Source organism: Halichoerus grypus, chromosome 13, assembly GCF_964656455.1.
Source record: "Halichoerus grypus chromosome 13, mHalGry1.hap1.1, whole genome shotgun sequence".
Taxonomy (NCBI): Eukaryota; Metazoa; Chordata; class Mammalia; order Carnivora; family Phocidae; genus Halichoerus; species Halichoerus grypus.
In genome coordinates this window covers 46,073,040-46,140,340 of record NC_135724.1, presented here as the reverse complement: position 1 = coordinate 46,140,340, position 67,301 = coordinate 46,073,040, and the positions used below count along the sequence as shown (strand labels likewise).

The following is a 67,301-nucleotide window of genomic DNA, read 5'->3' as shown; positions in this document are numbered from 1 at the left end:
ATAAATATTTTCTCCAAACTCTTTTCTGAGCTTATGAGAAGGTAGGTATTTTAATTTTGCAGATGGAATATGTGCTATGGTGAGTGCTGTGAATTGTGCAAGACTGTTGAATCACAGATCTGTACCTCTGAAACAAGTAATACAATATATGTTCAAAAAAGAAGAAGAAGATAGCAGGAGGGGAAGAATGAAGGGGGGGAAATCAGAGGGGGAGACAAACCATGAGAGACGATGGACTCTGAAAAACAAACTGAGGGTTCTAGAGGGGAGGGGGGTGGGAGGATGGGTTAGCCTGGTGATGGGTATTAAAGAGGGCACGTTCTGCATGGAGTACTGGGTGTTATGCACAAACAATGAATCATGGAACACTACATCAAAAACTAATGATGTATGGTGATTAACATAACAATAAAAAATTAAAAAAATAATTTTGCAGATGGAGCATGTTACAGTAACTATGTCATCCTTATCTACAATGCACGTAAATAGGAATAGAAATGGAAGCTCTAGATGTATGGAGAGGGGCTTTGGGAGTAACTGAGCCTTGGCTCTGCCATTCCCATGCCTGCCTGACCCAATTGAAAAATTAATCAGGGGCGCCTGGGTGGCTCAGTTCGTTGGGCGACTGCCTTCGGCTCAGGTCATGATCCTGGAGTCCGGGGATCGAGTCCCGTATCGGGCTCCCTGCTCAGCAGGGAGCCTGCTTCTCCCTCTGACCCTCCCCCCTCTCATGTACTCTCTCTCTCTCTCATTCTTGCTCTCTCAAGTAAATTAATTAATTTTAAAAAAAGAAAAATTAATCAGTTCTTCAGACTGTGATGCGCTTCAGAATTGCCCATTGCCTGGTGCAGACTAGATCCACCTACTATTCTTTTGTTTGCTTGATTCAGTAAACTTAGGAGCCCACAGCTTTCTACCACTGTTCTCCTCTCCACATCCCAGTGATTCCCTCCAGATTACAGTACCTGATGTTTGTGTCTCTGCAGTTTTGTCTTAAGCCTGAAACACCCTAGAATGCACTTTGTGCCTTGTATGTTTTACAAACACTCCCCTGGTACCAGTGTGACTTTGAAGTGCTGTAGGAGCACACTAAAGCCTTGTTAAATCTTATTAAAAGGAGGATTTTATGGACTGAGACTTTGGGGAGGGCTTTGGGTAATTACTGCCTGGAATGCTGAAAAGTAGGTCAGATGTCATCAGGCAAATCCACATAAATTGTTGAGTTGGGGGAAATTAACCATCCCGTACAACTCCTATACCTACCTATTAAGTACTTTGTAGTTATTACTCACTCCAGGCCATAAATGCTATGAGGTCATTGGAGGTTTTTCTCTCTTAAAAGCTGACTGTCTAAAAATTTTTTTGTCATCTGTGCCATTACCCAGTTTATTTAATAGCTAAAATAAATGAGCTGGCTTATTTTCAGATATTAAATTATTTTTAGCTAGACTTAATTCTGTGCCTGTCCCTCTTAAGCAACTGAACTTCTACCAATGATTGATTTTGCTGGGTCCCCACACAAAAAGCTCAGAAATGTCTCCTATACCTATAGTTTCCTGGTTGCAAGCAATAAGCACTGACTTGGCTAACTGAAGCAAATAGGGAATTGATTGCAGTATCAATGAAAGACCGAAAAATCTGGCCTGGCGAGGGCAGGACTAGGGCATTTCCAGGGATTAGAGCAGGAGAAGCTAGTCTATAGCTTTTCCAAGGAATAAGTTCTGATTATTTTTGTTTTCCTATACTATCTATCTTCAGAAGAGGCAAAATTAAGAGAGGGAGAGACTGACTTTGGCTGACAATCCCACAAGATTACCTTCCATAGGAGAAGTAACTCCCCACCTACACACACACACACACACACACACACACACACACAGTCGTGGTGCAGTGTTATAACCAGAAGAGGCAATGGTTGATGGGCAGCCACCATCACAGAAATGCCCATTACAGCCTCTTTTTTGTTTTTCAATCAAGCCCTTCTCTTTCATAGCTTTTCCCATAAGGCTCCTTGGGCAATATTTCCAGCTCCACCTTTAGCTCTTAGCTCTATTCATCATGAAATACACCCTGCTTTTCCATCCAGGCTGCCTGACAATTACACTACCCCTTCTTAAAAGTCTTGGAGAGTCTGCCCCACCCATAGCCCTGTTTCGAGAGCCTCCTTATGCAACCTGCTATTCTTGGCTCGGCAGAAGGCAGAGGGTCAGGGCCTCCCTGAATGGTCCCTTTCTAGCAGGCTTGCCACAGATGTGGTAGATACTCTCTGCCCAACAGAAAAGCTCTCTACTGAGTAGCATTAAACCATCTAGATTCTCTCTGGGTCTATCCGACCGTGAAGTCTACAAAGTACAGTCTTTAGGGAGGGTAGATGCAAAAAGGCATAGAGGTGAGTGAGGCAGAGAACAGAAACCATGGGATGGCATGAAGGAGAGTAGAAAAAAAGATGATCACGAGTAGAAGCAAAAGCGGAGAGACCCCAGAGTGTGGGAACTCTGGAGTAGGGAGCCAAGGGTGAGGCTCCCTGCTGAGAGGGGACTAAATGGTGGCTGCCTTCGTATCTTCATCAAGCTTTCAGGGCGGCACAGATGTTTCTGTTTTTACCTCTCTATATTGTTGCAACAAATCCTTCTTTTTACCTGATGAAACCTAAGCATCACTCTATTCCTTGAGCCCAGAAAGAGCCTAATATGTCACCACTACCCCCTTCCCTGCATTCTTCTCTCCTGTTCTTAATCTCTAACAAACAACCCTGTCAATACCGCCTTTCTTTTCAATAGCTACGTCTTCGTTTAGGGTCTCTACCGCTCCCTGCCCTCCTGAGCCTTCTAAAATCCACCTCTTTTCCAGAGTCTCACTAACCTCCCCTATCTGTTCTGAGTCACCTTTCAACACCTGATAACAGCTAGGTCAAAGGCCCTACTCTCGATGAGTTACCATAGTATGAAATATTGGTTCATTTACTAAAGTCACAAAGATCTCAGCACAGGGATTTGATGGACTGGTCTTTGGGCCTGAATTGGAAGTGTCAATCAAATGACAGACTTCTGGATCTTAGATTTGGAAGAGCCATCAGAATCATCTGGTCCAACCTCAAACCCAAAGCCACATCGCCTGCAACCACATTCTGAAGAGGTATTTCCCCAGCCCGAGGCTGGGAAATTCCTAAAGCGGCAGATCAGTTTCCCAGGGCAGCTCAATTGTCAGCCTCCCACTACCAGGATTGCTATTGTTAGAAGTCTCTTCGCCTGAGGCAAATGCTGTCTCCACCCAGCTCTCACCCGTGGGTCCTCAAGATAAAGCCAATTGGTTTAATTCCCTTTTCACAGGCCATTCTTCTAAAAGGTTTAAAGACTTATGGGGCTCAAATAACATGGCATGTGGGGTAGCTTTTTATGAACGTTAAAATACACTACAGATGTACAGTATTGGATTCTCTCCACTACCGTAAACTCTTCTCATTCTTCTTCATACCCAAAGAAGGAAGATTCCTAGACAGGCAGATCACTGCCTTACAGAGCAGCTTGAGGGGGAGCAGAATACACCACCCAGAATGTGCCACTTTGGCATGTGGATATTTTCAAGCTGAAGACAATCGGGCTCCAGCAGATTCAGGAAGAGATTTTTACTTCCCCCTTAACTGCCTAAAAGAATTTAGATCGGGGGCCTGTACCAGGAAGAGAGCTAGTACTAACAGATAACTCTATATCAGAAAAGACTTATCCACATAGCGTGGCAAACATTTGCTCTTCTCATCTTCTTCTGATTGTCTTCCTCCCCTTTGAAGCCCCAGGCCTCTTTCCCCTTCTCCTTAGCTCAGGATGGCATATAAGCCTCCATTCCCTGACTGCAGGGGAGTTTCGTGTTTTTATGGGACTCCGGTACGTACAAAATTTGTTTCTCTCCTATTAATCTGTTTTATGTCAATTTAATCATTAGACCAGCCAAAGAACCTACAAGGGAAAAGTTTTCCACCCCTATAAGCTCAAACCACTTCCCCCCACCACTCCCAACATGCTTACTGTTAGAAGTGCTTCTTGAGGCAAATGCTGCCTCCACACTGCTCACACCTATTAGGTTTAATTATCCTTTCACAGGCCATTTTTCTAGAAATTTAAAGACAACTAGCATGAACTGCTTTGATTTTCTTTTCCAGGCTTACATTCCCAGATGCTCCAGCCTATCCTCATGTTCCAACTGGTCATGGCATTGTGAAACACAGTTTGTACTTTTCTCTTTCAAAATCTAGTGCCTAGAATGAAGCAAGTCACACCTGCTTCTATGAAGCTAAAGAGAGTAGAGAAATCTTAGTTAAGTCCTATTATGTGGCCTTTTTTCCTCCCATCCTTAGTCTCTCTGCTCTCTACTGACCTCTGGTGGTATCTAGTGTTTTCTCAACTAATAGAGACTTGGAGAGAAAAGAGACAGATTGCAGAAGGGGGCGGGGGTGAAGGAGTACAGCAAAAATGTGATACATTTATATACAAATTCTTGGCCTCCTGAAGTTTACAATCTAATTTCGGAGGCAAAGTATACAATGAAAACTAACAAAAAAGACAAGCCACAGTAACACCCCCGAGGATTGGGAAGAGTAGATCAGTGAGGACTAGAATAGAGAAGACATTTGGAAGTGGTGGCTTTGACACTCAGCCTCAGTTTTAGATAGGAAATACCAGGAAGTGGGAAATGAGCACATTCTGCATAGTAGATTTGAAAGATGCAGCAAGAAACGGAAAATTCAGGAGCTTCTCTTGGACAAGAGCTTAGGGCTAAAAGCGGACTTATGAATCACCCACAAATATCCATGACATGGCATGGGATTACCAGGGGAAAGAAGACTGGGATAATGACACGTAAAGACTTGCCAGAGCAGAGAATGTGTCATTCATTGTGGATTAACTCATTCATTCGTCAGTAAATAACACGTTAACTTAGTAAATGACATGATTTTGCGAGTAAATACATGCTCTAGGCTGAGAAAGAAAAGATGCCTCTGACAACAACCTTGCCGTTAAGAACTTACCAACCAAGTCATGCAGATAAGACACTCCAAGACTTGTAAATCAGCAGGTATACCACGAGACGGAGAATAAGAATAGTAAGAAAAGTTTAGGTAAAGGAGGAATAGGAGGAGGAAAGTTTTGTTTTCGTGCCAGGGCTATCAGGGAATGCTTTACAAAGAGATGGCTTTTTTTTTTTTTCCCAAAGAGATGGCTTTTGAAGTTAAGTCATTACGGTGGCTAGGATTTGAACCTGTGGAAACGGGTTGGGAAAAGGCCTGTTAAGCAGATGAAATAGTCTGAGCAAAACTGGGGGGCAGCATACAAGCTAGGTAGGGCCTTGCATGTGGGAGGCCATGCTGCAGGTGGGTGAGGCTAAACACGCACGGACTTCTCAGCTCTGCCTAACAGTCTCCTGTCGTCCACTGGCAGCTCTGAGCTGAAGCTGGAGGGACAGGGCAGGGAAGGAGCCTTGGAGATGCTCAAGTATGGGAGACAGGTGGATGGCTGAAAGCTCGGAGGTGAGGCTTGGGCTAAAGATACCACTTGAAGCCAGGGAGTTTGCAGGAGAAGGCCTAGGGAGCGAGAATAAAAGGGGCTAGGGCTGAGCTTTGTGTCCTGCCCTTCCTCACATCCCTGACCCCACCCGCGCCCCTGAACTCTCAACTCAACTCTCCTATGCTACCGAGGAGACCAAAGCCACTGGATGAGAACCCCCTAGACTTTTTACCACCGAGGCAACAAGCTTACCTGCACCCACCCCCTTTCTTACGTTTCCTTTTCTGCTAACATGTCTAAGGCCAGAGCCTGCACCCGTGTTCGTGGCCCCTCCTCCCCTCCTCAGCACCCCATTCTGTCCATTCCCCTTCTCCTGGACCTTCATGTGCTCTCACAGTGCACCTGCTGCATGGGGCTTCTCTAGCCTGTGCCATCTTTTGCAAACCTACCTGCCGGAGAGTAGTACCCCGTTTCTTTCTTTCTTTCTTCACAGTTAAAATTAAACTCCTTGACAGAGTGGTGTATACTGACGCTCTCCATTTCCTCTCACTCTCTACTCTCTGCACCCCAGCTTCTGTTCCTGCTACTCCACTGAACAGGCCCCCACTGAGGACACCAAAGGCCTGCTGACTGCAAAATCCAATGGACCCTTACTACTCCTAACTTTATTCAATCTTTGGCAGCATTTGACACCAGTGACCCTTTCCCTCCTCCTGAGAATATCTCATCTCTTAGTTTCCCTGAGCTCCTTATCCTTGGCCTTTCCCTTAAAGGTTGCAAGTCCTGCCCTAACTCTCCCTCTCCTCAGACCCCTCTTGGGTGAGATCGTGTGTTCCCATGGCTAACCTTCTGTATGCTCATGCTCAAACCTGTAACTGGTGTCCCAACATGACTCCTGAGCTTCTGACTCACACACCAGTTCATCAAACTCAGTGCAACTAAAAGGGCAATTTCTCCTTCCCCATCTCCCACCCTAAAGCCTGCTCCCCCCCTTATATTCATTCTTCCTCAGTTGGCACACACTTTTGTCTCTCTCCCTCCATTCTCCCCTTCCTAACTTTTCCTCTACCCCACCAAACCCAACCCTAATCTATACACTTTGTAGTCAAAGGATATTCCCAAATTTTAAATCTGATCAAATAATTCTTTTACTTGGAAATTCCACTCTGCCTTTTAATGGCTTTGGGGTGTAGTCCGAACTCCTTAGCATCATAAAGCCCTGCAATGTCCTGATTCATGTCTCATTATCACCGTGGTATTTTGCACTTCAACAATTATGAACAACTTTCAGTTCCCTGTATTGACACAGTCTCTGACACTTTCAGACTTTTGCCCATTTTTTTTTTGTGTGTGTGTGTGTGCTTTGAACTCTCTTTCCCAGCTACCTCATCCTGTTGAGGCTTATTCTTCATGCAGCCTGAGCCTAGAAATCACTTCTCTCTAATGGCCTTTCCGGACTCCCTGGGACTGGTTATGTGCCCCTCCTATAGGCTTTCTCACTTACTGTGTACTTACACCCCTGACAACATTTATCACACTATGCTACTAAGGCCTCTTTATTTATCTATGTCTTTCATCAGACTAGAAGTATGCTGAAGGCAGGGAATGCCTTGTTTACCAATTTATTCCCTTTATCTGACACAGTGGATAGCACATATTAGGAAATTAATAAGTATTTGTTGAATCAATGAATGAACTGGACTTGAAAGTATGTCTAAGATGTTTTATCCAAGGTGGGAGGCAGTATAATGACATGGAATATACACAAAATTTAGAATCAGAACACTGGATTGAATCCTGGCCCTCTGCCACTTAACCAGGTGTCTGACCATGAACGATGTATGTAACTTCTCTGAATAGAGAGCCCATCACATGCCAGGCACGGGACTAGCTGCTGGCAATGCAAGGATCAAGAAAAGCATAGTCACTGCCATCAGGAAAGCAAAGTCCAAAACACTGTGTGGTAGGAGGGGGGAGGGGCGGAAAGAGCATTCCAAGTGGAGGGAGTAACACGTGACAGGCCCGCAGGTAAGCAATCCCGTGCCTCGCTGTGGGAAGTGAAAGTGGTTCAGTGAGGCTACGTCTAAGGTGCTGACCATGCAGCTGGAGAGAGTCAGGATGAGGAGACAAGACAGGAGAGATAAATGGAAGCCACATCCTGAAGGTCCTTTACGTGGTGTCATAGAGTTTGAGATTCATCCTCAAAACCATGGAGTTAAGGGGTGCCTGGGTGGTTCAGACGGTTAAGTGTCTGCCTTCAGCTCAGGTCATGATCCCAGGGTCCTGGGATGGAGCCCCGCGTCCGGCTCCCTGCTCAGAGGAAGGCTGCTTCTCTCTCTCCCTCTGCCTGCTGCTTCCCCTGCTTGTGCTCTCTCCCTGTCTGTCAAAAATAAATAAAATCTTGAAAAAGAAAACCAAACATGGAGTTAAAACCTAAAAGGAGAGTCTCAATATTAGATGTCTATCGCAGAAAGAGAGAAGTCTGGTGACGAGGTGGAGAAAGGGTTAATTACAAGAGAGTGATGGTTGAGGCAAGAATACCAGCTAGGAGGCTGTTGCTGTGGTCCAGTCAAGGGATCATAGTGGCCTGAACTTTGGGAAGAACTTCAAGGATGGAGAAAAGAAGCAGTGAACTGATTGAGGGGAGATTTAGGTGACAGAACAGGAAGAGCAGGGGGACTGACTGCATGGGACAGGGGAGGGACAAGGAAGAGTGCAGACAGCACGTGTCTGGCACAGGCAGTTGGCATACAGAGGCATCCTTACTGAGACAGGCAGTGCAGAAAATGGGAAGGCTTTGGAACAGAGGGCCGACACGATCCAAGTGATGCTGTCAGGGCAGAGTTCTGTCAGGTGGAGGAAGCATCTGGAGTCAGGAAGATATGCTGAGAAGTAGTCTGGGGTGAGATGAGAGGGACTGAACTAAGGTGAGCAGTGGGGGTAGGAGGGAAGGGGGCATCACAACAGGCAGGGCTTGGCAGTTACAATGCACACCCCTGCAGCACCTTATGCCAAGCAGAGAAGGGTGCAGAAGGGATTGAGCACATGAATGGACAGTCCAGAGCAATCAGTCTGGGATTTGGAGCCCAGGAAAGAAAAAACACAGGTGGGTAGAGCAATATAAACTGCATGAGGGGAACTGATCTGACGGTCTCTAAAAGCCAAGCTGAAGAACTGAGACTTGATTCAGTAGGAAAAGATAAAACTTTAAAATATTCCTGAACAAAGTAGCATTTAAGGAATAACAGCAGATCTAGAATGTGGAAAGGTGGAAACAGGACTTGAGTGAGGAAAGAAAGGATGGAGGCAGCAAGGAAACTGCCTTGTGGTGATCATTCAAATACAACCCTCTAAGAAAGTGGATATGACCGAGGAAGGACTTAATGTGCTTGACTCCTTTACTGTGAGGTGAAGGAGAGGAAGCAACTGCCTACGTCATGGCACAGAACACATTTTCATTTACTTGTTTACACGTTTACCTCCTCAGACTATGGGCTTCTTGAAATCAGAAACCATGTCTTATTTATTATTCCATCTTTATATAGCCCAGATTATGGCATAGATCCAGACTCACCAAATATTCTGAAATGACCACCTCAATGGATAAATAACGTGGAAGGGCAGGGTGCAGTCGTCGCCCCTTATCTGTAGGGGATCCACTCCAAGACCCCCAGTGGATGCCTGAAACCGCAGATAGCACCCTACCCTATCTATACTATGTTTTTTGGGGCACCTGGGTGGCTGTCGTTAAGCCTCTGCCTTGGGCTCGGCTTGTGATCCCAGTATCCAGGGATCGAGTGCCCCGCATCGAGCGCCCTGCATCGGGCTCCCTGTGGTGGGAAGCCTGCCCCACTCCCCCTGCTTGTGTTCCCTCTCTTGTCGTCTCTCTCTCTGTCAAATAAATAAATAAAATCTTTAAAAAAAAAAGTTTAATTTAGGGGCGCCTGGGTGGCTCAGATGGTTAAGTGTCTGCCTTCAGCTCAGGTCATGATCCCAGGGTCCTGGGATCGAGCCCCACATCGGGCTCCTGGCTCGGCGGGGAGTCTGCTTCTCCCTCTCCCTCTGCTTCTCCCACTGCGCATGCTCTCTCTCTATATATATCTCTGTGTCTCAAATGAATAAATAAAATCTTAAAAAAAAAAGTTTAATTTATAAATTCGGCAAAGAGATGAATGACAATAACTAAGATAGAATAATTATAATATACTGTAATAAAAGTTATGTGCATGTGGCCTCTCTCTCTCAAAATATATTACTGCATTGTACTTACCCTTCTTTTTGTGATGATGTAACATGATAAAATGCCTATGGGATGAGGTGAAGTGAGGTGACTGATGTAGGCCCTGTGACCTAGCATTAAGCTATTGAAGTACTGACCTTTTTTTTTTTTTTTTAAAGATTTTATTTATTTATTTGAGAGAGAGAGAATGAGACAGAGTGAGTACATGAGAAGGGGGAGGGTCAGAGGGAGAAGCAGACTCCCTGCCCAGCAGGGAGCCCGATGCGGGACTCGATCCAGGGACTCCAGGATCATGACCTGAGCCGAAGGCAGTCGCTTAACCAACTGAGCCACCCAGGCGCCCTGAAGTACTGACCTTCTGAGGATCTGTCAGAAGGAGGATCATCTGCTTCTGCACTGCAGATGACCGCAGATAAATGAATCAGTGGAAAGTGAAAGCGCGGATAACGGGGACTACTGTATATATGAAAACAAGATAGTTTGGGGAAGGTTTTGAATTTGGCTGTGAAATTTTGAGTTTAAGATGACATCTAAAGTATTCACTTATACAAGTTCTAAATAATATAAATAAATGTCTTACAGATACTTACAGAAAGAGGAAGTACTCAGAAGCTCAACTGAGAGAAGAAACCTGAGGGGAGGCACATTAGGGAGTCATCAGTGTGCTTCATTCCCCTCGGCCCCCTACCACCATCTGGCATCTAAAACAAACAATACTGAAGCCTCAGTGCAGTGTGGTCAGGATGGAGTTCTGCTCTGAACTGTCATTCAGAGACCCACATTGCTTCCATTATGAACACCACCACTGTCCATACATGGGCTCCAGAGTCACTGTAGCAAAAGACAGAGGGTACTGGAGATTTTACGGATGGGACTGGAAGTGGTTTATACCACTCTACCCACCTGCTTGTGTTCTCTCCTTGGCTCCAAACCCCAGATTGACTGCAGTTCTGGACTGTCCATCTGCCTTCTCAGTCCATTCTCTGCCCTCCTCCACTCTGCTCTGTGTGCTGGGAGGATGGCAGTGGTGGGAAGGAGAGAGGGAATGGGTATATAAATGAGTAGTTAACAGAGATTTGCTTGGCATTGTACAAAGATCACATCAATGGAGCTACACAGTGGTGATAAGAATCACTTTAGACAACCAATGTAGGTCGCAGGAGATGGGAGAGAGGAAAAACTGGTTTCCCATATACATTTAGAAAAAGTACGTAAGAGGTTGAGAGTTTTGCTCCAAACACACAGCAGAGTTTTGTTGAGTTTTGAGTTGGGAATGTCTCAATGGCAAGAACTGAGTCTTACTAATACTCACATCTCCAGGAACCATAACGAACCTTCCACACAGCAAGCAGCAAAAAATACTGACTACAGTGGAGAATGAAACTTCATACTGTTCTCCGTATGGAACATTGCAGAGATGTTTACTATAAATGTTTATTAATTATACAGCTCTTTAAACTCTATGATAAGAATATAATAAGATATGATAGCAACATATTATAACATAACCTATAATACAAATAATATTTTTGAATGTTTACTATATGCCAGGCAATATCCTAAGCTCTTTACATAGATTAGATCATTTAATTTTCATAATACTCCTATGAAATAGATACAATCATCATCATCCCCATTTACGGACAAGGAAACTGAGGCAAAGAGCAGTTAAGTCACACAGCTAAGTCACTGGCAAAGTCAGTATTTGTACCTAAGCATGCTGGCTCTGGAGTCCTTCCAAAGTACATGAAAAAAGTGCACCTATTGCAGCTTAAGTATATATCAGCTTCACAAGATATGCTAAACATGGCCTGACTAATGCTAATAATTTTGAACTTCTTCAGCACAAATTAGTTAGGATAATCCAGTGTGCTACACATAGGTGGAAAAGGCGCAGTTATATAATTTCCTTTATTCTTTCTTAGCCTTCTTGGAAATGTATCGCATAATGCTTTGTATACAGCACAAAATAAGCATTTAATATTTATTGAATTCAACCAAACTAGCAAGTTTTCAGTAGCTCTGTAAGAAAAAGTATCAGAAGGCATTAAAAACAAACAAGCGAACAGTGGTAGTAAAATATGCAAATAGTCGATATAAACATAAATCATCATTATTGTCTCCTAGATACAAATTTTGGCTAGCTTTGGGAAAATGATTCAATGAATATTTTTAAGACTACTGTTTTAAAATGGTCACTAATAGTCTTTAAGTCTTTAACTGCAGTAGAGCACATATTTACCTGTAATGCTTTCTTTGAAAGCTTCAGAGTGATTTCCAAATCTACCATGGTATTTTAATGAGCCTAAAAGGCCTATATTCATTGACATTCTTTTCATATGTATAGGAAGCTTGGGCCTGGACATTAAAACAAAAGTTCTGGGAAGATACTTGATGATGGCCCCTGCATGAAGGTAATTGAAAGACCTTGTTTTTTTTAAGTTCCATTTCCTGAAGGTAATAACAATCCAAACTGGCAAGGACTAGAATATCTTTTATACCTACCTGGACAGATAGAATCAGATTTGACCATTTTATAAACTCATGGGATTCTTTAGTTAGAATTTAAAAGGCATTCATTCTGGAATGAGTAGTTTCCCAGCCTCCCAGGTCAGGCATCCTAGTGGGGGGTGAGCTGGCACCCGCAGAGGTGACTTGAAATGGCTGAGGCATCGGGCATATGCACTGCCTCACCTCCCTTTGTGAACCGCTCTCCCCACCTCCGTATGAGCCTTTTCCCCAAGCACCTAATTTATGCATCTATTTGACTAATATTTACTGAGTATATACCGTATGCTGGCTGGGGGCTGCTTTTGGGACATTGGAGACACGTGATGAATGAGAAGATGATGCCATGCCCTCGCAGAGCTTATATACGTACATACATATATAAAGATAGGTCACACACACAATAAAAATATGTTAAGTTCTATGATTGTTGGGTACTGATTCATACGGTGAAGAAAATTACACAAGATAATGGGATAAAGTGGGAAAGAAAAAGCTCACCTGTTTGCTGGGAGCTGGTCTGGCACTCAGAGCTAGATGGTGGTGTTCCCCCATGGAATGTAACAATTTCATGGCACATTAACATAAGATTAGCTCACTCTGTCCTTGTGATGAGACAACAACAACAACACTACTCTATAATCACGTCTAAGCATAGACAAAACCAAGTACACCGGGCAAAACACTAACATGATCAAACGGCCCCTCTCCCAGCTACCACGAGTGAGTGCGGCAACTTCAGCCCCACTCTGCTCCTCCTGCATCCAAGATAAAATTCATTAAGATACCTGATCACAGAATGACTCCCATTTCCTAACAGCTCCCAATCAGAGTAAATCCCACTTCCTTGAATGCAAGCCCAAGCCCTTAAAGCCCCATTATGGACTTTCTTACTGAGAATGTCCCATGTTTTGTCACGATGTGCAATCTCCCATTTGCTTGCTGGCAGGAGCATCTAAAAGCCCAACTTTGTTAGATTACAGTGTGTTCCTGGTGGTCTTTGATTAATGGGCATCAACAAGAGGGAGAGGGAACAATTCTTCAGTTAGGATGGTCAGGAAAGTTTTTGATGAAGTGATGTCGTTGTACTGAGAACCAAAAGGTAAGGGGATAGATAGTCATTTGAAGATTGGGGGAATAATATTCCCAGCACAGGAAAAAAACAGATAACTTGCATTTTTAAACATTTTTAATTTTCAAGTACCTCATCTCCTTTGAATGCTGATTTTGGGATGGGTGAGCTAATCCTATTCTCATTTTCTACTTCAAATCAAGAAAAGCTTTTAGAGGAAAAGAAATCTGAGGTGTCATGTACAGAGGTAAGGAAGTAGAACGTGGAGACAGCGTGCGCCAAGTCAGAGTCAGCATGCACAATGCTGAAGAAGTCTTCACCCTGGGCTTACTCCTGTTCCCACCTGGGACCCTGTGCTCTGTGGGCTATAACACAATCCTTCCTAAGGTTTTAACAAGCAATTAACAATAGAACTGGTAGCCATGCCTCCTAGAAATATATTCATTAAGAAGAGTCTTCTTGGGGCGCCTGGGTGGCTCAGTCGTTAAGCGTGTGCCTTCAGCTCAGGTCATGATCGCAGGGTCCTGGGATCGAGCCCCGCATCGGGCTCTCTGCTCAGCCGGGAGCCTGCTTCTCCCTCTCCCACTCCCCCTGCTTGTGTTCCCTCTCTAGCTGTCTCTCTCTCTCTCTGTCAAATAAATAAAATAAAATCTTAAAAAAAAAAAAAAAAAGAGTCTTCTTGAAAAGAAAATACTCAAAAAGTCAGAGTTAATATTTTTGGCAAGTGGGAACCAAGGTCCTTCGTAATACTGGAACAGAAGTAGGTATAATGGTGACTTTGAACTGCTCTCACCAGGAGGACATGAGATATAATATGCTAAATGGGGGTAGTGCTTATCAAAGAGTGGTGTAGTAATGCTACTGCTCCAACATTGTAGGGAGTTGGGAGGGAGAAGTAAGGAGGGATTCCTTAGTCAAATTCTTTGTGAAAAGCTGAATACTATTGTCCTCTCCTAGAGATTTATATTGCACATTAGAATATAAAGGGCTCTGAAAAATCTAACATAAAATTATCAGATGAAGTGTGTTTAGCACAGTGATGATAAACTTGATTGACCATATAACACCCTCTCTCCTTGACCACTTGATACTGAGGGATTAATTTCTGAGGCATACACATTTGTACATGTTGTTACTGCCTTAGGGTCGTTGAAGTGGTTGCACACCTTGTCAGGAGATGGGGCTTCCTATTTCAGAAATGGGAGTGCTGACTGGATTGGTGCTGACAGGATCCTTCCAGCACAGTTCCATTGTGGATGAACTCCAGCATTGCACATTACACATCACTCTTGCATTCCCTTCAAATAACCTGAAGTCAAGAAATGCCTGGCACCACTATTTCCTGGTGACTGTTTGCACCATTGCCAGCTAATCTTGTCAGGCTGCAGTGTTACTTATGGTGACATTATAATATTCAAGGATTTCCTCCCTTCCCCAATTGCTCGCTAATCTTGACTCTGCTTCCTTGATTATTTCTTTGACAAAACTTCTCTGTGACACTTACATTTTAATATCCAGCATGTTAATCTTCCTTTGTACTTTTATCGCTTTTCTTGGCCATATTTGGTCAAACTGTTGGCAGAACACAAATAAATGGCAAACAGAGAACCTATAACTTCGGCATTTATTGGCCTGTAGTCTGCCACACTGGCTTTCAATTGCTGGGAGCATAAGATAAGCACAGAGAATAAGGGAGAGATTCATTATTAATAGTGTGCCAAGGTAGTTTGTGTTTTGTTTCTTAAATATTTTAAGGACATATTTTCCTAAGAAAAAATGTTCAGAAACAGATATTACTATAGGTCAATACTACATGGGCAGAATTCATCTGTGTTACAGTGTATCCTAAAGCACCTTGTTCTGGTCTGGGTCCCGGTGAGGCAGACCCCAAAATGAGGTGGAATGTGCAGGAAATTTATTGGGAGGAATACCTGTGAGAGAAAATAGGGAGCCTGAAGAGGCTCAGAGAGCCATTAAACTGATACAAATCTGACCCTAAGTGAATGGGGAAACGGAAGGGAGGACAGAGGAAAGTCGTGTGGCAATAATTCTATGGAAAGTTCAGCAAGGCGTGGGGGGGTGGGGAAGCCTGGAGCCCAAGTTCCCCATCAGAGGACTCTTGTCTCCTGAGAATGGGCTGGTTTGAGTGACTCTGCCTTGCGCTTTGCTAAAAGCAGCCCATGGAAGCAAAGCCTCAGTGCCAATGGAGTAATGGATGTCAGAGCACAGTAGCTGGGACCTTCAGTCAATTACTCTCTCTGCTCTCCAAGATCTAAGAGGCACTTTCTCATGGTTGTCACACAAGATTCTCAAAATGTAATGTACATACAAATCACCCAGGCATCTTACTAAAATGCAGATTCAGTAGGTCTGGTGGGACCTAAGTTTCTGTACTTCTAACAAGTTCTCAGAAAATATGATGCTGTTGGTAACAGACCTCACTTTGAGTAGCAAGGTCCTAGAGAATGTTTGGAAGAGCCCTATACAAACCATCTAAGTATGTTTATGGAGAAGCCTTTACAGGCTTAATTCCTCACCCAATGTGGCAGCCATCTCTGTTGTAGTCAGATGTATACACTTCCAGGTTAGTTTTTTTTTTTTTCCCCACTTACATAACTCATTTTTCTTGCCTCTAGTATCACAGCTGTCCATCTCATTTTGTCACCCTGCTTGCAAAACCTGTTAAGGATCATCTCTATTATCACCTCTATATCTATATGCATTCATTTTTGGTACCAAGGGAGGGCTTTGACCCTTTGTGACCTCACTAACATCTCTTCTCCCCTCCAGTTATGTGATTCAGTTTATGTTTCTTAATCTTAAGCAAAAAATTTCAAGCAAATTTCTCCTACCAATCTTATTGCACTTTAAAGTCCATCCTACATAGAAGTTCTGGTGCAGCCAGTCACCCCATCTCTTCTATGAGAGTCCTGTGGGATCTGGTTACATGCATCTCCTTTAGGTCACCTGAAGCCTTCTGCAGTTTTCACCCTAATACCATGTACCTGTCCACCTATTGCTAAACACATCTGTTCTCTTCCTTCATTCTACTCACTGAACTCTTTCTTTATCTTAATTCTATACGCAGTGCTTACTGTGTAAAATAGCAGTTCTCACACTTTTTGTTTTTAAGCCATGGAATTGTTTCATCAAAGAAAACTTAAATTATCTTGGTCTCAGTGGAAAAGTGGAATACAGGGAGGTCACCAGGAACATACCTTGCGTGTTAAGGTGCTGAAGCATTATCATGAAAGCTTTGGGGAGCAAGCGAAGAATTTTGAGGAAGAAAAAGATATGATCAGACTCTAACATTGTGAATGAGTACTCTGGCAGACGTGAGGAGGATAACTTAAAGAGGGTCCAGATGGAATCAGAAAGACAAGGAAGGAGGGATATAGAATATTAAGGGATATAGGAATCAGGATCATCAGAATTTGCTGTTTGGGTGTGAAGGAAGTGAAAGAGAGGGAAGAGAGCATGTCTCCCAGATCTTACGCTGGGGCAATTACTGATGCAGGGGTGCAGGGGCTGCCAATTCCTGAACTGGGGAAGATAGGAGGGGGAAGAGGTGTAGGGAGAAAGATACTGAGTTCAGTTTTGAACATACTGAGTTGGAGGGAGATACCCAGTAACCAACAATCTGGGTAAACTGATGTGGAAATAAGAAGAATCTGGCTTAGAGACTGCTCTTGTATCCAAGTCTGTGTTACTGTTTGCAGACAATTCTCAGCCTCTGCTTAGGCAACTGCTCAAAGTTCATATGAAGTAAAATCTTTTCAACTGAACTGTCTATAAAGTTTTGCTTTTTTCCAGTGTGTTGTACAAAATGTAGGTTGTCTGCTACACTTGTTACTTCAGTAATTCTTTTCTTCTCTTCCAAAGTGCTCTTTGCATATCTAAGTTTGGGGTTCTCTGTATTGGACACATGCTTAAGCATTCAGAGAGATAGGGAGGGTTTTGACTATTTCTTCTGGCAGAAAGAATCATTTCTGATCAGAATCTGAGCTCAAAAGAAAAATTAAAGGCTCTAGCTAAGAAGAAATAGGAATTACAGTTGACCCTTGAATATGGGGGTTAGGGACCCTGAGCCCCTGCACAGTCGAAAATCTAGGTTTAACTTTTGACTTGACTCCCCCAAAACTTAACTACTAATAGCCTACTGTTGACTGGAAGCCCTACTCTAAACATAAACAGTCTATTAATATATATTTTGTATATGCATTATATATCATATCCTTACAATAAAGATAGAGAAAATATTAAGAAAATCATGAGAAAAAAACATTTGCATTACTGTACTGTATCAAAAAAAGCCGGTGTGTAAGTGGACCCCTGCAGTTCAAACCCGTGTTGTTCAAGGGCCAACTGTTGTAGAAAATCATGGGTGTAATCTGTAAAAGGTAAATAAACTGGGTTTCTGTGATATTTGGTGAGAAAAGAGGTACTATGTATAATAAACTGGATATAGTGTGCTTTGTTTAGAAGGTTAAGTTGTGCTGTGCATTGTTTTCGGTTATATTTTTATAGTTTTCAAATTTGGGCTTAAAGTCTTTGAGGGGCCACTGGGAAGGAAGGAGGGTTGCTGGGTAATTGGGACTTCAGGCTCATCACCACTATTTCAGCCACAACAACCTAACTTGTTTTACATAAGCTTTCATTGAAGAAAGGATTCTATGGCTTTTTTTTTTAAACTGTAAAAACCACTATTTTATGCAATAGAAACTGTAAGAAATATGAAGAGGTCAATAAAGGAAGAGTTCAGAGCAAAGGAAGAAAGCTGTTTAACAATAGATGGACACCTAGGTAGCATTAGGATGCAAATTGCTGTTTCAGGCAACCTGGAAATGCATGGTGGCCAAACCCCTCCACACTTCCAGGCAAATTCCTCACCTAGTAGAGAAATACCATGATAGACTGGCTGCATCACAGACTTTGGGGCCCAACTTGGTTGGAAGGAGGGGTTTGAAACTGTTTTAGCTCAAGATGAAGAAAAATACACTGTCCAAACCAAATAACTGGAAGAAATGTGATTAACATCACAGAGGGCTAAAGCCCTCCATGCCCTCTCTTGGAACCAAAATGATGCCCATGTGCAGATTTATGGAGCCAATCAGAAAGGTGTTATGCAAGCTATGTGACTAGAGGAGGTTAACCGCTATGATGTCAGAGACAATGAACTGCATGGACTTCCTTAAATGGGCCACAATTTTTCTGCCAATATTTTTCTCACCATCTAGAACAACCACTCTCCCCTTCTTCAATTAACTAACATGTACCTGTTCTTTTATAACTGAGTTCAAGCATTCTCTGGAACAAGATGCCCAGTAAAATTTGGATGGACAGCCTTTCTTTGTGCTAACACAACAGGACACAATTCTAATTCATTATAATCTTGATTTACTTCTGTTGCTCCACATCTTAGCTCCTTCAAGGCAATGCATGATGTCTGAAAATGCATCTTCAAAGCTTAGCACAAAAACCTAATACATGTCTGTTGAATTAATAAATCCGCAAGGCTTACTAAGATCCCCTCAAAGTAATTTGGGCAGGATTCTTTACAGGTATTTAAACAGTGCACCCTTGGGGTGCCTGGGTGGTTCAGTCGGTTAAGTGCCTGCCTTCAGCTCAGGTCATGATCCCAGGATCCTGGGAGCCTGGCATTGGGCTCTCCGCTCAGCTGGAAGCTTGCTTCTCCCTCTCCCACTCCCCCTGCTTGTGTTCCCTCTCTCACTGTGTCTCTCTCTGTCAAATAAATAAAATCTTAAAAAAAAACAACAGTGCACCCTCAAGTGCACTATAAGTTTTATGGGGGAATTAAAATATGACCATGGTTAAGGAAGACAAAAGAGAGGAAAGATGTAATATTTTCAGTTTCTGTTTGTGTGTGTGAAGAAAGTGAGGCACGAGGAGATTAAGTGACTTGATTAAGGCATCCATATAATTCACAACCAGTGTACTGGAATGTATGTGTTAGGGGGTCGAGTGAAGAATAACTGTCGCGAACTGATTCGAATTTTCTGGATAATGAAACAATAACCTAAAGTTGCTTTCAGGCAAAATGTCCAAGAACGCAAAAAAAAAAAAAAAAAAAAGAACACCCCCCCCCCCAAAACCCCAAAAGCTATCGCAATACAACAGTGAGTGGGTAAGTCTTCCCGCACGCTTTCAAAATGCCTCCTGCTCTCTTGGTTTTGGTAAATCAAACCCATTCTTGCCCAGATTTGACAAAATCCCTTAAAACACGTTTTTAAAAAACCCAAAAAACAAAAAAATCCCTGCCTTGAAATGCAAAGACGAGTCTGGGCTGTGGACTGCGGTCGAGCTCCTCCCTGGGACGTGGCGGTAAACCCGACTCCCCCAACGTCTCCCGAGGGCTCCGGGGGTACCGCGGCCGCAGTGGGCAAGCTGAAACCCCCAGCCCCGGAGTTTCCAGGACACGCAGCCTAGAAGGCCTCCTGCCGCCTCTCTCGCGGGACGGCTTCCCCGGGCGCCGCCAAGGAGCGGAGAGAGCGCCGGCGCGAGACCAGGGCGAGGAGCCCCGGGTGCCTAGAGCCCCTCTCATCACCTGGCCCGCAACCCGGAAGCAGATGCGGGTGGCGCGGCGCGGCCCGGGTTGCGGTTCCGGGTCGCACCGCACCGCAGCCCGGGCTCCGCTCGCCGCCGCAGTGCCCCGCCCCCACGCTCCGGACCTGGGCTGGCGGCGGCCGCTTGGCCGCTCCCGGGGCCACATGGCTGAGGGGGACGCAGGGAGCGACCAGAGGCAGGTGAGGGCCCGGCGGGGCGCCGACCTCCAGGCTGGGCTCGGCGTCGCCTCGCCGCCCCGGGCCTCCTCCGCTGAGGGGCCCTCTGCCCGGGGCCGCCCCCGTTCCCGCCGGCACCGTTTGGGCCGCCGGGCGCTCCGTTTGCTGCACCGCGTTCCATTTTATCTGCGCTTGTTCGCCGATCGCCCTCCGACCGGCCTCTCCCGAGGCTTCGGCAGGCTCGGCCTGCCTCGGACGGTGTCATCGTCAACCATCCGCACGCGACTGAGCAGCACCGGGCCGGAGACAGAAATCCGGGTTCAGCTTTCTGCCCTGTCGCCGCCGGGTCACCTAGGACAAGCTACTTATTCCCGGTTTCTGCCTTTGCAAAATGGGCAATGATAACACAGATCCTGGAATTCCTTGAGGGCCCCCTAGATCTTAACTCCTCTTGATACTGAGCTTTCCCCCCGTGCGTGGCTCACATGGGTGCTCTTAAAGCTTTTCCTGCTGGGTTGTGAGAACAAAATGAGATGATACAAAGTTGCATACTTTGCTTCCCATTTTCACTTTTAGATACTATTATTTTCCTTTTTTAACCCCAAACCAAAAGAATGATTTCTGAAATGTTTTTAGGGTTTGATTACCAAAAAACAGCAAAACAACCACCCAGCCCTGTGCCCTAGTCCAAAACAAAACAAAACAAAACAAAAACTGAAGGAGATACTGAGTGGGAATACAGGGCTAGTATGCAGCAACGCTACTGGGGAGTGGGAGTGAGGATTACCTGCTAGAAAAGGTGAAGCAGAGAATATGTGTTTATCTTTACACTTGTAAGTCTTGCTATAGGGTACGGGAGTGCATATATATTTGGCTCAGTGGCGGCCAAGAGCACAGTGATGGAATAGCAAGGCCGGTAAGTCGTTACTCTAGTATCTGTAAACCACCCATAGAGTAGAACACGGTGACCCGCTGCTAAGACCGTTTGGCAGTGTTCTTTCAGGGATCCTTCATCCAGGCTAGTGATGTTAAATGCAAATACTTTATAAAGGAGGAAAGAAAACTCAGGCTTTTTAGGGCATGTACCTTCATTGACTTGTCCTCCCATCAACTTTCAGAATGAGGAAATTGAAGCAATGGCGGCTATCTATGGCGAGGAATGGTGTGTCATTGATGACTGTGCCAAAATATTTTGTATTAGAATTAGCGACGATATAGATGACCCCAAGTGGACACTTTGCTTGCAGGTATTTTTTTCCCCTTCTCTATAGCCATTTTCCAGTTACAACATGGACTCTATATGATTGACTAATACTGTATTCCTCTAATGACTATTGTGTGATTTCTGAATTGTCTTTTTTTGTTGTTGGCTTTTGTTAATGGCTGATTGTCTAAACATATGGGTAATTAAATCTCTGATCACTCCCAAGACATGCTTCAATTGATAGTCTCAATCTTTCCTATCCCAGTTATTTTAATTATTTGTAATGTACAGTGACAGGCTTGAGCTTCGCTTCCTCTCATTGTCCTGTCCATTTAATAGGAGAGGGTCTAAACCTGGAAAGATGGCTAACATTTAAGAGGAGAAATAGGTTAGTAATTTAAAAGGCTTCATAAAGTAGGTGCTTATTTCTTTATTAATAGAATCAGTTGTGGTTAAGTAAGTGACAAGATAAGTGTGGCTTTCTGTATTAATATTTATTCTTTGATGACTGCATATACTTTCAATATAAAAGTTTCTGCCAGTGTTTGTTTTTATAATAATACTGATTTGAGAATAAATGTATATGTATTTAATGTGTTTAACAGTATTTAATAGGATTTTGGGGAGTATTTCTTCAGAAAATGCTCTAATGCCACTCTATTCATTTGGGGTTAGGGAATAATGCCCCGATTTCCGTTTTCTTTTCCTTTCATCTCTCTCCTCCCCACCCTTATTTCCTAACTTTCATTGCTTGTATGCTTTCTCTGCAAATAATGTGCTCTTTCTTAAAAAATTAGCATCATTAACAACATATTTAATGTGTAGGTATAAATATGAGGAGGGCATTCTCTCCTGAGATTGAACAAAACAGTGGTTTTGTTTTTTAGTTTCACAAGTAAGAAATTTGTCCAGTGACTAGCTTTATAAATATTGTTATTTTTGAGCCATGATGAAGTATAAACAGATTTGTTTTTAAACTGCTTTACAGGTGATGCTACCAAATGAATACCCAGGAACAGCTCCACCTATTTATCAACTGAAGTAAGCTACATTTATATTTTTATAAAAAGATTGTACTTTTTAAAGATTATTTCTCTATCCTGTATATTGTGTTAAATAAAATACCTTTCTTATCAAAATATATATAGAAATTTAGAACACCTTCTGGACTTGGTATAGAGCATTTAAATAAAAAATTAAATTATATAAAAACACATTGCATATGTACTTAATATCACAGGGTTAAGATAAGAGAGAATCACAGGGTTCACAGGGATAAAATCACTACTGATTGTCTTTAGAGATAGGGAGAGAAGTCTTTAGACAACCTGGTAGTCTAGAGTTTCTCCTAACCTGGTTCTGCTGACCTAGCCACGGTTCCTGGACACGCCTCTGCCTAAGACTGCTTGCCTTCCGGGAATTACCCTTGGTGCTTCTCCCTGCCCCTTGTTGTGGAAGAACCAGCTTCTTAGCAGCCCAAGCTTAATCTTAATGAGTCATGACCTGTTGATTGCAAGTAATCTTTGATCAGCTTTGCCCACTTGGCCTATTAAGATGTATAAACTTGTGTGAACAGAATTCCATTAAATCTCAATTATTGAAATCTTTACCTACCAGTGGGATAATTTCTTGTGTTTTAAAACAGCAATAAAATTTGCTATTAATAATGGTTCTGTAATTTTTAATTTTTATTTATTGGAAATGATAAATGTAATTTTAGAATGCTTGTAAACATAAATTCCCTTTTCAGGAAAAGTTAATATATATTTTTACAGTCATGTGGCAACCACTGTATTTGTTAAAGTTGTTTTTGAGACACTATTTTTTTTTAAGATTTTTAAATTAATTATTTGTCAGAATGAGAGAGAGTGAGAAAGCATAAGCAGGGGGAGCAGCAAGCAGAGGGAGAAGCAGACTCCCCGCTGAGCAAGGAGCCCAATGCAGGACTTGATCCTAGGACCCTGGGATCATGACCTAAGCTGAAGGCAGACGCTTAACCGAGCCACCCAGGTGCCCCTTGAGACACTATTTAGAAAAAATTGGGAACTCCTGACAGTGTAGCAAATATTGTGAATCTGGAAATTTGGATTCTGGAACTTGTTCTGCCACTTATGTAAACCTGTACAGCTTTATGATATCCAATGAACTCACCTCTGTTTTTTAAAACCATATTTTATTTGAATAATATTGGGGTTGTCTTTATTGTGTTTCCTAGAAGGACAAAAGGAGTTAATGCCAATGAAAGCATTTTGGAGCTGTATAGATTTGTACAATATAGCTAATAATTATCTATTTTAATGAAAATAGATAATTTTTAAAAGTTAAATAATTTATAATTTAATCAGTAATTTCTGTTTGACATACAAACACAATCCTTGAATAGTCTTCTTCATTGTGTTTTATTTAATCTTAGTGCTCCTTGGCTTAAAGGGCAAGAACGTGCAGATTTATCAAATAGCCTTGAGGAAATATATATGTAAGTAACAGGTGATTAAAAAAAATTCTATTTGTGATTTTATTGTGGGCTTTTGTTGGAACTGTAATATGTTAAGGCCTTTTCTAAACTTTTTGTTAAACTGCATTTCCATTAACAAAAAGGATGCATTTGAAGAGTCCTTGAAAGTTTGCTTATATAATATAATTTGACTTCTACTTAGATACAAAAATACAGTAATAATTCAGAACTAATAGCTATAAAAACACCAGATTGTGAAAGTAAACTCAGAGATACTGCTCATGTTTTGGTATTTTCACAGGCTGTGTTGAATGAAACTGGTTGTAGCAGAATCTTGTATTAGGTCATAAGAATGAGAGTCTGTTGATACACTGTATTTTTCACTCTTTCAAAGTCAATCAACAAATACTACATGGCAGGCACTGTACTAGGTCCTGGGTACACATAGTTAGCAAAAACAGAAATGGTCCCTCTTTTGTGGCATTTTGAACTTATTGGTGGGAGAGAGATTACTCATAACATCATAAAATGAATATAAAACTGCAGTTCTGATTAGCTTTGGAAAAGAAAGATATTAATATACAGTACTAACTGAGTTTGAAACAAGACCTGATCTAGTCTAGGAAGTCAGGGATGGCTTGTTTGACTTTAGAGCTGGGTTAGTGAGGTGAAGATAACTCTGGTGAAAGGCACACCATGTGCAAAGGCTCAATGTCAAGGAGCTTGGCTCATTTCAAGACACAAAGACTATTGGTATGAAGTGGGAAGAGGAGGGGAGAGAAGGGAGCATGGTGGGAAAATGACCTGCTGAGATGAGCAGGGGCGGTCATGCGCAGTCTTGTAGGCCATGTTAAGGATTGTTGTCTTTGTCCTAAGACCTGCGGGAAGCAGAGGTTTCTAAGTGGCGTGACGCCGTGATAAAATTCTCATTTAAAAAACACCATTCTGTTTCTGTGCGGAGAACTGATTGGAAGGGAGCAAAAATAGACGTGTGGGGTGTTGGTTAGGAGGCTAATGCAGTAGTCCAGAGAAGATGACTGTGATTTGAATTAATTATTGTGAGATATATTTTTTCTTTTTTTTATTATGTTTTATTATGTTAATCCCCATACATTACATCATTAGTTTTTGATGTAGTGTTCCATGATTCATTGTTTGTGTATAACACCCAGTGCTCCATGCAGTACATGCCCTCTTTAATACCCATCACCAGGCTAACCCATCCTCCCACCCCCTCCCCTCTAGAACCCTCAGTTTGTTTCTCAGAGTCCATGGTTTCTCATGGTTCGTCTCCCCCTCCGATTTTCCTCCCTTCATTCTTCCCTTCCTGCTATCTTCTTCTTTTTTTTTTTTTTAACATATAATATATTATTTGTTTCAGAGGTATTGTGAGATTAATCTAGTAAAATAAATAATGTTCTGGAATATCAGTTTTACTGTAATCCAGGAACTGGTAAAGATTGTCTTATATGTTCTAAATGACTACCCCATTTGTTACAGTGAGAGGACCCCCTTTGTATCCCTGGGATCTCAGCCAGGTTTCTTTTCCTCCCAAAATATTTAATTAAAATATGATAAGTCTTTATGGAATTGATTTCTGTTTATTCCCTCCTAGAGGAATTGTGGTCTTCCTTGAGTCCCCAGTTTTACACTTGACTCTGAAGGTAACCAAGAACTAGACATATCAATAAAGGATGACCCCATTTAGAGATTCCTGCACATATAAGTATTATTTATTTCCTCAATTAAATGTTTTCTGATAACTTTCTCTAACTTTAGTGGTCACTCCAACTTTTATGCCCCCAACAAACTTCTTTCTTTAATCCTTTATTTATGCTTATTTACCAATTTATCTCCCTCCTTAAATAGAGTAGGATAAATATACTGCAACTTTGTTCACCAATGATGTTGTAATTATACATCTTGTGGTCATTTTTTTTTTAAGTTTTTTTTTTTTTTTTTAATTTTTATTTGACAGAGCGGAGAGATAGGAACACAAGCAGGGGGGAGTGGGAGAGGGAGAAGCAGGCTTCCCACTGAGCAGGGAGCACGATGTCGGGCTTGATCCCAGGACCCTGGGATCATGACCTGAGCCAAAGGCAGACACTTAACAACTGAGCCACCCAGGCACCCCTCTTATGGTCATTTTTTAGTTCTTATCTTACTTGACCTCTGGAACTTTTGCTGGTGTTGAAGTTCCTCTTTCTTGAAAATCTTCCCTTATTTGGGTTCTATCATGTTAATCATATGCGTCAGTTAGATTTTTCTTCTACCTATGCACAACGTCATGTATTTAGAAATGGTTTCCCACCTGCCCTTTTTTTTTAATCCAAAAAGCCCCCCTTTTACCAAGAGATACCGTCCCATAGTACACAACCAACTTACTGTTTTCCCTAACTAGTTCAGTTGAGCTATTTGAGAATTAGGAAAGGTCAGAAATGACAGTTTGTTCAACAGAAGAATATGATTTATACTGTCTTGCTTACTAAGAGTGCTTGAATAACCCCTATCCAATGGCATTATTTGCACACATGTGATCTAAATAAAAATAAATGCTTTTTATTTTTTTAAATTTTTATTTATTTATTTATTTATTTTTAAAGATTTTATTTACAGGGAGCCTGATGCAGGACTTGATTCCAGGACCCTGAGATCTTGACCTGAGCCGAAGGCAGACACTTAACCAACTGAGCCACCCAGGCGCCCTAAACACTTTAAAAGTTTTTGTGACAGGCTTTAATATTTTTTCCATAATTCCAGCAGGGGGCAGCAAATTGAAAAATATTATTGGTCTTTGAAAATGAAACATGAGGTAAATGTATGAATATAGTTCTTAACGTTTATAGTCTCATATTCTAAATACTGTAACACTATTGAGATTTTCATATTAGCATCATTTTGTATGCAAAATTTTATTTTTGCCTAGACAAGCAGATGAACTATGGTTTGTTTCCTCTTAGGTAGGAAAGGAAGAAGTCAGAAAACTAACAGTTTTTCCAGTAAGCATTTACTGAGTATCTCTTATATGCTGACACTCTGTTAGGAGTTTGAAATTTAAAAATAAAGATAAATGTGTACCCATACAATACAATGACATAATTATTGAGAGGTTTGAACCAAGTGCTGTAGTAGCATTTTTTAGAGGTCTTAGCAACAAACTATCTCTGGGCATGTGGATGAGGTTGGAAAGGAGGGTTCCACTGTGAAGGAGACCTTTGAGCATGGTGTTTGCCAGGTAATCAAATGGGGAGAGGTTTTCTGGTAGAACGAACGGCATAGGCAAAGTAATGTGGGTGTGAAGCAACCTGGCATCTTTAGAGTTTAGCAAATAGTTTAAGATGCCAGCTATATAAATTAGGTAGGGATAAGAAGAAAGAACCTGCAAGTTGGGAAAGAAGTTTGGGCATTATCTTGTAGGCTCTAGGCATTTTACACAGGGGAGTGATGTAATTAGATTTGTACAGCAATGTGAGAGATGGGCTGTGAGGGGTTTTGAGGGAAGGGCCACCACAGGAAGAGTGAGTCATTAACTCAGGAGGGAGATGGTGGAGGCCTTTTTATGAAGGCAACAAGAAGGTGGATGGAGAAGAATCGTCAGTAAAGAAATACTGAAGAATATAAGCTAGGATTTGGTCATTGATTAGATGTAGATTAATTGGCTTATCACACCTTATTTTTAGTGATATATTTTGTATGGATATTTTGAATATAGGAAAATAACTATGTTAATAAAGCAAAAAGTAAATGACAGATTTTAAAATACCTAGAACATCATAATAATTGCTGTTGTTTAAGAGAAAAGGAAATGGATTAACTTTTTTTTTTTTTTTTTGTAGTATAGATTTTCCCCACTATCTAAAAGTGGAGCGTTCCTATGAACCCTTTCAATTGCCAAAATGGCATAAAGGAAAGAGTATCCCTCACTTTCTGAATGTTCAAGTTACACTTCTTCACTTTTATGAAAGACCTACTTTTGGTATAGTAGTGGCTGTTCTCGTAAAAGTGACAGTCCTCTTCAGGTTTCTTTTGGTTAGTGAAAACAGCTACCAATGTAGGTCTTTTGGAAGAGTGCAATGGCATAACGCAAACTTTTGGTAAGTGGAGGAATACCTGCGTCTCTCGCTCGCTTACTCTATCTATTATGTTTTCTTTATCCATTCATCTATCAATGGACAGTTGGGCTGTTTCCATAATTCGGCTATTGTAAATAATGCTGCTATAAACATAGGGGTGCAGGTATCCCTCTGAATTAGTGTTTTTATATTTTTTTGGTAAATACCCAGTAGTGTGATTACTGGATCATAGGGTAATTCTGTTAAATTTTTGAGGAACCTCCGTACTGTTTGCCAGAGTGGCTGCACCAGTTTGCATTCCCACCAACAGCGCGGGAGGGTCCCTTTTTCTCCACATCCTCACCAACACTTGTTTCTTGTATTGTTGATTTTAGCCATTTTGACTTGTGAGGCAATAATCTCATTGTAGTTTTGATTTGCATTTTCCTGATACTGAGTGATGTTGAACATCTTTTCATGTGTCTGTTGGCCATTTGGATGTCTTCTTTGGAGAAATGTCTGTTCATGTCTTTTCCCATTTTTAAATTAGATTATTTATTTTTGGGGTGTTGAGTTTTATAAGTTCTTAATATATTTTGGATACTAACCCTTTATCAGATATGTTATTTGCGAATATTTTCTCCCATTTCATAGGTTGCCTTTTAGTTTTGTTGACTATTTCTTCCGCTGTGCAGAAGCTTTTTATTTTGATGTTAGCCCCAGGAGTTTATTTTTGCTTTTGTTTCCCTTGCCAGGAGAAAGTTTTAAATTTTAATTCCAGTGTAGTTAACATACAATGTTATATTAGTTTCAGATATACAATATAGTGATTGAACAGTTCCATATATTACTCAGTGTTCAAGATAAGCGTACTCTTAATCCCCTTCACCTGTTTCACCCATCCCTCCACCCATCTCCCCTCTAGTAACCATCTGTTTGTTCTTTATAGTTAAGAGACTTTGATTTCCTTTTTTTTCCCCTTGTTCATTTATTTTGTTTCTTAAATTCCACATATGAGTGAAATCATATGGTATTTGTCTTTCTCTAACTGGCTTCTTTTGCTTAGCATTATACTACCTAGATCCATCCATGTTGTTGCAAACAGCAAGATTTCATTTTTTTTTATGGCTAAATAATATTCCATTTTGTAGGTAAACCACATTTTCTTTATCCATTCATCTATTGATGGACACATCTGTTGTTTCCATAGTTTGGCCATTGTAAATGATGCTGCAGTAAACATAGGGTGCATATATCCTTTCCAATTAGTGTTCTCATATTCTTTGGGTGAATACCCAGTAGTGCGATTCCTGGATTGTAGGGTAGTTCTATTTTTAATTTTTTGAGGAACCTCCATACTGTTTTGCACAGTGGCTGCACCAGTTTGCATTCCCATCAACAGAAGAATTTGTAAGGGCTAGGATGAGGATGTTGAGGAAAGGTTAATCAATGAACTGTGTAAGCACAGTAAGTTATTTCTTGAGTTTGCAAATGTGTTTCTCTGTGATTAGGCCATCTGTGTTTGCTAATTGTTGCTCATCAGAAGTTAGGCTCCTCCAATCCCACAGAGACTGGGAGAAAGGATGCCGTCTTCCTTGATTCAAAAGGATGGTTCCCAGGTCCTTGAGAAAGACACTCCTAGGTTGTAAAACTGACAAGAGTCTTCTAAAAAGATGTCCATATATTCCTAAGGAGCAAGAAAAGAATTTATGACGACAAGTTTTCTAAAGAAAATGCACTAAGAAAGGGGAAATCAGGGCCTAGAGTCAGGAAGTTCTGCCATTCTGAAGTTAGCCAAACTGAGGTTAAGGCTGTCTTGGTCAGGCTTCTAGAATCAGTTTTTGAAGTAATGTGACTTCTTTAAATCTGTTTTTTTCATCTGTAAAATAAGGATGATAAAATAATATTGTTGTGAGGATTAAATGACATAATCTGTGTAATGTACATTAGTACCATGTAATAGCAACTCCTATTTTTGTTGTTATTAAAAGAATCATCTCATCCAATTTTGTCATTTTGAAAATGAGATGATGAGAACTCAGACAGATTGAATGATTTGTCTAAGGTCACACAACTTAGTAGTGTATTTTAGTGAGTAGCTTTATCCTTAAATCAACAAGTATAAATATTAGAAAATTAAGATACAAAAGTTAAGAGCCACAAGTAAAGATAGAGCCACAAGTAACTTGACTTTGTTTTGATCATTCTGGATTGGCTAATAGCCATTTAAGTATAGTTACTCACAAAATATTTCTATGAAAATCAGTTTTTAATTCAAGGTGGTCTTTTATTCAATTTGATACAAATTTTGTTCCAGACATTTTCTATTTAGCTACTTTACCATAATATAATTTCATAAATAAAAGCTTAGCATCTCCCTCTATAATGAGTGGTTTTTAAATTTTGTGCCAGAGTCCTTAGGATTCAGCAGACTTCCTCCAGGACCAGTTGGGGGTGGGGTGTGAGGCAGATAGGCACAGGAAGGAGGACTCTCAGCTTTTGTCTGTTTTAGTGTGTTTCTGATTTTGTGAGAGATTTCATTACAGCGATGGCAAATTTTGAAAACCAAATCCTCATGGATAGTTAAAAATCTCAGAACAAAGAGAAAACACAAATACAGCAATAACAACAACAAACAAAACAAAACAAAAAACCCCACCATTAGTGATAGAATTTGGGATTCCAAGGGAAAGAGTCATTTTCATTTTCCTCAGGAAACCTTTCACACCCACAGCAACTTCCTTCCACTGGATTTCAGTAAGTCTTGTTAAATGCTAGGGAAGAAGGAAGCATTCAGTAACTGCTGTTGGGGAGAAGTGCTATTGTACATTCTTCTGCAGGAAGCCATGGGCCAGTGGAGAGGAGGTTTGGGAGTTAAGGTTTAATTTCTTCTTTATTATTTGGAAAAGTTACTTATTGTGAAAATTCTTCCGAGGTATTTTCACAACCTCTTCAACAATAAATCTGAATTTGAATGTATATTCAGAGGGATGATTTTCCTACCTCAAAGGGTGGCATGAGGATTAAGCGAGATAACAAAGTGTTTTCTCCTTGTCTTCTGTGTAGTAGGTGTCCACACTAGATAAACACTGTATACTAGTATTACTATTTTTGGTGATGGTTGTGGGCAGAATTCAATAGAATGAGAATAGGAAATGGAGAGAATTACATAGAAAAACATAAATTTGTAAGGGTAACGATCACATACACTGAGACGAGGGACCTCGTTTTCTCTTTGACTACCGTACCCGCAGGTCTGGTGTGGAGATGAGGCCCTTGAAATTCTGTTGAGTGAATTAAGATTTCCTTGAAGAGAAACTGCCTCTGTAAAGTAACATGAGATGCTCTAAGTCTCTATTTTATAGATGAGGAAACAGACTCAGAGTTCAAGTGGCTTGCTTGCTGACGGTCACAGCTGCTGGATAGGAGAGTAAAATGCAGTGGGCAAGCTAAGCTTTGGAGTAAGTCCGCATTCACATCTGGCTCTGGGCTTCCTAACTGCTGCTGAGATTGTCTTAGATAAGTTAATTGATCTCTCTAGGTCTGTTTTCTCATTTGTACAATGGGGAAATAATGCCTGCTTCATTAGATAATCATGAGCATAAAATGTGTTGACACGTATAGTGAACTTTGTGCTTTGTATGTACTCAATACATTTTACTTTTCTCTGTCTATACCTCTACATCTTTCATTGAGAAGAGAGGATAGAAGTGGGAATTGTTTAAAAGAAATTCAACTAACACTTTCAGATTTTTAAGACCTTTCCAGTTGACTTTTCCTCTCTCTAAGAATCTTAGGTTACCAGAGCACATGGGGGATTGTTTAGCGCTAAGGAGTTATGGGTGAGATGAGGAGGATATGAGGGTACAGAATTATTTGAGAACAATATTTTTTTCTTCTGTATGCTTGTTTTGAAAGTTTCCTTCGGTGGGTACTGATGAGTAGCATGATGAAGAGAGGTAGTGGTTTCAAGGGGAACTTTCAGAGGAAGAAGGTAAGGTGTTGTTATGAAGTAGTATGGTGATTGTTTAAACACACATAATGGAAACTTACCTAAAATTAGTGTCATTCCTTAAAGAGTAGACACCTGGGGCCTTGATTACTGTTGTCATCATTTAACATAATTCTATGGACGTGAACCAGGACATGTTCTTTTTTTTTTTTTAAAGATTTTATTTATTTATTTGAGAGAGAGAGAGAGTGAGAGAGAGAGCGCAAGAGGGGGTAGGGCTAGAGGGAGAAGCAGACTCCCCGCTGAGCAGGGAGCCCGATGCGGGACTCGATCCCAGGACTCCGGGATCATGACCTGAGCCGAAGGCAGTCGCCTAACCAACTGAGCCACCCAGGCGCCCAGGACATGTTCTTTTTCTCACTGACCCTTTGAGATGGATTTAATTTATCTGAGATAGACATTTGGAACCAAAATGAATCAATTTGGGCAACAATATTTTGTCAAAAACAATGTGAATATAATATTGTTAATTGTCTTTTAAGTCTTCTAAATTTGTTCTCTGAGGCAGTTCCTCCAATGCTTTGCATTCTTTTTTGCGGAAATAATTATACCAAATGATAAATGTGCCAGATAAGTGGTTTGAAATTGTTTAAAAAGTTTAAAAAAGCAAGCAGTGACATCAATATTGCAACTATATCTGCTGACAGAAGTTAAATCACATTTACATCTATCTACTTCAATTCAAGTTCAGAAATTTTCTTGCCCTTCTTTGGTTGCAACTGTCCAGCTTATTTTAAGTAAGCAATGTTAATTTCGGAGCCAGTTGGAATTTTTAATGCTGTTGATATGAGCGATCTATATTAAATACTCACCCTACAAATCTGTTTTTATAAATTCTTTTTATTTATTTATTATTATTATTTTTTAAGATTTTTATTTATTTATTAGAGAGAGAGAGAGCACACAAGAAGGGGTAGAGTCAGAGGGAGAAGCAGACTCCCGCTGAGCAGGGAGCCTGATGTGGGGCTCGATCCTGGGACTCCGGCATCATGACCTGAGCCAAAGGCAGTTGCTTAACCAACTGAGCCACCCAGGCACCCTAAATTCTTTTTTAAGAGGCATTGCTAAATTGCATGTAATTTCTTTGATTGTAAATATGTCTGTATTTTCTTGAATTTGAGAAGGAATTTTTTTTAAATAACGAATTTTTCCCCTGAATTTTGTTTAGACAGAATATTGGTGAAAGCATTCTTTACCTGTGGGTGGAAAAAATAAGAGATGTTCTAATACAAAAATCTCAGATGACGGAACCAGGTAGGATTGAAAAATATTATTAATGCTCTTTTAGCTTAATAGTAATTAAATTTCCATGTAGATATTCTAAATGAAATTTTTAATGAAAATCTATTCTGTTTTATGGTTTATATGTGATAAAATACAAGTTTCTCTGGAAAGTTCATTTACTCATGTAATTATGGTTATTTCTTTCTATATGGTTTTAGGCTCTTTGGTTTCATATTATATCCTTACAGAAGTAGATTTTATTGTTAAAGAATTTGGGTCTAAATTTCTGCTTTCTTTGGCTCTTAAGGTAATATGATCCGTGTAACATTCTTCATGAATTATTGGAGTACATCAATTAGACATTAGCTTCAAATGAGTGAAGTGTCTATAGAAAAAGACCTTTGGAAATACACTGAACTGATATTTAGGATATAAAAATTTACTTTGAAAATTTATTTTTAAATTGAGATATAATTCATATGTCATAATTATTCATCCTTTAAAAATGTATAATTCAGTGGTTTTTAGTATATTCCAAAGTTGTACACCCATTACTACTATCTAATTTCAAGACATTTGAAAACCAATATTTTGCCCTATTATTCTTTCATTGAATCATTATATGACAGTGTGGAAATTTCTACTATTTCATTGTTACCACTGATAGAATTGTTTTCAATCTGAGAAGGAGATTTTTTAAAAACAAACCAATTATTTAGGACTCCCTTAGTAAAATCAGTATACATTTAAAGTTGATAGTAGTATATACTTTTTCAGAGCATTTAACTTTTCTGTAGAAGCAGATTTTTTACTGCTTCCATTAACATCTAAGAGATAAATGGTAAGAAGATGTTCTGTCCATGTGACAATCTTTTTTGAAGTATTTTCCTTAACTTTCATGATTCATGTTCTGATTTTGTAGCATTTCAGGGCACTGATAGGAAAAGTAGTCTCAAAACAGAATTGATTTTTGCCAATCTACCATTCTAGAGTATAGGATAATTGCAAAAATGGAATGTATACCAGTAAAAATTTAGGACTCCAAAAAGCTTGGGATCACTCAACTCTCAGGAAATTTTAAAAATTATAGATATTAAAAATGATATTTTTCCCTTTTTCATCTATATCCACAATATAGTTTAGCCACTCTCCAAATTTTAGAATTATTGATTTTTGTTGTATAACTTGTAAATATACTTCTTAGAAATTTTGTTTGGAATTTTTCATATCAAAATTGTTTTTGTAGACTTCATACTAAAATGGAAGGATTTGTAGTTCTGAAGAACTAATAAGGCTGCAAGCTAGTGATCAAGATATCTCATGAGAATTTTCCACTCCAGGGCACCCACTTGACACGTAATTTATTTTGATTTTACTGTTAATCTTCAGTACAAATTTATTATTTTGTATCTTTTTTCTACTATAGAAATACTAAGTTTTAAAGTGATTAAATACAACTATTTACAATTTTTAAAAATTCTGAACTAATTTTAGACTTAGAGAAAAGTTGCAAAAATAGTACAGAGGACTCTTTTATATCCCTCACTCTGCTTCCCTTAGTAACATCTTATATAACCACAGTATAATTTCTCAGAATAGGAAACTAATATTGGTATAATATTAACGAAACTAAAGAGCTTATTTGAATTTCACTGATTTTTCCGCTAATGTCCCTTCTGCTGTTATAGGATGCTGTCCAGGATTCTACATTGCATTTAGCTGTTATTTCTCCTTACTCTCTTCTAGTCTATAAATAGTTTTCAAGTCTTTCCTTGACTTTTATGACTTCTTATGACCTGACTCTTTTGAAGAATACTGATTATTTTGTAGAATGTCCCTCAATTTGGGTCTGTCCATTGTTTTCTCACAACTGGAGCAAGATTGGGCATTTTGGCAAGAATACCACAAAAATGATATTGTGTTCTTCATAGTGCATATATCAAGGAACTCGTGGTATCAATATGCTTTATTATTGGTGATGTTTACCTTGATTCTTTGGTTAAGGTGGTATCTGCCAGATGTCTCCAGTGTAAAGTTAAGGTATTAATAAGGACTCTCCAGAGAACCTATAGGGGGCGTGTGTGTGTGTATTTATAAAGATAGGGAGGGAGGGATGCAAGAGGAGTGGGGGAGAGGTTAGGAAGAGAAGGAAAGAGAGATCAATTTACTTTAAGGAATTGGCTCCTGAGATTGTGGAGGCTGGAAAGTCCAAAATCTTCAAGATAGTTTGGCAGGCTGGAGACCCAGGGAAGCACTGATGTTGCAGCTCAAGTCTGAAGGCTGGCTGTCTGCTGGCAGAATTCCCTCTTTCTCTGGGGAGGTTAGTCATGTTTCTATTAAGACCTTAACTGGATGAGGCTCTCTCACATTGTGGAGGGCAGTCTGCTTTACTCAAAGCTAACAGATTTGAATGTGAATTCCATCCAAGAAATTCCTTTACAGAAACATCTAGAATAGTGTTTGACCAAATAAATACTGATACTGTGGCCTAGCCAAGTTGACATATAAAATTAACCATCACAGTTACTATTTTTCCTTTTGTAGTTGATAAGGACCTTGAGGGAGATATTTTGAGGCTATGCTAATATCCTATTCCTCCTTAAACTTTCACACACTACTAAACACTACTACTAATTTTAGTATCCCTTAGTGTGTCTTGTCAACAATATTTATTACTGTGGTGTTTGCCTAATGATGATTCATATTTTCTTCTTTCCTTCTTCACTGAATTGGAATTATGTTGTGAGGAAGAGATGTCTTTTCTCTGTTTATTTTTTTGATTATTTATTTATATGAGTATGAACACGTGTTATTTTATTCTATGGGTTAAAATTCCATACTATCATTATTTTGTTGCTCAAATTATTCTAGGTTTCACCTTTAGGATCTCCTTCAGGTAAACACCTGTATTCTTTTTATAAGCTTACCACTCTTTTTTTTTTGAGCATTTCTTTACTCCCTGGAATCATAAGATGTTCCAGGCTCATCTTTTCTTTTCCTTGCTCCAACCTTGGAATCAGCTACTTCTCATAAAAGTCCTGATTCCTTCTATTGAAGAATGGTATTTAGAGATCAAGACCAACAAGTTTTTAGGTAGAATTCCTTACTCTTAGAGTTCACTGATAATATCTCATATCCACATAGGCCCCGATGTAAAGAAGAAAACTGAAGAGGAAGATGTAGAATGTGAAGATGATCTCATTTTAGCATGTCAACCAGAAACTCCCGCTAAAGCATTGGATTTTGATATCAGTGAAAATCGAACAGGTATAATGTTACTAACTAGTTTCTTTTGAGGAGAGTGGGATAGCAGTATTATGTATTGTTTTTTGAAATGGTATAGAAATGTAGTAAACTCTCACATGTTAAGAAATAGTTATTAATTTGCAGGGAATTGAGTTATTTTTTTCCCGCCTGCTGGCCATTTTGGTGTTTGCTGGGTCTGTCAGAATGGTGAGGAAAAAGGAAATTTCTCCCTCCCTCCACCCTTTTTGTGTGTGTGTGTGACTTTCTAGAGTTTTGAATTAATGATGGGAGAAACTGAAACTAAGAAAAGCTGTGTTAATGTTTTCAATTCACATCCTGTTTTTATTATTCCTATTTTGAAATCCTCAGTTGTCTCCTGATGTTGCAGAGTTAAATTTTAGTCTGTGTTCACAAATATAATAATTGAAAGTGCAACCACTGAATTAAAGCCAGTAAAATGTCTTTAAAATTTTAGTTTTTGCTTAAGCAAATTTGTTCCATTTTCTAGTTGTATTCAGCTTATGAATAGATTGATGTGACAAATCAGCTCTATGTTGTGATCAGAAAGTATCTTCCATTTTAGTATCTTAAAATTTTGAATAATAGCATCAGTTTTCTCAAGTCTTTTACAAAAAAGTTTCCTATGCATTGTACAGTAGATTTTAATTAATTAATTAATTTTTAAATTTTTTTAAAAGATTTTATTTATTTATTTGTGAGAAAGAGAGAGAGCACAAGCAGGGGGCAGGGCAGAAGGAGAAGCAGACTCTCCGCTAAGCAGAGGGACAGGGAGCAGAGGAACAGGGAGCCGAATGCGGGGCTCACTCCATCCTAAAACCCTGAGATCACCACCTGAGTCGAAGGCAGGCGCTTAACCAGCTGAGCCACCCAGGCGCCCCTACACAGGAGCTTTTAAACAATACTATGAAGTTTTAAAGTTCTTGCATGATATTTCAGGACTAGCAAGGGGATACACAGGAAGAGAAAGAGTGGGGGAGAAGACCCAGGACTACGACTCCTACTTTAGTCTCACATTTTATTCATGTATATATTTGTGGATTTGTCATAAGATTTCTTTTGGGAAACACAGGATCCACTATTAAAAGAATAAGAGTGAAAATCATAGTCACAATAAATAGTATCTGGTTCCTGTTGACCTCACTACCGCCCTAGTACAGTGGTCACAGTTCATTTCAAGAAGAGGACACTCTCAGAAGAAAGGCAAAATCCTGCATAAACCTGGTTTCTTGTCCTAGTCCTGCCACAAACCAGTGCAGTGAGTTTGGACAAGTTGTTTAAAGCTGTCAAGAAATATTTTTACAAGTACTGGTTGAAGTAGTTCATTAATTGTAAGGCAAGCTGACTTGGTAAGATTAAACAGATCAGTGAATAGAAATAGGAAACAATTTCAGTTCTTTTTCCTGAATAACTTTAGATCCTAAATGAGACAGATGTAGCAGCCAGAATGGTTGGTAAATTAGTGGTTCTTAAACTTGTTTAAGAAGCAGAATAACTCGAAATCATGATACTCCTTAGAATACCAATTTAGTGTATCCTTGATATATTCAATCCTATGAAGTAGGAACAGTTTTATTAGTAGAAGAGGTTACATTACAGCTATACAAAATAAAGTCCTAGGTTTCCCAACCCAGAAGTCCATTAACAGAATGGATAAACAAATTGTGCTATATTAGCAGCTGACAGTCTTTTCGGTCTCAGGACCTTTTATACTCCTTAAACTTAATTATTGTACAATTTATACTACTGTAACAGCCCAGGATTTCAGTCCTAACCTACCACGGGGTGACCTTGGCAGGTGAAAATCGTTTCTAAGTCAGGTAGTCTAATCTTATTTACAATCTCTTTGGAAACTTTTTGCTTAAAATTGTAATTTATAATAGACAACTATTAATGGCTATTGGGGTTGATTTGCCATATAATTTATATCTCTTTCCCAGCTCCTTTCCCCACCCTCTGCCCACACCATTGTCAATTTTTCAGTGTTTGGATGTAGGAATTTTAAAGATAAAAGTAATATAATTCTTTAAATTTATAGAAATAGAAGAATTACCTCCGATTGATCATGGCATTCCTATTACAGACCGAAGAAGTACTTTTCAGGCGCACTTGGCTCCAGTAGTTTGTCCCAAACAGGTAAAGTTACTATGTCCAGCTCACTTTGATATTGTTTTACCCAAGTAATTCAAGTAAATGGTTTTGCAATAATATCCTTATTTTTGCTATTGTGTTTAATTTTCATGTAATACAAAAATATTTTGCTCATTTCCTACCCCCAAATTACTGTGAATCATGGGAGATTTGTGTTTTTTCTATATGTTACCACTTTCAAAACAATATCTAAATTCTAGTGAGGGCTTAATCCTATAATGGATTTTCAAACAAGAAAAACGCATTGGGTGGAAAATTATGATGCTTAATAGCTTGTTAAAAAGAATTATTTGTCCTGTTGCGTGGGAGTTCTGCAAAACCGAGTGGGTTCCACTGATGCCCAGGGAAGGGGACAGTGGACAGACTGGCTGATCAGAGTCTTCTTGACCTGAATTCCTTTTCCTTTCTGCCTCCTGAACTTAGGTGACTTGGCTCCCACCCAAGGATATCAAATGGGAGACTTTTCAGTCACAAACTGTAACAATGTATAAAGTTAAACAACAACAAAAGTGTCATTAATTTAGCATAGGTTTTAATCATTAGTTTCTTCCCTTTGGTCTCTGCAGCTCCTCCTCTCTAAGCTCTTCTAAGCCCCGACCTACAGGGATACAGTTCTTTGTACCAGGCTGCCCTTTTACTCTCTTCTGGTCTCTGGAAGAGGAAATTCTTCTCTGGGTTGACTTGTGGTCAAGATAATTGCTTTTGGTGCAGGCTTCTGGCTCTTTCTCTCAGCAACTCTATTTTGTCCTGGGCTGTTGCCCATGATCTTGTTGCCAGGGTCCTCATTAGACATTCTGTTCTGAATCTGTTCATCCTGGATCCTCTTTCTTTTTCTGATTATAGTCACTTAGACTTAGAGGATCATAATTTGTGAGAGCTAAAATAAATCTTAGAGGTCATTGTCTGCTTTATTGATCAGGAATCTGAGAACCTGAAAGATTAAAAAATGATAAACACCAGACTGCACAGTTTCTGATTCAAATTGATCTCTGTGGCTGCAGCTCCATCTTCCCTACCTCCAGGATTTCTTCTGTATTCTTTGCCCGTTACCTTTCTGAAAGGTCTGGCCGTGTGTCACTATTCCCAACCCCCAGTCTTTGCTTATTTCCATTGTCTACAAGGAAAAACCTGAACTCATTATACAAGGCCCTTTGTGATAGGACCCTAGCTTTATCATTCCTGATACAATGTCTTTTGTCTTCTCATTCATACTCTAAAGAGTTTCTACATAAAACTATTGGTCACTTCCAGAACCTTTCTCTTTTATGTCCCTGGTTGGGTTACCAGATAAAATACAGGATACCTAGTTAAATTGGAATTTCAGATAAACATTATTGTATGGGACATACTACTAATAAAAAAAATTATTTGTGGTTTATCTGAAATTCCAATCTAACTGAGCATCCTTTATGTTTTATTTGCTAAATCTGATGGATTTGCGCACATAGTTTCCTCTGAATGGAATGGCTTCTTCCTGCCCCACCCCTTTTTTCCCTTTTGATGCAAAAGAGATTGCCACTCATCTTTCAGGACCTGGCTCATGTTACTGCCTCTATAAACCTTATATGACTCCCAGAGAGAGTTTCAGTCTTATATTTGGAACATGCCATTTTCTATCTGTCACATTGGATACATTAAACCTGGTAAATTTTCAGAGCTCATTTTTAAAAATGGTCATATTTACATTTAAAATTTTGTAGATGGGGAAAAAATTTTCATATATAAGTCCCTACGACATGTTTAGTGCTCAAATATTTGATATTTGGTGCTCAAAAATACCAGGTCTGGAGGCCAGCCTGACCTCTCTCCATCAGCTCCAATAAAGCCTTGCCTGTGCCTTTGAAGAAAAAAAAAATACCAGGTCTGTAATTTTCACACCAATTAAGAGTACCAGTTTTTGCCTCTAAAATGAGAAAACTTTGGAAATGGCTGTTTCAGAGTGTAGTGGATTCTTTAAGTCACTATTTCAGTACAACAGTATTTATATCAATATGCTTTAAGATATTTTTCTAGCATTTATTTATAAAACAAAAAGTATACATTAGTTTATTTTATATTACTGCTGTTTTTAAGGTGAAAATGGTTCTTGCCAAATTGTATGAGAATAAGAAAATAGCTAGTGCCACCCACAACATCTATGCATACCGGTGAGTGATCTTCACAATTTTAGGAATGTTCCATTTGTAAAAAATGGGGGAAACTGATGCATGGTTTTTAAAAATAACAACTATTATGTGGAGTTTTTTTCCTCTATAAACCAAATGGTCGTATATAGACTATTTGGAAGCTGCAGAAAAGGAAAAAAAAGAATTTGGAGGGGAAATCAGCCATTTTCTGCCATTAAATGTAACTGATAATAATTTGATATATTTTGATAATATATCTGTAAATTTTCTTTCTCTCTTCTATGCAGTGTTTATTTTTTCAATGCATTACCCTATTATCCTATTTCTTTCTTAACAAAACCATTTTTCCATGTTGTTATAATTGCTTTATAAACATTACTGTAATGGCTGTGTAATATTTCTTTGAGGCTCTATACCATTATTTACTTAACCATTTACTTTTTTGTTCAGTTTTTCATGTTTTTCACTATTGTAGAAAATAGTCCTGTGAACACCTTTTTTATTCATTTTAGATTATTTACTCAGGATAGGTTCTGGTTACTTCAGATTCTTTTTTGAAATGAAATGGGCGTATAATTTAAAAAGAAGAAAGAATAGATTCCTAGAAGTAGAATTATCAAAAAGTATGAACGTTTTTGAAACTCTTGATACATACTGCCAAATTTTTTCCGGAGTTTTTCTTTTAAACCAATTCATACTCCCATTAGCAGTAAATTAAGCGTGCTTCTTTTCACTATATGCCTTTTAGTTTTGAATACTAAGGTTTTATACAAATCTTTGCTGATGTGTTAGTAAAGAGGAAGGGCATATTTCTAAATATGCAAATTAGTACAGACTTAAAAGAACAGAGTTCAGAACTGAAATGAATCAGAATATAAACATAGAGATTTAGTGCAAATTTAAAATGTGATTGAGAATATTGGTAAAATCTAGGCTATCTGAAACTCAGGAAACAAAAAAAAAATCCATCACTTTGGATAGGTGAGTTTTTAATGTTACTAAGTCATATTACTTTAAGTGCCAAAACTTACAAAAGACTATTTGTTATATAATTCCCTACTTACTGGAGTACTGCTGGACAGAATTTTGATGTTTTCTTTATGGGTTAGGGTCATTAATATAAAAATGAGGGATTAGAGTGTGCTTGCTCTCCGTGATTAGAATGTGCTGTGAAAGTATTAATAGCCGTTCGTTCATGCCATGTGTTTATTGAGTGCCTTCTCTGTGCGAAATGCATTACGAAGGTTAATTCTGATTATTACAGTTCTGCCCCTGTAAAAAGCTTAACTTTTTCAAGATCACATGGTTGTTAAGGGGTAGACCTGAGTTTGATAATAAACTAATTTCATTTATCTCTATTTTATGCCTACATGGCTATGTGGCTGCACCTTCGACAATCGCTGGCCATAATGTTGATCTTAAATTACCGAAAAGTTAGATAATATACCGGATATTCTATTTCAGGCCCCACATTATGGGGTTTTTAAGTTCCGGTGAGTATTTTTATAGTTTTGCATATTAATAGGTGATGAGCCATCACTTCTCACAAATTTCAGCATGACTACATGTAGCAGCCCATTTACCTCACTCCTTTATAACTGACAGCTGGGAATGAAAGAGCTAGCTTGTCAGAATTGTGTGTCACCCAAGAGTAAACAGGCACAAAGTGGCGGCTTGAAGGACCCCAATGGAAATAAAATAAAGGACCTTTATTTGGTACAAGGACTTTATGTTGTGTATTTTGAATGCTTAGGATCCTTTTAAGGTGACTTCCTGGTTCTGGGGCTGTGTTCCTGCTTTGGAGTTAAGGGGCACTCTTCAGACTACTGGCACACACAGCTGTGGGATACTGCATCATTATCTTCCTGGCATGTGAGGAAAAAGTGAAAATGTCCGTGGGATTTCATTTTTTAAAAACCTAATAGTATTGATTTATAACTCAAATTTCCTTCATTGGTTCCATAAAATTACAGTGTTAGATTATAATTACAGTCCTAATATAAACCAACTGCTGACTCCTTTTTGCCTTAAATTTGCCTATAAAATGTTGTCTAGTAGTACTATGTTTTCTTGGAACGAGATCAACTCTAAATAATAACAGAGCCTGGTCATTGTAGGTGGGCCGTAAGTATTTATTGAGTGAATGAATGGAAAGATGGATTGAAGGATGAACGAGTGAATGAATGAATATGATTGCTATGCTAAATATGAATATATAATAAATATATGAATATGTTTGTTATAATTGACCTAGGTGTATAGATATGGTAGTACCCCAGCTGGAAAGATATCTTTGGTGCATTTGCCTTGTCCGAGACGGTGTCATCTGTAGGGGCCTAAGAAATCCACTAGACGGCATACTTAACTGGCACTGATTGCTTTTTATATCTCACACGTACTCGCCATGCTTATTCTGCTACAGTGTAGCCCTACATTATTATTCCAAATGCAAACTTTCTAGATAATTTAAATAGGTAAATACCATGATTTATCTCTAATACTGATAACCAACTAGGGGAAAAATTACAGAGAAAATAAATCTTATAATTCTTAGAATGTGGAGGATAGAGAAATGTTCGATGGCTAGAGTAAGATGTGAGGAAAGTATAAAATGTTCATTTATGTTGATTTTATCACCTCCATCTTTTTTATATACTTTTTGTCTCACTAGCTCTAAGGCTCTTTAAAGACAGGAGTAAGCCACTTATTTCTTGTATATCATTTCATGGTGCCTACTATGTATAATGCTTCTCTACAATAAATTCTCAATAAATGTTTTTCAGTGACTGCTCTCTGTAACCTTATAGCTTCAAGGTTAAATGAAGTGTCAGATGTGTAAACTCACCTTCCCATAATCATAGCATTTCTGATTTAAAGGAGGCATCCTTGATGCCTAGCTTTCCCAAATACAAACGATGAAACATACCGGATAATGAATCATCAATGAAAATATGCCTAATGTATAGTTCAAGAAGAATTTTTTTTTGGGCAAATATGCTGATTTTGGAAGTAAATTGACTGCAACAAGTATGAAGGTGTAACTCTTCGTGCAGTATTTTGGGGTTTCAAAGTGTAACACTGTTCTGTGTCTTTCTAGAATATATTGTGAGGATAAACAGACCTTCTTACAGGACTGTGAAGACGATGGGGAGACAGCAGCTGGTGGACGCCTGCTCCATCTCATGGAGGTAAGTGTAAGTTAAACCCTGTTGGTCCTCTGCTCTGAGCCCTAAAACTTTTCAGTGAAACAGAGCTCCATTTAGGAATAAGTACATCCGTTAGGCTATGTAACGTGAAATGTATTTGGGTTAATTTTTAAACACTGATCGAGAGAAACTTGTAACCACTTGATATGGGCAGAAAGCACAGGGTTAATAACAAGTGCTGCGCTTGGAAGCCCTGTCAGTCATAGACGGTAGATTACCTTCAGCTCTGGAAGAGTATCTCCTTTTTGTTTTTCGACAGTGTTCTCCCTCTGTTTCCTCTGTTCTGTCTCTGTGCAATTCCTGTTAGTTGGGTACTATTGGACCATCCGGATAGACCCAGAATATTGCTTTTTTTTTAAGTTGTCCATCTCATCACCTTTTAAGACATTTTCTTGCCTGTCTTCCAAGATTTCCATTGAATTTTTAAAAATGTTTAACAATCATGTATTTAAGTTTTAAGAATTCTTTTTTCTTGGGGCACATGCCTGGCTCAGTCAGAAAGGCATGCAACTCTTAACCTCAGGGTCATGGGTTCGAGCCCCACATGGGGTGTAGAGATTACTTAAATACGTTAAAAAAAAAAAAGAAAAAAGAGTTCGTCTCTATTTTTCCTTTTTTATAGTGTACCGTTTTGACTTTATGGATGCAGTAGCTTCTAAAATTTCTCTGAGTATGCTAATTAGAGTTTCTTTCTTTCTTTTTTTTTTTTTTTTTAGATATTCTCTCCCTTAAATTTTTCCTGGTCCCCATTTTAGTTTGTTTACCTTGTCCTTTCTTTTTCATGCTGCTGGATTTTCTTAATCTGTATGGTGGTCACTGTCCATTATTTTTAAGAATGGCTTGTTTTTTTTCCTAAGGTAGTTGTTGTAGTTTCTTCTATTACTCTATGTGGAGGTTTGTTTTCTAAACAGGCCATTCGGGGCACCTGGATGGCTCAGTCGTTAAGCGTCTGCCCTTGGCTCAGGTTATGATCCCAGGGTCCTGGGATCCAGCCCCGCATCGGGCTCTCTGCTAAGTGGGGAGCCTGCTTCTCCCTCTCCCTCTGCTTGCCGCTCTGCCTACTTGTGCTCTCTCTCTCCCTCTCTCTCTCTAATAAATAAATAAAATTTTTTTAAAAAAATAAACAGGCCATTCCCTTGATAGGAAGGAGCTCTGTGTGTGGTCAGGCCTGTAGACTGGTGGGCTTCATGTTAAGAGCAGCATTTGACAGATGTCAAACTGAGGAAGACCTTGCTGGTAGGCACCAGCAATTACTCATGCAGCCCCAGTTCTTTCCAGTGGTTTGTTCAGAAGCAGGTTTTGGTTGTTGTTTGGCTTAGGGGCAAAAGGCTGCTTAAACTGAGCTATTCTGGTTGAATTCATGAAGAACTAGAACGCTACCTGCATGATCTCCCTTTAACTCTATGCGGTTGCCCCAAAATTTGGTATTTGAGGACACTGTAGAGCAGTTTGATTTGTAAATTCCCTTCTCATTCTAACATTCTATCACCTGAATGTTAGGAATCTCACTCTGCTCACTCGTGGTTCTGCCATTAAAGTCACGGGGAAATGTTATGTGCAATTTTGTATATGGGTTATTTCATTCTCTTTTAAAACTTGAATTTGTATATGTCTACGTGTGTATCTAATTATGCTTCTGAAAATAACAGATTTTGAATGTGAGAAATGTCATGGTGGTAGTATCACGCTGGTATGGAGGAATCCTACTAGGACCAGATCGCTTTAAACATATCAACAACTGTGCCAGAAACATACTAGTGGAGAGGAACTACACAAATTCACCGGTGAGTGGTCATTGAGATTATATAGAGAGTTTCTCAACACTGCCTATGAAAAAAAAAAAAGACAAAAAATTAAGAATGAATCAAAATGTTTGAGGGGCACCTGGGTGTCTCAGTTGGTTAAGCATCTGCCTTCAGCTCAGGTCATGATCCTGGGGTCCTGGGATCAAGCCCCAGGTCGGGCTCCCTGCTCAGCAGGGAGCCTGCTTCTCCCTCTCCCTCTGCCCCTCCCTCCCACGCACATGCTCTCTCTCTCTAATAAATGAATAAAATCTTCAAAAAAAAAAAAAGAATGTTTGTGGCGCATTAGAAATACCTTTGGACTAGGAAATGTAGACTTAGGTTCTATTCAGAACAGTGTGACTGGCCAGTTAGTTGTGTGACCTTGGGCAGATCACTTCATCTCTTTGAACCTTAATTTCATAGATTCATACAGAGTTTTATAAAACCCTTAAAGACCAATTAATTTTCACTCCCTAAAATTGAGGCCGGGAGAGGTTGTGTAGTTCATGCTACAGTGAACTAGATGTTCTTTAAACGTGTATAAAATTCTAACATTCTCTGTTAGTGTCAGAGCACCTTCCCTCTCCCCTGGCATGCACTGGGATGCCTGCCTTTATACTTAAAAAAAATTTTTTTGTTTCATATTTTATAAGCATATTTATTTTATTTAAAGTTTGCTGCCTGCCTTTGGAAAGTGAACAATAGATTAAATGATATCCAAGTTATTCAAATGTAAATCTGTTAGATAAGTGTTTTCCTTGACTATCCTTGATTATTTTAGAAATATTAAAATAGACTATAAGTAAAAGTTCTCTATGAAACAGAAAGATGATACATATGGAAGTATTACATGTATTCCATATGATTAGACTAAAGTTTCCTAAGCCAGTATCTTCATATAAATGGGGAGATACTACATTGATTTATGTCTTTTTTAGGAGGAATCATCTAAGGCTTTGGGAAAGAACAAAAAAGTAAGAAAAGACAAGAAGAGGAGTGAACATTAATACCTACATTATACGACAGGTTAATTTGCCTATCATTGTTCACAAATTCCACAGTCATCAGGGAATACTGTGCAGAGAGGATCCTGGGCTGCTCAAGTCAGCCAACCCACTGTGGACACCAGCGTTATCTTTTCTTCTTTGGTTATATCATCTGCCAAAAATAGAGAACTTGTGATATATTCATGTGTATTTCAGGCTGATTCAGAAGAATTAATTTGAACTTAATTACCACTTCATCTAATTTGAGGAAGGTAACAGTTGCCCAGGGCAGTGCCTGAATTAACTGTCCATTTCAGTACATGTCAAGTGCCTTTGTTAGGTGGGGAAGAAATGTCTCGAGAGGAGTATAAATACCTGATATCCTGTCATCAGGATTCTCATTACGTTACATGAATATTGCCTTTTACTGCTCTTTATGGCTTATTAGAATTGGAGCTCATTGCAGATTGATCTTGGAGAGTTTCTTCTTGTGATTTTGATTCACAGTAAGTCACCTTTCATTTTATAGGGTTCATCATTGAGTAATGATTAAGCAAAAATCCAGGAGTATCCATCTGCATTTACATGCTGAAGTGGTAATTCATCTGCCATATTTGTTAGCATAAGTGTTATGCTTCGGTTTTTGTTGCAAATTGGTGATTGTGAAATTTCAAAATGTGATTTCTAGCCTCTACTTTTTTTGTTTAATTCTTGTAATGTAAAGCGGTAGATATGGAGTGTCAGTAGTCTTCTCCCACCCCTGAAATGTTAGTGTAATAATTCTGTTTTTGGTTTTTTTTTTTTAACATCCTGGAAGTACCTTTCTCGTGATCTTCATTAAGGAATTAGGACGACACTAGAAGCTCTGCCGCAGTTAATGGGGCATTTATAGAAGGGGATAGGGGTGGGAAAACCACACTGGTATGGGGCCGGAGCACGTCATCAGGTAGTTATGTAAGTGTGATGTACGATTTCATCTGCATTCCAGCCATCTTTCTCAACTCCGTGACTTTACGGAGTAAAGGAACAAACGTTTTGATTGGAAAAACAGAAAATCCCTCTTTTTTTTTTTCCATCTTACCAGATCTTCCTTTACATCGGTGTTTTATGATCCTTCTTTCATCTGTAAGTTATGCCCTTTGCCTCTAGGCATCGAGACAATACATTTATCTTTGAGATATAACAGTAAGTTATTAGCTGTTCCCCTTTAGATATGATTGCAAACAGTTATTGAAAGTTATTAATTGACTGCAGATTTGTCCAAGATTCTCTTCGAAGGGGAGGGAGTAGAAGTTCGGAGGCAACTTGGAATGGTGCTTGCATCGTGGAGAGAGCATCACAGAAGAGCGGACTCAGACAGATATTCTTTTTCTGTTCCCTTGATGTCTTGCCTTTAAAAGATCCAACATCCTTATTTGGTATTTTTAATAAAAATCTAGTAAATGGCTTTACACTAGGATGGATTCTGAGAAATAAGATCCAAGTCATATTTGTTGTAAATATGTCTAATGTTGCCAGTGATCAGGAGTAATCAGAGGATGTCCTAAATATATTTAGAACACTTACCTCAGATTCCATGAAAAGTTATGTCCTATGTTATTAACTGTTAAGTAAAGAAGTTGAAGACCATTAATTAACATTAAAGTAATTTCACAATTTTGGCATGTCTAACCTGTGAAAGAAGATATAAAACAGGAAGAATTTGGTGCTGCAGAAAAATTGAGTTAGTTTTTCTATAACACCAAATTTGAATTTCTTTCTTGCTGTTTCATCTCACAGTTACTTAGGTCTTTATATGGAAGACCTTTATATCTATGATCTCATTTTCCCTTATTTAAAAAAATCTTATTTTTCCTTCCTTCTACAAAATTATTAGCCACATTTTCCTGTCTAAAAAACCTAATCTCCTTTGCCCAAAGGCAGTTAGCTAGTAGGGAGAGATCCCAAAGTCTCCAATTCTGGAATCTGAGTTATTTATACTCAACCATTATGGACCCCCAACTAATGATAGCATCTTTTTCTCTATTTAAAATTTCTCTCTATTAGAGGATTTTCAGATTCTCCAAACAATAATTTTCTATAGCCAGATCTATGCTGTGGCATATTTTATAGTATATTGTATTAGTTAAAAATATTCTCCATATGCCAGTATGTAAGAGCAAGTAGCATCTACTTTTTAAATGGGAAAAGCAGTATGATTTGGAGGTATGTATCATGAAACAGAGTCTATTTGAAAAGAATTATATCAAGCTAATCACACCCAAGAAAGACTAGCATGAAGCAGATACTGTTTGGAGGGCAGGTGAAATTTACTGGGAAAATTGTATAATCACTTCTAAGTCTACTATCTAGAGATAACCATTATTAACATTTGCTATGTACATCCTTCTATTTTTTTCCTATGCATGATTTTGTATATATGGCTATTTTTCTTTCCATAAAATGGTATTAAACTGTATATACTGTTTTGTATTCTGCATATTTCATATAGAAGTATATTGTTAACATTTTCTCATGTCAATAAATATTCTTCTATGGCTTAATTTCTTATGGCTACACTGTATTCTATCTTCTGGGTATATCATGATATACTAACTAGTCCCCACATGTTTCCAATTTTTAAGTTTTTTCAAATTTTTCACTTAAATAACTATAAAAACTAAATCATTGTGTGCAGATTTTTTGGTATTTATCTCTGATTATTTTCTTAGGAAAAATCCCTAGAAATGAAATTTCCTGATCAAACCATTTACACATTCTAATAGCTTGATTGGTTTGGCCAAATTGCTCTCCAAAAAATGTTATCCCTCCATTAGCATTGTGTTAGAAGATACTTAGGATAAGGGAGATATGGAAAATAGGGATTCTGGCAAATAAAACTACCAGTATCTTTTTTTTTTGTTTTGAAATAATTATAGATTTCACTAGAAGTTGTAAAAATACTCTGCTTTCCCTGCTAGTAACATCTAACATAACTGTAGTATGTTTATCAAAACCAAGAAATAGATTCTGCCTGCAAGTTCTTTATCGGGTATGTGATTTGCAAATAATCTCCCATTTTGTTGCTTGTCTCTTCATTCTCTCTCTCTCCCCCTTTTTTTTGTCTTTTCATTTTCTTGACAGTGTTTTTCACAGAGTAAAAGTGTTTAATTTTGAAGAGATGTAATTCACCTTTTTTTGTTGTTGTTATGTTTTTGGTGTTATGTCTAAAGACTTTGCCTACCCCCAGGTCATGAAGATTTTCTCCTTTTTAAAGTTTTAGTTGTTTTTTTTTTTTTTCATTTAGATCTATTATCCATTTTTAGTTAATTTTTATATGTTTTAATTTGCAGTTCATTTTTTTGCATATGGATATCCGATTATGGAAGTGATTAATTTTTTAAATTGAACTTCTTATTGATGAATTTTCACAAAATAAAATTATATAACCAGCACTTCAGTTGGAAGAAAGGACGGTACCAGCACCACAGACTCCCCTTGTGTCTTATCCTACATCAGCTGCTCTCCCTCTTTGCCACGTAACCACCTCCCTGACTTCTGACACCAGACATTAATTGGGTCTGTTTTGACTCTCCCATAAGTGGAATCACACAGTCCTTGCTTGGACTCCTTTTGTTCCAACATTTTGGGAGATTCATCTGGATTGCTGTATGTAGCAGTGCTTTTATTCTTCCCACTGCATAATATTCCACTAAATGAACATGGCAATTTATCAATTCTATTTATGGATATTTGGGTCTCCAGTCTGAGGCTGTTATAATCAGTGCTGTTAAAATTTTCTGGTATATGGTTTTTAGTCCACATACGTACACATTTCTAAAGCACGCATCCCTAGAAATGGCTTTGCCGAGTTAGGATATGTATATGTGAAGCTTTAGAGTACTCTGCCCCAAGGTGTGCTGGTGAGTTTTTAACAACCGACTCTGGAGTGGTTGCTCGTTAATAATGCGTGCCAGTTCCTGTGGTGTAAATACTCCCGCTCTGCCCAGTTCCAAGCTACCAGTGTGAAATCTACCAGCTGGCAAACTTCCTGAAAACCCAACAATCGCTTCTTGGTGAGCTCCAGCACACACTACTCATACTGACAAGCACTTTCCCAAGCAGTTAAACCAATTTACACTCCTACCCATAGTGAACAAACTTGCAGTTGCTGCGTATCAACATTTGGTATTACCTGACTTTCAATCTAATTATGCTGTGTGGTAATGGTTTCACTTCGTGGTCTTAATTTGCATTCCCCTGATGACTAATGAAATTGAACACCTTTGGTTACTACATTTTATACCTGAGGTGACGGAGTAATCTTATAATGACACATTTCCCCCCTTCCAGGAATGGAAATATTGGGGCTTGTTATCAACTTGGTGCAGATACAGAGAAATAAGTTTACAATTTTGCATATCTGAGCACCTAGTCTGTAAATTTCAATACTCCATCACTGCCCCACTGGTATATTCTCTGTGAATTTATCAGGAAACTTAATCCTTTTTTGCTCTTAGTTTCCTAATTTGTAAAAATGTGGATTAGGATTCCTCCCTGTCTGGGATAGTACGGAGATTAAATGAGATGCCTTCCACCGTGCTTAGTGTGTGATAAGCATCTAATAAAGCCATTAGATAAGTATTATCTTTTCCTCACTTTTTAGGGGAGAACTGTCCTCTTACTTAAGGTAGGCTATTGCTGAGGATTTTAACAGTACCTAGAATTTTAAGTTGACACGGAGGTTATGACGTTCTGACATTCCCTTAGGGAGGCAGTGTAGTATAGCGGCTTTGAGATGGCTCTCTGGAGCCTGTCAGGTTTGAATCCCATGTCTGCTTTTGGCTAGCCTTGCAAGTTTGAGCAAGTTATGTAATTTCTCTGCATTCAGTTTTGAAAAGTTTATAAAGAGCTAATCAAGCCATGGGATGATACAGAAAGACTGCTGAGTTAGGGAGATGCAATAGAGAACACTCAATCTAGCCAAAGAGTACAGACCAAGGCCGACAAACTTTTTCAGTAAATAGCCAAATACTATATATGTTGTGCTTTATGAGCCTCATCAGTGCACCTACTCCCGTTTCGCCCTAGTGTGTAAGTAGAGACAATATGCACACTAATAATGGCATGGCTATGTTCCAGTAAAACTGTGGATATTGAAATTGAGTTTCATATAATATTCATGTGTCATGAAATATTTTGCTCTTGATTTTTTTTCAATGTGTAAACATGTATAAAGGAAAACACTCGTCCTGTGTCTCCTCTCAAAAACTATTTGTAGAATACTTCACTTCTGACACTGGATGTGTAGGTTTTCCACACATCAGGTAACCCAGCAACACCAGGTTGGTGTCCCACAATTCAATTCAGGTCTAACACTGTCTACCTAGAAATAGCATCAGATCCTGCAGGTTAAGGTCTCAGTCTCAGAAGAGGCCCAACTTCATATGCCAAGTCCAGGTTGTCACCTGTGCTTCTAGCCCACCTGGTGTAACTCGGAGATTCCCAAGGTCCCCTCTTCTGGTTGGATTAATTTGCTAGAGTGGCTCACAGAACTCAGGAAGGCATTCTACTTACTTGATTATGGGTTTATTAAAAAAAGATATAACTCAGAAACAGCCTGATGGAAGAGATGCATAGGGCAAAGCCAGTAGGAAAGGGCTCTCTATGGAGCATTCCGCCCTCCTTGTTTGTCCATGTTCACCAACCTGGAAGCTCTCTGAGCTGTCTTTTTGGACTTTTATGGAGGCTTCATTTCATAGGCTTGATTAAACCATTAGGCCCTGGCAATTGATTCAACCTCCAGCCAGCCCCTCCCCTCTCCTCAGAGGTCAGGGGTGGAACTAAAAATTACACCCTTTTAATCACACATTTGGTTTCCCTGGAAACCAGCACGCCCCCGCCCCCACCCCCGGGACTTACCAAAAGTCACATCATTGCTTAAACTCAGGTGTGGTTGAAAGGGGCTTGTTATGAATAACAAGACACTTACGCCTTTTTGGCTGGAGCTGTTTCAAGAACCAAAGACAAAAGACCAAATATTATAACAAAGATGCTCTTATCACTTAGGAAATTCCTAGGCTTCTAGGACTTCTGGGCCAGAAATAGGGATAAAGACCAAATATATATTTCTAATTATAAATCACAATATCACAGCATGTAAAAACCATTCTTAGTTCAGGCGCTGAACTATGGTCCGTGAGCCGTCATTTGCCGAGCCCCCGGTGTAGACCAGGTAGAAAGAGAAAGAAAGGCAAGTCAAAAATTATAATGCTTACAGATGGATTTTGATTTCTGAACCTAGGGAAGAGTTTTTTTGTTTTGATTTGCTTTTTGTTTTTCCATTAGCCCTGGTTTTGAGTTATATATACTGCTTAGGGGAACGATAAAGTTAATTCATATATCAGGACACAAAAAATGCAGGCTGCCCTAGTAGCACGACCCATTTCATAAATCTAAACATAGGTCAGCCTACACTTACGGGAATTGCATCTCAAGTAAACCCAACGTGTATCAATCACAAACCAACTCAGCCTTAGCTAGCTTACCCTACGCTAAAGTAGGACCTGCTAGCCTTTTAAGGAACCTCTGACTCCCTAGCCAACCATGCCCTGTTTCTGCTCACCTCTCCTAATGCTCTATAAAACTCACTCTTGCCCAAAATCCCTCCGAAAGAATGCTCTGCTGCTTGTGAGGCACTGTAGTCCCCTAACCTGTGGGTTGTTTTCCCTTGAATAAAGGACGTGAAACTCTTTACCAAATTGTGTTATTGTCATTTGACAGGCAAGAGGTAAATCACAACTATGTGTAATTAAGGAGAATTAGATTTGCAAATCAGAGTTGGATTTAAATTTTGGTTCCATGCTTTGGACAAGGAAGCCATTTTGGACAAGTTACTTAACTTCTTTGAGCCTTATTTTTTTCATCTGTAAAATGAGGCTAATAATCCTTCCTCACAGGGCTTTTGGAGGGTTGAATGAAATGAGATCATGGGTGAAATGTTACTAGTCTAAAGTTTCCCACATAGCGGGAGCTAAATAGATGAAGGTCAGCATGTTTCTTAAAGAAGCGAAATCAGATTGGTCTGAAATCAATGATATTGGTGCTGAATATGCCACCCCGAAATCTGCCTCTTCACACAGCAGAAGATCTGAAAACTGAGTAAAAGTTACCTTTTTGTAATGGAAATCTACATTTATAAGGGAAATTTACATTGGAAAGGGGTCCGGTACCAGGAAGAGAGTGATTACCAGATAACAACTTTTTCACCTGAGAGTCTTATCTGCAAGGTAGGGCAGGCTTTGCTTACCAATCATTTCCTCATTTCCTCCTCTGTCTTCCTGTAAATTACCTCCTCTCCCACAACACTTACTGCCTTCAGCGGGAAATGCTATTTAAGGTAGTGGCTTGGACAATCTCAGGAGTTTTACTTATTATTGTCATAAAAGGGATGTAGGCAGGATTGAACAATTTGTCAGGAGTTTTACTTATTTTTCCTGGGTATCTCCCACGTATACATGAGGCATACACATTAATAAACTTCTGCTTTTTTTCTTTTGTTAAATCTGTTTTTTATTACAGGGAGTCTTTGCCAAGAACTCAGAGGGTATAAGGAAAAGTCATTTTTTTCTCCTCTATAATGCAAAAGGGTGTCAAAAGAAAAGCCAAGTGAGAGATGATGGTGACCTGAATGGAGCTATTGATGGTGGGGAAAGATGGAAGTGGATGGATGTAAGACATATTTAGGAGGCAAAACTGAGAGAACTTGGTGATTGGAAGTGAAGGTTGAGGCAAAGAGAGGAGTTAAGATTGGCATTCAAGCACTGGGCTGGCAATTGGGTAGACAATAGTGCCATTTGCATCTAACATGGTTTCCTAATTGGGAAGCCATTTTATTGCCCCTTAGATGCCTGGAACCCTTCATTGCTGTTGCTCTTCTGTCTTACTCATGTACATGATGCACTTCAGGTATCTGCCTGCTGAATGCTGCCAGCCTAGATGTGATGATTTTGTTTTGGCTGGCCCAGATGCATTAGGTTGGACAAAAGGGAAGCCAGACATCAGAGGAATTGGATTTCCTGAGAAAAGAACCCAAAGAAACTTCCTTAGGGGGAAAAAAAAAAAAGAAAAGAAAGTGAGCAATTAAACATTATGGGATGATCTCAAGTCAAAGTGGAGATGCTCTTTGGAGCCAAGACAGGAGAGTGAGTCAGGAAACCAGCAGCGGAATACAGGAAGAAAGAATGTTGGCTTGGGTACAGCTGTGGTTCTCAGCGAGCGGGAAGTGTAGAAGGGTGTGGATCAGAAGTCTCAAAAGCATTTTCCTCTTTTCAACAAGAAACGCCGCTATGGAGTCAAGCACGCACAGCAGCACAGCCTGAAGCAAAGGGGTAGTTTAGATTTAAAATGGAAAGAGGTATTGTCATAAAAGGGATGTAGGCAGGATTGAACAATTTGTCAAGGTAAGACTGTAGAATATGTAGAAGAAAAATGCCTATAGGTTTAAAAAACATTTAGAAAACCAAGGCAGTATAGATGAAGTAGGCATCAATGTTGACTCTTTGGGGAAACTTGTTCTTCTTTTAAGCTCACTCTTTTTCATTTTTTGTTTTTATCTATGTCTGATTCTAGTAATAACAATGCTTAAAAACTAATAAGAATCATTGGATCTGACACCAAAAGCACAGGCAAGGAAAGTAAAACTAGACAAATCGGACTACTTCAAAATAAAAAACCTTGCATCAAAGGACACAATTGACAGAGTGACAAGGCAACCCATGGAACGGGAGAAAATATTTGCAAATCATGTACCTGGTAAAGGAGTTGATACCCAGAATATAGAGAACTCCTAAAATTCAACAACCCAAAACCCCCCAATTTAAAATTGGGCAAAGTACTTGAATAGGTATTTATTCATAGACTATATACAAATGGCACATGAACAGATGTCCAACATCATTAATCTTTAGGGAAATGCAAATCAAAACCATAATGAGAAATCACATCATACCCATTAAGATGGCTACTATGAAAAACCCCCCAAATAATAAGTGTTGGCAAGAGTGTGGAGATATTGGAGCCCTTGTGCACTGCTGGTAGGAATATAAAATGGTACAGCCACTAGGGAAAACAGTATGGTGATTCCTCAAAAAATTAAACATAGAATTACCATATGATACAGCAATTCCCATTCTGGGTATATACCCCAAGAACTGAAAGCAGGGTCTTGGAGAGATATTTGCACATCTATATTCATAGCAGCATTATTCATGAAAGCCAAAAGGTAAAAGCAACCCAAGTGTCCATCAACAGTTAAATAGATACCAAAATGTGTTATATACATTCAATGAGATATTATTTATCCTTAGAAAGGAAGGCATTTCTGACACTTGCTACAAAATGGATCGACTTTGAGGATATTATGCTAAGTGAAATAAGCCAGTCACAAAAGGACAAATACTGTATGATTCTTCTTAAAAAAATCCTAATTCCTCCCTTCTGTCCCTTGTGTCATTGCTGTCATTCATTTCATTTACATGTAAGCATATATATGATATCTACCTGACCCGGTACTCAGGGTCATTGAATTCATAGAGACAGAAAGTAAAATGGTGGGTTGCCAGGGGCTGAGAAGAAGGGAAAACTGGAAAATGGGAAATTGTTGGTAATGAGTGTAGAGTCTCAGTTTTGCCAAGATGAAGAGTTCTGGAGATAGGTTGTATAACAACTTAACACTGCTGAATGGCACACTTAAAAATGGTTTAGTTAGTAAATCTTAAGTTATGCGTCTTTGCTACAATTAAAAAAAGTAATAAGACCCTATATGGTGTAGGGTAGCCTTGGCTTTGTTTTAACTGTCATGAGGTGATGTGGCAGGCAGGAAGAAAGCTCCAGAGGGAGTAGCTGATGGAAGTTGTCCAAAGGCATTGGATGGGTCTGATCAGTGTGAGAAAAAAAATCCCCAACTGAAATAAATGACTTAGGGGAATTGCATTGGTGGGAGGACCTACCGCTTATAGTTCATTATTTTATAAATCTATTGAGAACTTTTGCTTGGAGCCGGAGTGCCAGAGGGCTAGAGAAAGAATCTTGTGAAATGAAGCAGAAGTAAGCACTGAGTCAGTCAGGTAGGATCTTGTAGACCCGGATAAGATCTCAAGAAGAGCAATGTGAAACAACGAAAGCATTTTAAGCAGAAGAGTGACACAATCAGATTTGTCTTTTAGGAAAAGAACTCTAGCTGCTTGGCAGAAAATGGATTGAAAATGAACAAGAGCGGATAATGAGAAGCACTTAAGAAGCTGTTGCAGTAATAAAGAATTAGTGGTAGTTTGGATTAGGATAATGGCAATGGAGATGAAGCTATGTAAATGAATTTGAAAGACATTTAGGAAGCAAATTTAGAATCTGGTGATGGATTGGGTAACAGGATGAGCCTCTGGCACAGATGCATATTCTGATACTCTCATAAATATACCCGTTAAAATTTCTTTGTTTATTTCCTGGGGGTTTCTTCAGGACTCCTTTTTCTAGGCTTTTTTTTTTTTTTTTTTTTTAAAGATTTTATTTATTTATTTGAGAGAGAGAATGAGACAGAGAGAGCATGAGAGGGTCAGAGGGAGAAGCAGACTCCCCGCCGAGCAGGGAGCCCGATGCGGGACTCGATCCCGGGACTCCAGGATCACGACCTGAGCCGAAGGCAGTCGCTTAACCAACTGAGCCACCCAGGCACCCCTTTTTCTAGGCTTTTGTGAGTTGCCGGCGATACACTTGTGTGCCGTCCCTCAACACAGGGACGACAAATGTGTGCCATGGTTTCCAAAACTGGAATATCACAGAACATCATTGGCATATGCCAGTTTTTTTTTTTTTTTTAAAGATTTTATTTATTTATTTGACAGAGAGAGACAGCGAGAGCAGGAACACAAGCAGGGGGAGTGGGAGAGGGAGAAGCGGGCTTCCTGCCGAGCAGGGAGCCGGATGTGGGACTCGATCCCAGGACCCTGGGACCATGACCTGAGCCGAAGGCAGACGCTGAACGACTGAGCCACCCAGGAGCCCCATATGCCAGTTTTTAAAAGTTCTTTTTAACTTTAATTAATTTTGTTTCATTTGGCTTGTTAGTTTGCAAATTAGTTACATATTCTAATTAGGATGAAAAAATAACTGGAGAAAGCTTGGGTTTTGTTTGCTTTGATATTTAATAATTTGAATTTCCTTTTGACTTTTATTATAAGGGAGTGGAAAAACTAAATTTGGCTTTGCTAATACGATTGTATGGCACCTACCTACTGATGATGGAATCTATGACTCATTGTTGAAACAACTGAGTGAAGTCATAAAACTGTGTTTACAATATACGTTTACAGCTAATCCAAGTCCACTTTCAAATAACACTGTACTATTCCATGTGCCATAGGCAGTATGAATATGCTCTAATAACAAAAAAAATCCTAATTCCTCCCTTCTGTCCCTTGTGTCATTGCTGTCATTCATTTCATTTACATGTAAGCATATATATGATATCTACATAAGCATACATAACCAAATATATTACTGGTATTATTATTTTAAACAAACTGTTATCTGGGAGATCAATTAAGAATTAGAAAAATAGAAGTATTTACCTTCACTTATTCTTTATTCTTTCTAAATTTCCTTAGCTTATGTAGATCCAAGTTTCTGACCAATAGTATTTTCTTTCTCTCTAAAAAGCTTTTAACATTTCTTGCAAGGCAGGTCTACCGCCAAAAGTTCTCTCAATTTTTGTTTTTCTGAAAAAGTCTATTTCTCCCTCACTTTTGAAGGATAATTTTGCAGGGTTCTGGATTCTGGGTTGGTGGATTTTTCTCTCAACACTTTCAATATTTCACTGTACTCTCATCTTCCTGGCATAGTTTCTGAGAAGTTGGATGTAATTCTTGTCTTTGTTCTTTTATGGGTAAGGTGTTTTTTTCCTCTGAAATTGTATCAGGACTTTATCTTTCATTTTCTGTAAGTTTGAAATAATATGCCTAGGCGTAGTTTTTTGAGTGTTTATCCAGCTTAGTGTTCTCTAAGTTTCCTGGATCTATGGTTTGGTGTCTGTCTGACATTTGGGGAAATTCTCAGTCATTGATGTTTCAAATTTTTCTTCTGTTCCTTTCTCTCTTTCTTCACCTTCTGGTATTCTAATAATGCATATGTTACACCATTTGTAGTCGTCCCTCAGTCCTTGGATATTTTTTTCTTTCTTTCAGTCTTTGTTCTTTTTGCTTTTTGGCTTTCCGGGATTCTATATACATGTACTTGAGCTCAGAGAGTCTTTCTTTCAGCCATGTCCATATTTACTAATAAGCCCAGCAAAGGCATTCTTCATTTTTGTTACAGTGTTTTTTATCTCTAGCATTTATTTTCGGTTCTTTCTTAGGATTTCTACCTCTCTGCTTATATTGCCCATTTGTGCTTTTCTTTCTCTTTCAAAAAACTGGGGTATAACTGACATATAACATTATGTTAGTTTCAGATGTACAACATAATGTTTTGAGATTTGTATATATTGCAAAATTGTCACCACAGTAAGTCTAGTTACCATAAGTAGTTACATAACTTTTTTTTCCTTGTGATGATAACTTTTAAGATTTACTCTTTTAGCAACTTTCAAATATTATTAACTATAGTCATCATGCTGTAGATTACATCCCCATGACTTACATAACTGGAAGATTGTAACTTTTGACCCCTTTTACCCATTTTGGCTATATTCCCTCCCACTCACTACCTCTGGCAGGCACCTATCTGTTCTCTGTATCTATGAGCTTGGTTGTTGTTGTTGTTGTTGTTGTTGTTGTTGTTTTAATTTTTAGATTCCACATACATGTGAGATCATATAGTATTTGTCTTTCTATGTCTGATTTATTTCACTTGACATAATGCCCTCGAGGTCCATCCATGGTATCACAAATGGCAAGATTTCATTCTTTTTTGTTTGTTTTATTTTTTTAATAAACATATAATGTATTATTTGTTTCAGGGGCATAGGTCTGTGATTCATCAGTCTTACACAAATCACAGTGCTCACCATAGTACCTACCCTCTCCAATGTCCATCACCCGGCCACCCCATCCCTCTTACCCCCCTCCACTCCAGCAACCCTCAGTTTGTTTCCTGAGATTAGGAGCCTCTTATGGTTTGTCTCCCTCGCTGGTTTCTTCTTATTTCACTTTTCCCTCCCTTCCCCTGTGATCCTCTGTCTTATTTCTCAAATTCCTCATATCAGTGAGATCATATGATATTTGTCTTTCTCTGACTGACTTACTTTGCTTAGCATAATACCCTCTAGTTCCATCCACGTTGTTGCAAATGGCAAGATTTCATTTTTTTGATGGCTGCATAATATTCCATTGTATATATACACCACATCTTCTTTATCCATTCATCTGTTGATGGACATCTAGGCTCTTTCCATAGTTTGGCTATTGTGGACATTGCTGCTATAACATTGGGGTGCATGTGCCCCTTCGGATCACTACATTTGTATCTTTGGGGTAAATACCAGTAGTGCAATTGCTAGGTCGTAGGGTAGCTTTATTTTCAACTTTTTTGAGGAACCTCCATACTGTTTTCCAGAGTGGCCGCCCAACTTGCATTCCCACCAACAGTGTAGGAGGGTTCCCCTTTCTCCGCATCCCCGCCAACATCTGTCATTTCCTGACTTGTTAATTTTAGCCATTCTGACTGGTGTGAGGTGGTATCTCACTGAGGTTCTGATTTGTATTTCCCTGATGCCGAGTGATGTTGAACACTTTTTCATGTGTCTGTTGGCCATTTGGATGTCTTCTTTGCAGAAATGTCTGTTCATGTCTTCTGCCCACTTCTTGATTGGATTCTTTGTTCTTTGGGTGTTGAGTTTGATAAGTTCTTTATAGATTTTGGATACTAGCCCTTTATCTGATATGTCATTTGCAAATAAGATTTCATTCTTTTTATGGCTGAATGATATTCCATTTTATGTATGTATATACACTACATTTTCTTTTTCATTCATCCATCAATGGACACCTAGGTTGTTTCCATATCTTGGCTATTGTAAATAATGCTGCAATGAACACAGAGGTACATATATCTTTTCAAGTTAGTGTTTGCTCCTCCATTCTTGGATGCTGCTTATGTTACCCATTAGAACCCTTAGCATATTCATTATAGTTGTTTTAAATTCCCTGTCTGATAATTCCATCATCCCTGCCATGTTTGGTTTTGATGCTTGCTCCAACTCTTCAGATGATTTTTTGCCTTTTGGTATGCCTTGTAATTTTTTTTTTTTTTTTTTTTTGATAGCCAGATATGATGTACTGGGTAAAAAGAACTGCTGTAAATAGGCCTTTAGTGGTGTGGTAATGAGGTGTCAGGAGAGGCGAAGCATTCTATAGTCCTATGATTATGTCTGGTCTTTTAGTGAGCCCATGCCTCTGGACTGTGAACTGCACAAATATTTCCTACTCTCTTCCCTTAGGGGGGACAGGATGGCCAGAGTGGTCTGGAGTTGGGTGTTTCTGTTCCCCTAGATCTGTTAGGCTCTGATCTAACCCCAGCAGGTTAAGCTCTGGTTAATTAGTTTCCCTGAGGGCAGGCCTCGTTCAGAACGGAGTGCTCTGCCATATTTCAAAATGGTTCTTTTTCCCCTCCCCCCGCTGGAAGTATGAGGGAATTTTTCTGATGAATACCCTGGGAACTTGGTCAAGCTCTTGGAAATTAATCTCACAGTATTGTGGGGCTCTCCCTATGACTGGATCCCCTTGGAATTTTAAACTCTGAGTTGTCTGCACTGGTTCTCTAGCGATTCATCAATTACAGTTCAGGTTTTCTTACCCTGGCACCAGTTTCTTAGTGTTTTCTGTTTTCAGACTTCCTGCTGTGATAACTCATCACTCTGTGTATTTGCTTGTCTGTCTTTCCAATCTTGAGGACAGCAGTTTGCCCTGTGTCCTTCCCTCTCTTATGCATCCAAGAAGAGTTGATTTTTCAGTCTGGTCAGCTTTTTACTTAGTAGGGTGGAGTAGTGAATTCCAAGCTGCTTACATGTGGAATCAGAAGTTCTAAGACCATGTTTGCTTATGTTCCCTAACTTGTTTACATATAATCATAATGACCAGATTTTAAACGAAATTCTATACTTAAGACTGAAAAATCACACTGTTCAGCTCTGTCATCTGCCAATTATGCTGTTGTGCTTTTTAAAAAAATTTTTAGAAGAGCTTAAATGAATCTACATTGTTTGAATGCTAAAATGTGATTTAATATTGATCTTAAGTGCTGGTGAGTTTTCTTTTTAATATTGGCTTCCCTAATAATTTTATGTCTTGAATTTAAATGATTTCATGTCTTGAACCTTACATTTCTATTTCACAAGCTTGACATATACTTTATTTGATGTTTAAGATAGAAAGAAATTGTTAAACTGAATGGAAAATAAGAGTATTGTACTTGCATAAGAACAGACATAAAGATCAATGAACTAGAATTGAGAATCAAGAAATAAACCCATCCATTTATGGTCAGTTGATTTTCTACAAGGATTCCAAGGCAATTCAATGGGTAAAAAGTAGCCTTTCCAACAAATAGTGTCAACTTGATATCCACACGCAAAACAATGAAGTTGCACCCTTACCTCACACCATATATGAAAATTGGCTCAAATGTGTCAAAGACCTAAATATAAGAGCCAAAACTATAAAATTTATAGAAGAAAACATACTAGTAAATCTTCATGACCTTGGATTAGATAGTGGTTTCTTAGATGTGAAACCGAAGGCATAAGCAATTAAAAATAATAAATAGGAATTCATCAAAATTAAAAACTTCTATGCTTCAAAGGACATTATTAAGAAAGTAAAAACAACACACAGAATGGGAGTAAATGTTTGCAAATTGTATCCGATAAGGGTCTAGTATTTAGAATACATAAAGAAGTCTTTTTTTTTTAAAAAGCTTTTATTTATTTATTTGACAGAGAGAGACACAGTGAGAGAGGGAACACAAGCAGGGGGAGTGGGAGAGGGAGAAGCAAGCTTCCCGCGGAGCAGGGAGCCGGATGCAGGGCTCGATCCCAGGACCCCGGGATCATGACCTGAGCCAAAGGCAGACGCTTAACGACTGAGCCACCCAGGCGCCCCCATAAAGAAGTCTTAAAACTCAACAACAAACAACCCAATTGAAAATGCAGAATAGCCTCAGGAAGAAAAGAGCCTGGTCCTTCTATTTCCTCTTCATCCCTAAATTTAAAACTACTAGAAAACCTCTTCATGGTGATGGTTTTAGCCTCTTGTTTGTTAAAGGAGAGGGGACCTGTTGGGGACCTGCATGCAGAGTTCTGCTGGGTAAAGTTGTCTCTTGCTGTGTGCCTCTTGACATTAGCAAGATGAGTCTGTAATTCATCGTTCAGTTGCCTTATAGGTGCATGTCTTCACAGTCACTAGATGAGGCAGGGTGATATTTATTTCTGTTCTTAGTTATATGAGCATAATTAATGGATTAAGTTAAAGGATCTAAATAATGCCAAAAGGCCTTGGATCACTGGTCACAGTCCACTAAAATAAGTTCTTTAAATTCATTATTTAATAGCAAATTGCAAATTGATATACAAAAGCCTCTAGATGTTTAACAATCTTGATTAAAAGGGCTTAATCATGATTCTTTGAATGTTAAAGTCCATGATTATCAAACAGTCTTTGTGAATAGGTTCTACTGAATGGTGAACTCGCCTATGAAGATTACTGATAATAGACAGTTGATAGGATTTATTTATTTATTTATCTTTTAAAGATTTATTTATTTATTTATTTTAGAGAGAGCAAGCAGTGGGGAGGGGCAGAGCAAGAGGGAGAGCGAGTCCCAAGCAGACTGCGCTAAGTGTGAAGCCTGATGTGGGACTCGATTCCACGACCCCAAGATCACGACCCGAGCCAACACCACGTCAGTCACTTAACCAACTGAGCCCCCAGGTGCCCCAGGATTTATTTTTTTATATTTATGTTTATTTACAGAACTTGAATTTTTAAAGTATCATAAATACTTAAAAAAGAATAGTTAGACATACATCAGGAGTGATAGAAAAGGAAGTGCCCTGCCACATAAATTATAGCAACTTGACACCAGTAAATTTGAATAAATTCAAATAGAGTACCTGGAATGGAATTCTGAGCTACACACTTAGTCCACTCTATGTTCACACAAGGTAAGAGAATGAAATGTAGCCTAACATGATTTGTCATTCTTCTTTTTCCCAAATGTTACCCACCTGGCAGTTCCCTTCTGTGAAGGCAATTCCCCACAACCTAAGACCACAAGGCAAGACCTCCAACTCTTTTGGATTGCTTGCTCTTCCCACATGAAATTACAAAAAAAAAAAAAAAAAAATAGTCCAGATCACCATGCTCTGTCCATAAAATAAATCCTTGTTTACCTTCTGGGCCAACCCACTCAGTGCTCCTTCACAATCTTTGCTCACAGTCATCTTGTTTACTTTTGTACCTTATCTTCTACTATAGACCCAGTCAGCAATGTATTTATCAGCCTTTCTTTCCTTCCCCTTTCACACTGAATGCTCTCTAGCGCCTCCAGTTTAGAGCCTGGAATCAAGAAATTACATTATACTAGGGCTGCCTTGCTTTTTTAATAGAAAGGCCTTCAAAGTTGACTAAGCATAAAAACTGGCTAGTTTGGAAAGGGACTTTGTAACTTTGGAAAGAATGTAAAAATTCCTAATGCCTCTTGTTAGTGAATTGATAATGAGTGAATGCAAAGAAGAATAAAGATTAAGGAGAGTGACAAATAGGGACAATCATTTGGAGTTTTTAAAAAGATCATTATCATTAATTTGCATGCCATGAATGAAAAATAATCAAATCAACCTTAAGTCAAATCTCTCTATGTAATGTGTATTTTATTTTTATCAGCTACATTTTTTAAACAATCACAAGCACCATCTTACACGCAAGACTTCGGCTTCTGTACAGTTAAAATATATATATTATGTGGCAGCTCGGCAGCAGAGTCCTGCCTGGTACTTCCCAACTCTCAGCTTCATCTCCCCATCGCAGGAAATCTGCTGGGGGCTCCTCCCGGATGCCCACTCTCTGCTTTGTGCCCTGGAAACTCACAAAAGACAGTACGCGGGGACAACTGCAGAGCTGACCTCATTTTCTCCCCTTTACTCAGGGATCACTGTCCTTCACTGCCTGACGTCCAGTGCCTTGAAAACCATTGTTTCAAATAGTCTGTCCAGTTTTTTTTTTTTTAATGTTTTATTTATTTATTCATGAGAGTCAGAGAGAGAGAGAGAGAGAGGCAGAGGCAGAGGCAGAGGGAGAAGCAGTCTCCCCACCTAGCAGGGAGCCCAATGCGGGACTCGATCCCAGGACCCTGGGATCATGACCTGAGCCGAAGGCAGACGCCCAACCATCTGAGCCACCCAGGTGCCCCGAGTCTGTCCAGTTTTTTGTTTGTGTCAGATGGGATGGTGAATTCAGCCTGTGGTACTCCATCATGGTCAGAAGGGACTCTTTAACTAGATCTCTAACAGCTGAAAAAATAAATCTCACGGGAGCCCAATTTCTCACCTTTCCACCGAATCAATTATATTTCACATATATTATGTAATATTGCTCTATTAAGGGGGGATGGTTAAATCACATTCAAATGTTTACAACAGAACATCTCACTAGCTTTGGGAAAATACTTTTTCAGTGTCAGTTGAAGGGAAACTGTTATCACAAGATTGCTTTATCAAGAATCAGGAAGTACAGTGAAATCAGCATTAGCTTTTGAAAAATATTGTCATGAGCAGGAGGCTATATATATTAGGTATCCGACTGGAAAACATACTTGTCAGAATTGTCTCGCTGGGTTAATGTCTTCATCATTTGCTGTGATGCCAACCACCAATAGCACGGGGGCTACTACTTTGCCGCTAAGCCCTCGCATTACTCTAGCGTTTTTAATGGGCTTACTAGCTTTTGCTATAATGCTGGGAAATGCTGTGGTCATTCTAGCTTTCGTGGTGGACAAAAAGCTTAGACATCGAAGTAATTACTTTTTCCTTAACTTGGCCATTGCTGACTTCTTTGTTGGTAAGTTACATATCTTTATTTCAGATCATTTTTCTATAATCTATTTCTAAGACCTTAAAATTAGCTTTCTTTTTCTTTTTTTTAAATAAGCTTTTGTTATTTCAAGGGACTGTATAGAATTGGGGATGTTAAAAACATAAAGTTTTAAGAATTAAAGTTCTGGGGAGGCTATATGGCACTTTAGGGGAAGAGTTTATATGTGTAAATCAGGCTTGTAGGAGAATTTTCGTTTGACAACAGTTTATTTTCTTTTTGTAGAATAAAAATAAGTCCAGAATAGTTCTGAAATTGCTTTAGTCTAAGAGTTACTTGTTTCTGGAGCTATTTTCCTTGTATGTTTAGGTTTATAAGTATGTGTAGAAATGTCAGTTGATGATACTGCTTTATAGGACCTTCTAGTATAATTTAACTTGTCATTGTCTACAGCTACATAAATGCTTTCATTTATTTTACGGTGAAACAAAACTCGTGAAATCCGTACTTTATTGCCTGGAACATAGGGTTGCTCAACAAATGTTAGGCCTCTTCTCTTTTGATTTCTCTGCAGATAGGTGTCAACTCAAACCAGGGTCACAAATGATAGTAGATTACCCCGATCATGGTAAGGACTATTAAGTACTCAAGTGTGATTAGATAATGAGATACATAGAAGACTAAGTTAGGCTCTTTCTTTGGTAAGGTTTCAATGTAGGAGAGTGAATAAGAGAAGCTCACAAGTGATTCTAACAGTATAGAGTATGATGTGAGAACCACAGAGACATACCAAGTGCTATGGGTACTCAGAGGAAGGAGAGAGCACCTTTGGTTAATGGGTAGCAGCATCTGAAATGAACTTCAAAGGATGGGTAGAATTTCCATAGGCGGAGATGGAGAGGAGTATTCCAAGAATCAGCAAAGACATGCTGGTAGAAAATCATTGTGTACATCTTCCTAAATGTGAGCTCCTGGCTGGCTGTATGGGATCAGTAGGGGATAAAGTTGGAGTAGTTAGAATCTATATAATGAAGGCCCTTGAACACTAGTGTGTCTGGATTGGAGGTTACTCAACAGCCAATGTGGAGATCTGGATTTTTAAAGTAGGTGAGAGATCCGATGGATCGAACCTTTACCTTAGAGGCATTAATGGGGACGTAGCAGGTGAGAGAAGCTGGAGCAGGCAGCCGCTTGGCTTCAGAAACAATCCTGCAGGGGCGCCTGGGTGGCTCAGATGGTTAAGCATCTGCCTTCCATGATCCCAGGGTCCTGGGATCGAGCCCCACGTAGGGCTCCTGGCTCAGTGGGGAGCCTGCTTCTCCCTCTCCCTCTGCCTCTCCCCCTGCTCATGCTCTCTCTCCCTCTGTATCTCTGTGTCTCAAATGAATAAATAAAATCTTAAAAAAAAAATTCCTGCAGCAATCTAGGCACAAGTCATATGTTAAGGCTCTGAGCTACTGTGGGGAGAGTGGACAGGAAGTTGGGGAGGGAGGCAGAGCTGCAAGGGGGTGGGCTTGGGCAGGAGAAAGAGAAAAATGAGATAATATGTTAAGGCTCTGAGCTACTGTGGGGAGAGTGGACAGGAAGTTGGGGAAGGAGGCAGAGCTGCAAGGGGGGCGGTTTGGGCAGGAGAAAGAGAAAAATGAGATAAAGATTAAGTTCTGGGGACAAGAAAACTATGGCACAATTGGTAACTCCAGGTAACTCACATTAACAACTTG

At 39.3% G+C, this 67,301-nt stretch overlaps 2 protein-coding genes across 5 annotated transcripts in view; both read left to right on the top strand.

Annotated features, from left to right (window-relative positions):
* Nucleotides 1–19,925: 19,925 nt before the first annotated feature.
* Nucleotides 19,926–49,065, top strand: IMPACT (impact RWD domain protein). 3 transcript variants are annotated; one of them, XM_036098153.2, is made up of 11 exons: nucleotides 19,926–20,082; nucleotides 21,177–21,305; nucleotides 22,251–22,303; nucleotides 23,676–23,738; nucleotides 32,950–33,035; nucleotides 36,150–36,272; nucleotides 38,353–38,405; nucleotides 40,494–40,567; nucleotides 43,644–43,734; nucleotides 45,402–45,536; nucleotides 46,475–49,065. In XM_036098153.2, the coding sequence occupies exons 1-11, from the start codon at nucleotides 20,047–20,049 to the stop codon at nucleotides 46,541–46,543; spliced, it is 912 nt and encodes a 303-aa protein (XP_035954046.2). In that variant the 5' UTR covers nucleotides 19,926–20,046; the 3' UTR covers nucleotides 46,544–49,065. The 3 variants fall into 3 exon arrangements, with proteins under 3 accessions (XP_035954046.2, XP_035954047.2, XP_035954045.2); XM_036098152.2 differs by having other exon boundaries at nucleotides 19,928–20,082; nucleotides 38,308–38,405; XM_036098154.2 differs by lacking the exon at nucleotides 23,676–23,738 and having other exon boundaries at nucleotides 19,927–20,082; nucleotides 38,308–38,405.
* Nucleotides 49,066–65,311: 16,246 nt separating this feature from the next.
* The window catches only part of HRH4 (histamine receptor H4), a 16,097-nt gene continuing 14,107 nt past the window's right edge, over nucleotides 65,312–67,301 (top strand). For both annotated transcript variants that reach the window (XM_036098150.2, XM_078060490.1), the window contains exon 1: nucleotides 65,312–65,607. In XM_036098150.2, the coding sequence (XP_035954043.1) occupies nucleotides 65,388–65,607 (220 nt within the window). In that variant the 5' untranslated portion in view covers nucleotides 65,312–65,387. The remainder of the gene's footprint in view (nucleotides 65,608–67,301) is intronic.

Coding starts and splice junctions, on each gene's coding strand:
- IMPACT (XM_036098152.2), top strand. CDS start 20,047: ATGGCTGAGGGGGACGCAGGGAGCGACCAGAGGCAG. Junction 40,568..43,643: donor CACAACATCTATGCATACCG/GTGAGTGATCTT, acceptor GTGTCTTTCTAG/AATATATTGTGAGGATAAAC. Junction 45,537..46,474: donor GGAACTACACAAATTCACCG/GTGAGTGGTCAT, acceptor TGTCTTTTTTAG/GAGGAATCATCTAAGGCTTT.